The 72,089-nt window shown below is 35.0% G+C and overlaps 1 protein-coding gene across 2 annotated transcripts; it reads right to left on the bottom strand.

Annotated features, from left to right (window-relative positions):
* Positions 1–28,914: 28,914 nt before the first annotated feature.
* LOC141425453 (butyrophilin subfamily 1 member A1-like) lies at positions 28,915–69,737 on the bottom strand. 2 transcript variants are annotated; one of them, XM_074081704.1, is made up of 13 exons: positions 69,672–69,737; positions 69,448–69,566; positions 60,011–60,031; positions 57,903–58,019; positions 52,797–52,898; positions 45,033–45,062; positions 37,841–37,858; positions 37,009–37,029; positions 32,310–32,330; positions 31,295–31,321; positions 30,695–30,721; positions 30,127–30,153; positions 28,915–29,950 (listed from the first exon to the last, which is right to left on the bottom strand). In XM_074081704.1, exons 2-13 carry the CDS (start codon positions 69,497–69,499, stop codon positions 29,436–29,438), a joined length of 978 nt encoding a protein of 325 aa, XP_073937805.1. In that variant the 5' UTR covers positions 69,500–69,566; positions 69,672–69,737; the 3' UTR covers positions 28,915–29,435. The 2 variants fall into 2 exon arrangements, with proteins under 2 accessions (XP_073937805.1, XP_073937806.1); XM_074081705.1 differs by having other exon boundaries at positions 60,011–60,028.
* Between the last annotated feature and the right edge of the window lie 2,352 nt (positions 69,738–72,089).

Below are 72,089 nucleotides of genomic sequence, written 5' to 3'. Positions count from 1 at the left end.
TGTTTTTCTGGGAATTTGATATGTAGCATTAGGTTATTGATTTGAGATCTTTCTGACCTTTTAATATATGCACTCATGGCTATAAACTTTCCTCTTAGGACTGCCTTTCCTCTGTCACATAGGTTCTGGTAGGTCATGTTTTCATTTTCATTAACTTCCAGGAACCTGTTAATTTCCTCTTTTATTTCATCAATGACCCATTGATCACTGAGCAATTTGTTGTTCAGCTTCCAAGTGTTTGTATTTTTTTAATGTTGTTTTGTTGATTTCTAGTTTTAATGCATTGTTATCAGATAGAATGCATGGGATCATTTCTATTTTCTTATATTTGCTGTGGCTTGCTTTGGGCCCTAAGATATAATCAACTTTGGAGAAGGTTCCATAAGCTGCTGAGAAGAATGTATATTGTGCAGAAGTTCGATGAAATATTCTGTAGACATCAGCTAGGTCCATTTGTTCCACGGTGTGATTTACTTCTAGAATTTCTTTATGATTTTTTGTTTGGATGACCTATCTATTGGTGATAGGGAGGCATTAAATTCTCCCACTACCACTGTGTTGGAGTCTATTTATGTTTTTAGGTCCTTCAGAGTATGTTTGATGAAACTGGGTGCATTGACATTGGCTGTATTGATAATTATTATTTCCTTTTGGTGTTTTTCCCCTTTTGTTAGTATGGAATGTCCTTCTTATCTCGTTTGATCAATGTAGGTTTGAAGTCTATTTTGTCTGAGATAAATATTGCTACCTCTGACTGTTTTGGGGGAGGGCATTGACTTGGAAAATCATCTTCCAGTCTTTCACCCTCAGCCAGTGCTTGTTTCTGTCGATGAGATGGATCTCCTGTAGGTAGCAGATTGTTGGATCATCCTTTTTAATTCAGTTTGCCAAATGGTGTCTTTTGATGGGGGAATTAAGTCCATTTACACTCAGTGTTAGTACTAATAGGCATGTAGTGATTCCTGTCATTAAATTGTCTTTGTTGTTTAAGAGTTTGATTCTGTGCAGCTGAATCCATGTTACTCTCCACTTTGTTGCCTTTTCTTCTCCTGTTGTTTGGTACTGCCTGCCCTTTCATGGTTTTGTTTGCTTTCACTTTCTGTGTGCAGAATTCCTTGAAGAATCTTTTCTAGTGGTGGCTTGGTGGTCATGTATTCTTTTAGTTTCTGCTTATCATGGAAGAATCTTATTGCTCCATCTATTTTTAATGATAGTTTTGTTATGTAGAGTATCCTAGGGTTGAAGTTATTTTTGTTCAGTGCCTCGAAGACCTCACTCCATGCTCTTCTTACTTTTAAGGTTTCAGTTGAGAAATCTGCTGGAATTTGATGGGTTTTCCTTTGTATGTTATTTGTCTCTTACAGCCTTCAAAATTCTTTCTCTATTCTTTGTGCTTCTTGTTTTAATGATAATATGTCATGGGGTAGTTCTATTTTGGTCAAGTCTTTTTGGTGTCCTGGAGGCTTCCTGTACCTGAATGGGCATAGTATTCTCTAGATTTGGGAAATTTTCTGTTATTATTTTGTTGAATATATTATTAATTCCTTTTGCTTGCACCTCTTCTTCTTCCATCCGCATGATTCTTAGGCATGGTCTTTTGATGGAGTTGGTGAGTTTTTGCATATTCCTTTCACAGGTCTTGAGTTGTTTAACTAATAGCTCTTCAGTTTTTCCTTTAATTTCCATTTCATCTTCATGTTCTGAGATTCTGTTTTCTGCTTGCTCTAGTCTGCTGGAGTGGCCTTCCTTTTGTTTTGTATTTCTGTTTCATTCTTTTTCTGAGGTTTTCCATATTATGAGTCACTTTCTCTTTAATATTGTCAATTTTCATCCTTAATTCATTTATCTCTTTATTTATGGTGTTCTCAGTTTCAGTGTGGTCTTTATTTAGGGCTCCTATGAGTTTATTTATTTGTTTATGTGTTTTCTCATATTCTTTATTTTTGTTGTCTTGGAATGTCTTGAGTGCCTCCTGTACATTTTGGTTCACCATGTCTAGTAGCATCTCTATGAAATTCTCATTGATTACTTGCAGGATTCCTTCTTTCAGAGCATTCTTGTAGGCTTTGTTGGGTTATCTTTGTTTTGTTGGAGTCTGGATCTGGGTATCCATTTTCTTTATTTCCCTCTGAATCCTGTACTAATTTATTTTGGAGGGAGTATGGTTTCCATCCCTTTTTCATCTTCCCATCATTCCACTTGGTACTGTTTCTTTCCCTAGTCTATGTGTAATTTAGTATTAGCTAACTTACAGTAGTTAAACTAGAAAACTAAGAAAGAGAAAAAAGAAAAAGAAAAAGAAAAAAAATGGAGAACCAAAGAAATCAACAGGAAGAGATGGTGGACAATCAAACAGTGAACAAGACAAACAAACACTTAAAACAAAAAATTCCTTGTTCAGGAACAGTAGAATTTCAGTCTTAGATCTGGTGTTACACCTTTAGAATCCAGTCCTGTTTGTCCATGTCTTCTAGGCAGGTTTGGCGCCAGCACCTGGTGGTGGTGGGGCCCTCCTATTTTCTCTTTGTAATGTGGTGTGGAGAAACTTTTTACAGCCTGGGGGTTCAAGGTTTTGGAGTTTTGTTTCTTCTTTTTTGGTTTTATTTTTTTTAGCTAAGTGTGGCTTCAGTAGGAAAGTATTCTGTTTGGTCTACTGAAGGTCTCCCAAGCATGTTTGGAGCTGGTGGCTGGAGGCTGGCTGGCTGGCAGGTGGGGGGCAGAGGCCGGTAGGCCAGTGTGTGGGGGTGGGGGGTGGTGGAAGGGGTGATGGTGGGCTGGGGGCAAGCAGCAGCCCTGCAAGTCTGTGTGGCAGCAGCTTGGCAGGCTGGTGGGCTGCAGCCTGGGTGGATTTCATATTACACCATTTATCTTCTTTTGTTTTCCTGCTCTTCTCCTATATTGTTTCTTTATGATCCTCTCCCTCACCTCTTTTCAGTCCTTTTCATTCTTTTATTATATATTCTTAGGTTTCTTCTGCCTTGTTTGTAAGTACTAAAATATTGTAAATTTGGTGAGATGAAAAGGATTAGCAAACAGGAGTGTGGTTGCTTCCATTCAATAGAAATCTTTCTTTAACATGTTTTCTACAACATGTCCTTTGAGGTAGTGTCCCAGTGTCCCAGATGATAGTGAGAACTTCCCAGTTCTTAATGGAGAGGATCAGACTCAAAAGCAGCTGAGTGAGACAAGATCATCCTCTTATTGATGATTTAAGCACTCGTAAATACTGATGTCTAGACTTGCTGGTTCACTTCTCTTGACCACATTCTCAAGTAATCCAAGTTGTATAAATATTTTTATATGCATTTATCTCATTCTTCTTGCTCATTACTATACTTGTTACTGTCCCTTATTCTTTGTAATCCATTTGGTTAATAATGCAAAGAATCATTTTTCCTTCAAGAACTTACATTTTTTTAATACAAACTCACTGAAAATATATCTCTAAAGTCTAAGGATTTTTTCTAAGATATTCCTACAAAACTTTAGTACAACATTGAAAGAATTATCCTTACACATTAGCTGGCATTCTTCCTTCATAGTGATATTTTCAGATGAAATTTACTGTAGATTTTTTCATTGCTAATGTTAAAATTGTGACTTGCCTAATGTTTCTGATATATATTGGCAGATGTAAGGTTTTAGTTATATCTTCTTTATAATATTTAAAAAAACCTCTCTCATATATGTATGTGTGTATGTTTTCTTTCAGATTGGAGGAATGCTCAATATAAATTTGGTAAGTGATTATGATCTCTCAGAACCCTCCCTTTTTCCATCTCTCTTGGGATGGGTCTTTATTTTAGCTCTTATAGATGTGATAGGATACATGTTGTGTTTTCTCTTAGTTAGAAGGAAGGCTTAATTCAAGTTCAGTGAACAATAATTATCTCTTTTGTGGATTCAGTCCCTTTCTTAGCCTCTGTCATATTTAACTAGGATACTTAATCATAACAAAATAATGACAACAAAACAGTGAAAATTTTAGAGCATTATTTTCTTAAGTTTCAAAAAATTGTCCCTGAAATGGAGTCTGTGTTTCAGCAAGTATTCTTCTTTCTTCCTTTTTTCCATTCTTTATTTCATGCTTTCACAGTCCTAATTAAAAATAACTCCCATGTTTTGTTGCTGTTATTTTTTTCACAATTACACCACTCAATCATATTCATTACTATGTTTCAAAAATTTGGAATATGGGAATAGAGACTAGAAAAAGGAACTACAGAGGATTTATGGAAAAATGGGATAAATATAGGGAATAGTGAGAAGTACCATGAAAGAAGCACAAAAGACAATAAAACAAACGATAACCTATCCTCTTCTCTTATAGACTGGAGAAAAGCAAATCTGTATTCTGTTGAGTGACACAGACTCTGACAAAAAAAGAATCCTAATCTCAAAAATATTGTAAATGAATGCCTATACTGTGTAAGATAATGTGCTGTAAAAAGAAAAACCACAAAGCATAATGCCTTAAATACAATGTATTACTTGATATTTTGACACATTATATGGTAAAACACAAATTTTTAGAATTTAAGTTTTTTAGGTTTGCATCTCATTGTATTTTAAGGGAAGGTAGAATGTTTATGGAAGGAAGAGATGCTTATGTAAGGAAGGCAAAGTAAAAAGTAAGTTCGTTGGTCAGATCCATCACATTCCCTATTTTCTAACCAATATCTGAATATAATACAGGAATTTATTCCTGTAGGAATGCAGGATGAAGAGGACAGGGCTAGGGGTGGTCTTCAAATCACACATAATTAGCAGGCCACAGAAAAGTTGTAAATACATGCTAGAGAGTTTTTGTTAGGTATTATCACTCATAAATTAAATCTTAGAAATATATATTTGGGGTATTCTGGGTAGCCAGTCAGCTACTATGTAAAACAATATGCCAAAAATCCAAATTACACATTCTATGAACTCAACATGTTCCTCAATATTTTAATGGACAATAATGTGTTTAAAACATTCAATTTTATGCAAATTTATTAGTTTTAATTTGTTTTTCATAACATTTTTTGAGAACAGGTAGAGTAGTTATTATCTGCTTAAATCAGAGTAAACCTAAGCAAGAATTCATTTCATAAGGATGAATTAGGTCTTTACATCAGATATAATTTGGCAAATTATAAAAAGAGGTGCAAATACATGAAAGAATGTTTTTGTTGGTTGCTATCATTTATTAATTAAACCTTGGATATTTATACTGAGGGTATTCCAGGTAGCCAGTCAGCTTTATTTTTCAGATGGTGAATTCTCACATTCATATATTCCTTACAGATCAGAGAAAAGAAGAATTCCCAGGCTGGTAAGTTTTTGATAATTCTGAAGGGACCCAACTTTTTTTGTGGAGTAGTCTCAGAAAATGTTGTGCAAAGGTCAGGTGAATACTCCCATAGCCAGACAAACTCTCACACAATGGAGATGCTCTGGCCTAAGGCTCTTGAGAGTCTTCTCAGGAACATGATGACTCTTGTCTTTGCAGTAAATGTGACCCTGGATGCAGTCACAGCCCATTCTAGCCTCTTTGTTTCTGAAAATGGGAAATGAGTAACCTTGCAAGAGATTTGACTCTCTTCCTTATGTTATGATTCAGCCAGGAATCACCTCAGAGAGACATTTCTGGGAGATGGAGGTTGGGGATGCAGGCTCTTGGGACTTAGAAATTTGTAGGGATAAAGTAACAAAGAAGGAAGAATCACATGCTTCCCCTGTATGGTTTCTGGGCCATCATGGTCTATGACAGAATTTACTGGGCCATTATCCCTCCTTAGAAACTCATCTTACTCTAAGAGAGTACACCCATAGGGTAGGGATATTTTTGGATTAAGAGGTTGGAGATTTATCATTCTTTAACATGACAAATGGATCCCACATTTTCACCTTTCCCAGGACCACATTCCAAGGTGTCCTCAGACCCTTTTTTCAGTCTTTGGTGCTCTGAGTTAGGCTGCATGACCTTTTTTGAGTTGAAAGAAAACAGACTGATATTATATTTCAGAGGTGTATCCCTGTCTGTGATTAATGATAAACAAGGGTCCCACCGTGTTTACAATTCTACCCTGCCAGTCAGAAATGGAATTTTCTTCCTCCTTACTGATTTATTCTTATAAGAAAGTTCTTTGATGGACACAGATTTTCTGGTTGCTCCTAATATCTACATCCACTTTAATTCTCTAACAATAGAACTTTTCATATTATTACCTTTCCCAAAGACAGCTTAGTATAAAAATTAGATTGTACAGCCATCCTTGCTGTATGTGACATGATGCTGGCCAGTGCATTAGAAGCTGAATTCCTTAGGACTTCTGGAATTTGACTTGAAAACACATTTGTATGGCTCTCTCATTCCTTCACTTTTACTGTTGGTTAAATGTGGCATGATGGGTGAAATGTGAAGAAACTTTTTGGACATGTCATATAATGAGGATGATAACATGAGTTTGAGATTTTAATAACTGTTTGGAACTACTCTATTGACTAATACCAGACTTCTATGAGAAAGAAATCTTTGTATCTTTGTGTGTTGTATTTTTGTCTTATGTGAATCTAATCTTAACTGAGGCCTCCTTTTAGGGATGCAGCAGATGACAGCCGTAGTTGAATATTCTGGTAAACAAGAGGTTTAAAGTTTTGCACTTGTTTGCTTAACTACTCCTGCTCCTCCAGCAACTCTAGTGTCACCAGTGTCTCTCTCTTTCCTCTCATCAGTGTCTCCTGATCTCCATACCTGTGCTTTCCTAATTAGGAACCATGGCTAATAATTTCAAGTATTCAGTTGCTAATAAATGAAAATCTCCGATCTCGTTTTCCTTCTTAACATCTACTTGACAAAATCCTAAGTATAGATTATGCCATTTCTCATACTGGCAGCTTAGTATGCTGTAAAAGTCCACACATGTGAATAGCCTGGTAGATGTGTAGTGACCTCTCACAACTCAGATATTAAAACTATCTGATAATCTTCCTATACTTCTCCAGACATTTACATTTCCTTCATTCTGGCAATTTTGTAAAGATTTCACTTTGTTTTAACTTCCAAAACTATCAATTATTTTCAGTGTAGGACAGTGTTTCCAATTAGAAAATAAAAGTAATATAATAAGTAGAATCTATCACAAGGCAACTTTCCAATGTTTGTAACAAAATATATAATAAATCTATCTAAATCTGTAGTTCTCTATTGCTTCTCCTTACCTCTTATATTAAGAGAGCTATTCCTCTTCCTAAACATGGAACACCAATCCATTTAGTTTCCACATTCATCTTGTATTGCTTCTCTGGTATGGGGATGCATCAGTTATTCTTCTCAGCTTTTACACTTAACCTCTCCCATGCACTTTAAAACATTCAAAACTTTGCACATTTTAAAATTGAAAGGATACAATTGCACACATGGAGAAGACATGAGGTCTTTGTCTTTCTGAATCTGGCTTACTTCACTTAACATGATGTCCTCCAATTGCATTCATTTAACTTCAAACCACATTGTTTCATTCTTCCTTATGGTTGAATAAAACTCCATTGTGTACATATACCAAATTTTCTTGATCCATTCATCAGTTGTAGGGCATTTGAGTTTGCATAACTTAGTCATTGTGAAGAGTGGTGTGTGAACATCAGTTAAATAATTTGAAGTATTACTAGTTTTTCCTGGTTACTGCTGTAGTTAGAACCTCTCCTCACCTTCTGAATAGATGAATCTATATTTACATCCTCACTTTTTTTTTGATTTTGATATTTCTGTTCTTTTCTATCTGGATTTTCATTTAAATTTTGATACATAACTTTTTTTATTTTTTGGTGGCATTGGGGCTTTAACTCAGGGTCTCATATGTTCTAGGCTTGCTTTGTAGGCACTTTACCACTTGAGCCACTCTGCCAGCCCCTCGTTTGAATTTTGAAACTGCTCAAAATCAAGTTAGGACTCCAAGTACCAAAATTCAAGTCTTTCCTTTTCTTTGAGGCCATCATAGTCATTTGTTGAGGACAGATCAGTGTAAAAGGCACCTAGCATAAATGTCACATTGTCATATGTCACAAAATTGTTCATACTTGTTAATTGAGATGTATGTTTATTACACAGTTATACTTGTTTGTTTGTCACTATTTTTGGCATTATTTCTGTCACTATTTTAAGTTTAGTGAATTTTACAGTACCTGGTTTAATAGATACTTGAATACAGATTCTTGTTTCTCATTTAAAAAAATTTTCAATTGTACAAAGTAAGATATTTCATTATGACATTTCCATAAATGCATCTAACATTCCACCCCTGTTACCTTTGAAGAAAGAAACTAAAAACTAGAGGAGATGGAAAGATTTCCTATGCTCATGGACTGGTGGAATCAATATTGTGAAAATGGTTATATTACCTAAAGCAATGTACGTGTTCAATGCAATCCCATCACAATTCCAATGACATTCATCACAAAGCTTGAAAAATTAACCCTAAAGTTCATATGGAAGCACAAAAGATCATGAATAGCCAAGGCAATGCTAAGCAATAACAGCAGTGATGGATGTGTCTCAATACCCAACTTCAAAGTATGCTGCAGAGCCACAGCAGAGTAAACAGCATGGTACTGGCACAAAAATAGACATGAAGACGACTGGAAGAGAATAGAAGACCCAGATATGGAAAAAAAAGACCCAGATATGAATCCATACAGCTTGGCCCACCTAGTTTTTAACAAAGGTGGTCAAAATATACAATGGAGAAAACACAGCCTCATCAACAAATGTTGCTGGGAAAACTGTTTATCTTCATGCAAAAACTGAAATTAGATTCATGTCTCTCACTCTTTGCAAATATGAACTCAAAGTGGATTAAGGACCTTAATAAAAGGCCTAAAACTCTGAACTTTTTTTTAATCATTTTTACATTTACTCACATGTGTACATTGTTTGAGCCAGCCCCTCCCTTTCGTGGCAGAAACTGTTCTGCCCTCTTGTTCTCTGATTTTGTTGAAGAGAAAACATAAGAGATAATAAAAAAGACATAGTGTTTTTGCTAGTTTGAGATAAAGATAGCTATACAGAGAGATTCATAGTGTTGCTTTCATGCATATGTAGTTACAACCCACATTGGTTCATCTCTACTAGACCTCTTCACTCTCTAGTCCCCTTCCCATAGTGGCCTCTGCCATTTGAGATCATTATTTTCATTCCTCTGCAGTGAGCACATCAATCACATTAAAGTTTAAGGTTTCCTTCCCTTTCCCTATTCCTCCCATGCATGTTCTCCCCTTAGTGTGTGACCCATGTCCAATAATACTCCATTTGCTTTAGGTCTATTATCTGCATTTAAGGGAAACATGCAGCTTTTAGGCCTGAAACTTTGAAATAACACAGGAATTAGTAAGAAATACAGTGAAACATATAGGCATACATAATGACTTAATAAATATAACTCCAGTGGCTCATCAAATAAGAAAAAGGATAAACTAATTAGACTGCATCAAACTAAAGAGGTTCTGTACAGCAAAAAGTCATTAGACTTAAGAGACTGCCTACAGAATGGGAGAAAATCTTTGACAGTTATTTTCTAATAAAGGAATAATATCCAGAATTTATGGGGAACTCAAAATCTCAACTTCCAAAGAATCAACAACTTAATGAAGAAAGGGGCACATGAATTGGATAGGGAATTTTCAAAGATGTACAAATGACAAATAAATGCATGAATGAGTTTTCAACTTTCCTGGCCATAAAAGAAATGCAAATCAAAGCCATACTAAGATTTCATTTCATGCCAGTTAGAATGGCTATCATCAAGAACACAAACTACAACAAATGTTGGTGATGATGTGGGGAAACTGGAACCTTTATATACTGTTGGTGGGAATGTAAATCAGTACAACCATTATGGAAGCAGTATGGAGAGTCCTTAAAAAACTAAGAATAGAAAAGCTGTATGATTCTGTGATACCACTCCTAAGCTTATACCTGAAAGTATGTAAGTCGGGATACAGTAGACACTTGCATACAATGTCTATTATAGCACGGTTCACAATAACCAAGTGATAGAAACAATCCAGATGCCCTACAACTGATGAATGGATTAAGAAAATGTGATACACACACACACACACACACACACACACACACACACACAATGGAGTTTTATTCAGCCACAAGGAAGAATAAAACTACCTGGTTTGAAGGTAAATGGATACAATTGGAGGACATCGTGTTAAGTGACGTAAGCCAGGCTCAGAAAGACAAAGGTCACATATTTTTCCTCTCATATGTGGAAAATACTTCCAAAAGAAAAACATATACACAAACATAAAAATGATCTTATACCAATTTATAGGTAGAGCATGTTAGTAATAGTGGAACTATTCTACAAACTCCAGATAGGAAATCAATGAAAAGAGAATAAAAGAGAGTCAATAATATCAAAATACATTGTATCTGTGCAGATAGAAGATAAAATGATATATTTTGAAATCAGTTGAATAATGGGTAATGGGAAGTGAATAGGGAGAATAATTAAAGGGGTTTAACTGTCCAAATTAAAGTATACTCACAGAGGGATACTTTGAGAAATCCTTTTGAACATTTATTTGTAGGACAGAAAGATAGGTATAGGGCTGGGTGAATGGAGGAGATGAAGGTGAGGGAATATTGTTGATGTGATTCATATGCATATATGAAATAGTATGATGAAACCTCTTACAGTTGCTCTAAGTGTGGCAGAGAGGAGATTTGGGGTAGGATATGGTGGTAGAATTCTAGCCAGTGTACAATGTAAGGCTATTTGGAATTGACACAAAGATTCACCCATGTACAATGACTATATCTTAATAAAAATTTTAAAAAACTGTTATAAAATTGACTTATGAAATCTGTAATAGAGTTACTGTGCAATGTAGGGTTTATGAGGAACTCATTCACATGACAACCAGTGTACTCATAGGCTAAATTAAAAAACATTTAAGGAAACTTACTAGTATGACAGATAGTCACAACAAATGGAATACTATACATAAGAAGAGCAATTCAAAAGGAATTTCCATGACTTAGTAATGAGATGTGTATATATACAAAATTGTGTATGTGTATCACATTTTCTCTATCCATCCATTCATTGTTGGACATGTAGGTTGACTCCATATCTTGGCTATTATGAATAGGGTTGCAATAAATAGGGAAATGCAAATTAAAACCACAATGACATATCATCCCATCACAGTCCAAATGGCTATTATCACAACTATAAGAATACAGATTTTTGTTTTACACTGTTAAGCTTGTTGTAACTTGTTAGAACAGTTATAGAAAAACCAAACAACCAAGGTTCCCTTGGAGTTAAGAGTTGCCATATGACTGAATTCTAGTCCATCTAATATTAGAAGTGATATATGAGACAAGATCCAGGCATATAAAGTCTTTCACTCAACATCCAAGGTTTTAACTCTGTTAAGGCAAATAAGCATGATGGAAACTCATAAGCCATTAATTGAAGATGGTGGAGGCATTAGATAAGATGAATTTGAATGTTTAAAGTCATTGCTGAGAGAAGGGATATTCAGCAATCAGGCATTCCTGATTTGGACCTCTCATGAGTAAGAAACAAAATTCTATTATGTAAAGCTACTCAGAGTATAGGATTTATCAATTATAAGATGTAAGGTTAACTTAATGCAGATGAGGAATGCAAAAGAGAAATTAGAAGAGCTGGAAGGTGGAAGGAGAATCTTTTCATACATTCATTTACATACATAATAAATTTAGAATGAAAGACTACAGCTGTTAGATAGAGATATAGATGTAGGTATGGGCAATACTCACAGAAATTAAGATAATTTTCCATAATGAAAAAATATGAGACCACAGAATGGAAAATTAGCAGAATGGAAAATTAAATGATAAATGAATACACATAATTAATATGCAGAATACAAGGATAAAGAAAAAAATCTTAAAATATATTTACTGAGTAACAATAATCAAAGTAGTAGTATTCTAGTCAACAATAATAAACACAGCTAGACATAGTAGATCACATCTGTAATTCCAGCTACTTAAGAGGCAGAGATCTGGAGGATGGTGGTTTAAGGCCAGCTTGGATTAAAAAAAAATTAGCAAGATACCATCTCAAAAAATAAGCCTGGTGGGAATGTGGCTGTGATCCTGGCTACATGGGAGGTGTTGGTAAGTGAATCACAGTCTGAGGCCTACTTTAGGCAAAAACGGAGACCCTATCTGAAAAAAAAAATAAAAAAGGGATCTGGGTCTGGTTCAAGTGTTAGAGAGCCTGCTTAGCAAACATGAGGCCTTAGTTCAAAACCCCAATATTGCCAAAAATAAAAGCAATGATAATAAATACAAAAGAAAATGGAATAACTATTCAAAGTACTCAGGGAAAATGTTTTCAATTGTGTATTCAGTTAAGATTGAGAGTGAACTAAAGCTGTTTTCAGACATATAAAGACTTAGGAAACATTCATTCATTTACTATCATTTATATCTTAATTATTTTTTAACTCCATAATTATTTCTTTTCTATGGTTATTGATGTTTAGTAGTTGGCTTTAATTGATTTTAATCATAATACTATACCTTCTTTGTTTTGGTGTTATAGTTGTTATGGTGGTTTCTTTTTTCCTGTCTGAGTGGTACTAGGGATTGAACGTTGAAGAGAAGACCATTCACTAAGAAGAGCCCCAGTTAAACCTAAAGAAATATCCATCCCAAGAAAAGAACAGATCACAACTTAGAAGTATAAGTGGTGTAAAAAATTAAGGCAACATGTTACTTCCAAAAGTCAAGACATTTTAAATAACTGAATCCAAAAATATTGAAATGGTTGAAGTGACAAAGAACTCAAAACTCTAGCTTTAAGAATTATCAGTCATCTGAAAAAGGATTGCAATATGAATGAAGTAAAGAATTGAATTCAATACATGGAAGAGAAATTCAAAGGTGTAGATGAGAATTTCAACAGAGGTAGAAATTCTGAAAAAATAAATCAAATAGAACTCTTGGAAATGTAAAGCTTAATAATTCAAGTAAAGAACTAAATAAATGGAAATCATTACCAACAGACTAGACCAGGTAGAGGAAAAATTATCAGATTCAAGACAGGCTGAGGAATTACTTTCTTTCTGCTGAAACAAACTTCAGACACTGAAAAGAAAAAAAACCCTCTATGTACAGTCAGATATAAAGACATTTCTTTTGTTTCCTGTGCATGTATTTCCTTAAGTCAAGATTTGGGCATAAAGCTAGTGCAGTCACTCTGGAAAGTAATATGGAGTCTTCTTAAAAAAACTAAACATAGATCTGCCATATGATCCAGCAATCCCACTCCTAGGGATATACCCAAAGGAATTGGACTTATGTTACTCCAGAAGCACCTGCACACCCATGTTTATTGCAGCACTATTCACAATAGTCAAGTTATGGAAGCAGCCAAGATGCCCCATTACTGACAAATGGATTAAGAAAATGTGGTATTTATACACAATGGAGTTTTATTCAGTTATGAAGTAGAATGAAATCTTATCATTCTCAAGTAAATGGATGAAAGTGGAGAACATTATTCTGAGTGAAGTTATCCAGGCTCTGAAGACCAAAAATCTTATGTTCTCCCTCATATGTAGACTTTAGATCTAGGGCAAATGCAGTAGTGTTATTAGAGTTGGGTCACACGCTAAGGGGAGAGCACATACAGGAGGTACAGGAATAGGTAGGAAACCCAAAACTTGAAAGTGTTTGATGTCCCCACTGCAGAGGAGCTGATATGTGATTCTGCCAGTCTATAAGCATGGGATGATCTTCCATCTGATAATGTTGTCAATGATTTCTTTCTTTAGTGATTTATAATTTTTGTTGCATAGGTCTTTAACCTCCTTTGTTAGATTTATTCCTAAGTATTTTCATTTTTTTAAACTATTGTGGATGAAATTGTTTTCCTGATTTCTTTCTCAGACTGTTCATTGTGCATAGAAATGCTACTGCTTTGTGTGAACTGATATTGTATCCTGTTACTTTGCTGAATGTGTTTATGAAATCTAAGAATTTTATGGTAGTGATTTTAGGGCCTTTCAGGTATAAGCATATGTGCAAGTAAGGATTATTTGACTTTTTCCTTACCTATTTGAATCCTTTTTATTTCTGTCTCCTGTCTTATTGCTTTGGCTAGGAATTCTAATGCTATATTGAGTAAGAGTAGGAAGAGTGCACACCCTTGTCTTATTCCTGATTTTAGAGGAAAGGGTTTCAGCTTTTTCACCATTTAGTATGATTTTGACTATAGGTTGTCATATATAGCCTTCATAATGTTGAAGAATATTCCTTGTAGTCCTAGTTTCTTCAGAGCTTTTTATTATAAAAGGAAGTCGAATTTTGTCAAAGATTTTTTTCTGTTTTTATTGAGATGATGATGATGTGGCTTTTATCCTTGATTCTGTTTATGTGTTACATTTATTGATTTATATATGTTGTACCATCCTTTCATCCCTGAATGAAACCTACTTGATCATGGTGTGTGATATTTTTAATGTGTTGTTGGATTCTCTTAGCAAGTATTTTATTGAGAATTTTTGCATCTATGTTCATTAGGGATACTGGCCTATAACTTTCTTTTTTTTTTGGATGTGTTTTTACCTTGTATTGGTCCTAGGGTAATACTGGTTTCATAGAATGAGTTTGGTAGTATTCCTTACTTTTGTATTTTATGGAATAGTTTGAGGAGCATTGGTGTTAGTTGTTCTTTGAAGGTCTAGAAGAATTCAGTGGTGAATCTATCTGGACTTGCGCTTTTCTTTGATGTGAGGTTCTTCATAACTGTCTCAATCTTATTCCTTGTTATATATCGGTTCAAGTTCTTAATATCATCTTGGATTAATTTCAGTGGGTCATATGTACTAAGAAAATTTTCTACTTTTTCTTCATTTATCAATTTGCATGAGTATAGGCTTTCAAAATAGTCCCATATGATCTTCTGAATTTCACTGGTGTCTGTTATATTATCCACTTTTTCATCTCTGATTTTATTAATTCAGGTCTTCTTCTTTCCTTTTTTAGTTAATTTGGCTAACGGTGTGCCAATCGTATTTATTTTTTTCAAAGAACCAACCTTTTGTTTCATTGATTCATTGCATCATTCTTTTCATCTCCAATTCATTGATTTCAGCTCTGAGTTTTATAATTTCTTTATGTCTTTTATTTTTAGATTGGCTATTTTTTCCTAAGAATTTGAGGTACATAATTAGATTGTTTATTTGAGATCTCTCTAATTTTCCAATGTGGGTGCTCATGGTGATAAGCTTTTTGTTGTGTCATATAGCTACTGGTAAGTTGTGTTCTCATTTTCATTTGAATCTAGGAACTTCTTAATTTCTTCCCTAATTTCTTCAATGACCCATTGATCACTCAAAAGTGTGTTCAGTGTCCATGAGTGTGAATGGTTTTCATAGTTTTCCTGGCTATTTATTTCTAATTTTATCACTATGGTCTATTAGGATAAATGGTATTATTTTGATTTTTTTAAAAATTGCTGAGGTCTGCTTTATGACCTAGGATGTGGTCTATTTTGGAGAAAGTCCCATGATCTGCTCAGAAAAATGTGTAATATGTTGCTGTAGGATGGAATAGTCTGTGAAATCCATTTGTCAAGTGATGGTTAGTGTTCTAGGATATGTTTATTAATTTTTTGTCTGAATGTTTTGACTGTTGATGAGTGTGGGTGGTTGAGATCTCCCACTATTATTTTACCTGGAATTATCTGTATCTTTATGTTCAAAACTGCTTGTTTTATGAGCTTGGGGATACCAATATTCAGTGGATATATGTATATTTAGAATTGCCATACTGTCTTGCTGGATTGTTCCATTTATTATTATGTAGTGACCTTCTTTATCTCTGTCAACTGATTTTTGCATAAAATATGCTTTGTCTGATATAAGAATAGCTACTCATCCTGCTTTTGATTCCTACATGCCTGCTGTATCTTTTTCTAACCCTTTAATTTTAGCTTATGTGTTTCTTTGGGTATATGATATGTTTCTTGTAGATAAGGGAGTGCTGGATCTTGCTTTTTGATCCAATCAGATAATCTGTGTCTTTTGATTGGAGAATTAAGTCTGTTTACATTTAAAGTTATGTTTGGGGGCATTTATTGATTCCTGTGTTTCTATTGCTTTTTTTCTACAATGAGTCTCGTGTTAATTTTTCTTTACTTTTTGCATTGTTCATCTTGGGTTTTGCTGGTTTACTGAGGTGAACATGCTTGCTTCTTTCCTAGCTCTCATGGGTCCATCAATTCTCCTTTTGTTTTATTCTTTCAAACCTCTCATGTTTGTTATTGGTATTTTCAAACCTCTCATGTTTGTTATTGGTATTTGTCCTTTACGTGTGTATTATTCCCTTGAGTATCCTTTGTAATGCATGCTTGGTAGACATGAACCACTTTAGCTTATCCTTATCTTGGAAGGTTCTTATTATTCCATAAAGATTGAAGGGCAGCTTTGCTTGGTATAGTATTCTTGGTTTACATTTATTCTCTCTCAGAGCTTGAATTATATTGTTCCATGATTTCCTGGATTTTAGGATTTTTGCTGAGAGGTCTGAGGTGATTCTTATTTGTTCACCTTTTACAGAAGCTCGTGGTTTTCTTTGCATCTTTTGGTATTCTTTCTTTGTTCTTTAGCTTTGGCATTTTAACTATGATATGATGTGGGATTCTTCTTCTTTGGTCATGTCTATTTGGAGTTTGAAATGCCTTCTGTTCAAGTGCCTATATCATAACATAGATTGGAGAGATTTTCAGCTGATTTCACTGAATAGGTTGCCTATGCCCCTAGGTTGTATTTCAGCTCCTTCTTCCACCCCATGAATTCTTAGATTTGGTCTTTTGGTCATGTCCCAGAGTTATTGAATGTTGTAATCATATATGTTCATTTTCTCTTTGCGATTACACATAATACCACCTCTGTCTTGTTCCTCTTCTCTGATATTCTTTCTTTTGTTTGATCTTGTCTGCTGATAATACTGTGATTCTCACTTGATTTGTTGAGGCTTTCATTTCTAACAAAGATACAAACAAAAACTCAAAACATCAAATTCAAAGGAAGTATGTCAGAGAAGCACAGAAATCAACTGAAGGAACTCCTAATGGCCAGTGCTGAGACAATTTAAGTAGCAAAATATACAAAGTCATATTAAACTATTACTCAAAATTTAGATATTATCAATGAGCCCATATTGATAAAAATAAATGATTAAGTAAATTAATTGAAGAAGAAGTACAAATATCCTATATAGAATATTCCAATAATTTTATATAGTTAATTCTGTCTTCAAGGTGAGAGATTATACCTCCATATGCCCTTCGGGTTTGGGCTGCACATGCTGACTTCCCAAGTGCACAGTTAGGAGAGGGGAGTAAATGGGACCTTTCTATATTATCATCACAATTTTTCTCCAAATATATACTTGTTCCATAGATTTTTCTTATTAGTGAGCAGGAGACCCGATAATTACAGCCATACAAAGAAAGAGTGATGAAGAAAAGAGAGTTTTTTCTTAGATATCATAGAGAGAATCTAGAAGGGGAAGAGATTACAAGGAAAGAACATGGAGATTTAGGGATCAAATTTGTTTGCCCAGTGTTTGGGTGATGTCAGAGACCCCAGAGAGGATCCACTCTAGGGTGTGGTGATGTACAGAGTATAAGTCTAGATGTAGTTCCAAATTCCTTGTCATATTGTACACAGCTGACTATCATTTCTTTTTAGCAGTCATATAAAGCTGATTTTTTTCCTAAATATAACCATTTCTCAATGAACCAGAAAGGCTACGAGTCCAGACTGAGAGAAGATGTCAGAAGGAGACAAACAGTATATCAATAAGCTCCATAGTAGTTGGTCTTGATCTGCTTTGTTCACTGACATATCTTCATAGACCATATTTGATTTATTTTTCTTTGGTTTGAGATCACAATAGCTTTGTTTTTTTTCAAAAATCATTCTATTGAATGTATTTAAGGATTATAATATATTATAGGATGCACATAGATAGTAAAATAGTCACTATAATGTAGCAGAAGAACATATTATGTCATAGTTAACATTTTTCTGAGAATAGCTAAAATCTAAGTATTTAACAAGAAATTACTAATAAAATACAATTTTATTAATTTCAGTCCTTAGTGCATTATATATCCATACTTTTCATCAAACATCTGCTATTTTATATCTTTTGACTTATATCTCCCCATTTCTCTCTCCCTTCCATGCCCCAACAATGGTAAGCACAGTTTCATATCTCTTTGTATTATAACTCTTCTCATTGTTAAAATATATTCCACATATAAGTGATATCATGCAGTTTTTTTCTTTCTGTTTCTGCCTTATTTCACTCAACATAATGTACTCAGGGTAGTTCATGTTGGGGCAATGACAGAATCTTCTGTTTTAAAGCAAAATAACACTCGCTTGTGTGTGTGCATGTTAAAAATGTTTCACATTTTCTTTATCCATTTACCCATCAATGAACATTTAGGTTGTTTCTATATCTTGCCTACAACAATGACACTACAATGAATATGAAAGTGTAGATATCTATTACCAGGTGTTTATTTTCTCGTTTTTTTGGGATAAGCCCTGAAAAGTTATTGTGGGGTTATATGGTAGCTTTATTTTGAATTTGTTTAGGAAGCTTCATGCTGCTTTCCATAATGAATATGCCACTGTATGTTCCTACCAACAGTGTATTAGGGTTCCCTTTTTTCATACTCTTAACAGAATTTGTTATCTTTTGCCTTTTTGACAGTAGCCAGCTTTACAAATGACAGGTGATATCTCACAGTGTTTTAAATTTGCATTTCTCTAATGAACACTTTTTCATATGCCTGTTGGTCATTTTTATGTCTCTTTTGGAGAAATGTCTACTCAGGTCCTTTGCTCATTTTAAAATCAGTTTATTAGTTTTTCTGCTATTGCTAGTGAGTCTTATATTTAGGTATTTCATCCACTTTGAGTTGATTATTCTGGTAATGTAAAATATGGGTCCAATTTATTCTTTTGCATGTAGAATTACAGTTTTCCCAGTATCAATTATTGAAGATAGTATCCTTCCCACATTGTGTCTTCTTGGTAACTTTATAAAAAAGTAGTTGCCCTTACATGTTTGGGTTTATTGCTGAGCTCTTTATTCTGTTCTGTTAGTCTATTTTTCTGCTTTCATGCTTGTAGCATATGTTTTTATTATTATATCTTTGTACCACAATTTTAAATAAGAAAGTGTGATGCTTCCAACTTCATATTTTCCCCTTTTTACTGATTTGACTTTTCATGATTTTTTGTAGCCCCATCTGAATTTTAGGATTTCCCCCTATTTGTTAAGAATATCATTGGAATATTGGTAGAGATTATATTAATACTTTATATTTTTTGTAATATGGGCATTTTAACAACATTGAATCTTCCAATCCATAAGCATGAGATATCTTTTCATTTGCTTTTGCTTATTTAATCTTTATCAACATTTTTTGTAAACTTCATTTTCCTTTCACTTCCAATTTCAACTAATTTATTGTACTCTCATAGATAGATTTTTTTTTGAAAATTCATTGCTAGTGCATCTTGTAACAGTTTTTAGCTCAAAATGTATTTTTTAAATCTGATGTAAACATAATGCACCTGTTCTTTTTTGTTTACTATTTACATGAAAAAAATCTTCATCCATCCCTTTTCTTTTAGCCTAAGCGTGTTCTTTAAATTAAAATGGATTTCTTTTGGGAACATACAATTGGAATTTGTACATAATTCATTTAGCATCTCTATTTGTTTTTTTCTCTGAGAGTTTAATCTGTTTACATTCAAGATTGTTATTGATAGGTAAGGGTTTAATCATGCCATTGGTTAGGTGTTCTCTGATACTTTGTAGAGGCTTTGGTCTTTTATTTTCATTTATCTTGGTGGTTTGGTGATGTTCTGTAGTGCCAAGCTATGATTTTTTCTTTCATGTTTGTGCACTTCTACAATTTTTGTGTTGTGTGATCATGGGGCTTACATAAAACAATTTGTAGTTATGATAGAACATTTTAAACTGATAATGACTTAACTTTTGTTTCATACCAATGTTCTGCATTTTACCCTCCCTTCCACTCTTATATTTTTGTTGCTACATGTTACATCTTTTTTGCATCGTATATTCCTTAACAGTTTCTTGTGGTTACAGTTATTTTTGGCCACTTAAAAAATTAACTTTTATAGTATATTTTGGAAGATAAACAAATCACCATTATACTAATGGTGTGTTCTTAGTTTGATTATAAATTTACCTCTTTCAGTGAGCTTTATACTTTCATATGTTTTCATGATAATAATTAGCTTTCTTTTGTTTCCAGTTGAAGCACTGCCTTGTGCATTTCTTATAAGTCACCTTTAGTAGGGATGAATTCTCTGTTTTGCTTATATTGGACTTTATTTTTCCTTTATGTTTAAATGATATCTTCCCTGGGAATGGTATTATTCAATGCTAATTTTGTTCTTTCAACATCTTGAATATATACTCCAATTCTCCCCTTGCTTGCAAGATTTCTGCTGAGAAATTGGCTAATAATATAATGAAAAGTGACATTCTTCTCTTGTTGCTTTTTCTTTTACTGGGACTAGGATTTGAACTCAGGGATACTTGTTTTTTTATTGTTGTGCCAGGTGGGTGTATTTTGTGGCATTCACAAAAGTTTTTACAATGTATATCAAATATACCATACTTGCATCCCCCACACTGTTCTCCTTTATCCCTGACCCCCATTCCTGGAATAGTTTCAACAGGTATAATTTTTGCATTTACATACATGTGTACACAGTATTTGCACTGTATTTACTCTCCTACTCCCTTTACCTACAACCTGCCTCCTCCCACTGGTACTCCCCTTGCAGGACCTGTTCTGCCCTCCTGTTCTCTGATTTTGTAGAAGAAAAAAGGAAAAAATGACATTTTTGCTTGCTTGAAACGTGGTTGCACATCAGGTGTCTACCACTTGAGCCACACTTCTAGTCCATTTTGCTCTTGTTATTTTGGACATGGAATCTCATGAATTATTTGTCAGAGCTGACTTTGAACCTCAGTCGTCTCAATCTCAGCCTCCTAAGTATCTAGGATTACAGGCATGAGACACTGTTGCCTGGCTCTTGCTGCTTTTAACATTATGTTTATCTGTCAGCTTTTCACATTTTGATTATAATGTGCCTCAGTGAGGACCTCCATATGTTGAATCTATTTAGAGACTGTTGAGCTCCGTGGATATTTTCTTTTCTTTTTTTTTTATTGTTGTGCTGGGTGGAGGTACACTGTAGTATTCACAAAGGTTCTTACAATGTATTAAGTATATCATACTTGAATTCACCCCTTCCACCACTCTCCTTCAACCCCCACCCCCGATTCCTGAAACAGTTTCAATAGGTATCAATTTTTCTCTTACATACATGTGTACACATTATTTGCATTCTATCCATCCTCCTAACCCTTTGCCTGCCTCCACAGGTGCCAACACCCCTCTCCCCTGAAGAACCTGTCCAACCCCCTGTTCTCTGGTTTTGTAGAAGAAAAAACATAAAAGATAAAAAGAGAAACATGGCATTTTTGCTAGTTTGAGATAAAGATAGGTACACAAGGAGTTTCCTTGTGTTGGCTCCATGCATATATGTATTACAATCCCAACTGATTCATCTCTTCTAGTCCTTGTCCCTCCTCCTTAGTCCCCTTCCCATGGTAGGCTCAGCCTGTTTAATATTTTTACATTCATTCCTGTACTGTGAGCACATCAACCACATTCAAGTTTTTAGCCTCCTTCCTTTGCACTATCTTTCCTGTGCATGGCCTTCCCTTAGTGTAACTCAGTCCTGTTATACTGCTACATTTGTTTTAGGTCTATAATCTGCATATGAGGGAGAACATGTGGCTTTTGGCCTTCTGAGCCTGAATAATTTCACTTAAGATGATGTTCTCCAGTTCCATCCATTTACCTGTGAATGAAAAAATTTCATTCTTCTTCGTGGCTGAATAAAATTCCTTTATGGATAAATACTACATTTTCTTAATCCATTTGTTAGTAGTAGACCATCTTGACTGTTTCCATAGGTTAGCTAATGTGAATAGTGCTGCCATAAACATGGCTGTGCAGGTGCCGTTGTAACCTGACTCACATTTCTTCAGGTATGTCCCTAGGAGTGGTATTGTTGGATCATATAGCAGATCTATTTTTAGTTTTTTTAAGAAGCCTTGATATTGTTTTCCATAGTGTTTATTCTTGCTTACATTCCCACCAGCAGTGTATGAGGGTTACTTTCTCCCCACCTTCTCACCAACATTTGTTGTTGTTGGTGTTCTTGATGGTAGCTATTCTAATGGGATTGGTGGAATATTAGTAAGGTTTTGATTTGCATTTCCTTTATGGCCAGGGATAGTGAGCATTTTGTCATGTGTTTTTTAGCCATTTTCCTTATTCCTTTGAAAAACTTCTGTTCACTTCATTTGCCCATTTCTTTATTGGGTCACTTTTTGCTAATTTAGCTTTTTGACCTCCCTGTATATTCAAGTTATGAGTCCTTTGTCTCATGTATAGCACCTCATTCTGTGGGGAGCTTTTTCAATTTAGAGACCATTTGTTTGTTGTGCTTTTTAATTTCATGTTGTCCCATTTGTCAATCCTTTTTCCTTTTTCTTCTACAAAATCGGAGAACAGGAGGGCAGAACAGATCCTGCAGAGGGAGTACCAGTGGGAAATCTTTCCATCTTCTCTAAACTTCTTTGATTTCTGTTTTCAATGGTTTGCAGTTTTCCTTGTAGAGGTCATTCACATCCTTTGTTTATTCTTAGGTATTTGATTTTTTTGAAGCTATTGTAAATGGTATTGTTTCCTATATTCTTTCTCAATATGTTCCTTTTTGTTGTATAGAAAGAATATTAATTTTTGTAAGTTATTTTGGGTTGTACTACTTTGCTGAAGCTGTTTATGGTGTCTAGGAGTTTTTTGTGGAGTTTTTCAATTCAAAGCTACTCTGAGCACATGTGTGTTCTCTCTGTTCTCATGAGGCTTAATACTTCCTGTCCTTTTGTACTTTTATTTGTTTTTATCTTCTATGTGTATGATTTCTTTCAGAATCTTCTGTAGTGATGGCTTGGTGTTCACATATGTTTTTAATTTCTGTTTATCATGGAAGACTTTTATTCTTACATCAATTTTGAATGATAGTTTTTCTGGATAGTAGAGGACCCTAGGACTGAAATTGTTTCCTTTCAGTGCTCAAAATTCCTCAGTCCATATCCTTTTTGCTTTTAGGGTTTCTGTTGAGAAGTCTGGTGTTATTTTGATGGGTTTACCTTGATATGTGCTTTTTTCTCTCTTAGAGCCTTCAATATTCTTTCTCTGTTCTCTGTACTAGTTCCTTTTATGATAATATGCTATGGATGGGTTCTATTTTGGGCAAGTCTGTTTGGTGTCCTGGAGGCTTCCTATGCCTGAATGGACAACTATTTCTTGAGATTTGGTAATTATCTGGTAACATTTGTTGAATATATTTTGAATCCTTTTAGCTTGCATCTCTTCTCCTTCTTTGATGCCCATGATTCTCAGGTTTGGTCTCTTGATGGAGTCATTGAGCTCTTATCTGTTCCTTATGCAGCTCTTGATTATTTTGTGTAAGAGTTCTCCTGTTTTTTTTTCTTTAATATCTATTTTGTCTTTAAGCCCTGATATTCTCTCTTCCACTTGTTCTAGTCTGCAGAAGTGGCTTTCCCCTGTATTTCTTATTTGATTTAAGGAAATTTTTATTTCCAGGATTTGCTTGATTCCTTTTTCTGAGGTTTTCCTTATCTTTGTTAAACTCCTCTTTCATATCTTATGCTGTCTTTTTTATTTCATATATCTCTTTTTTATAGTCTCCATTGTTTCACTTTGGAGATTCTTGAAGTCCCCTCTCAGTTCATTTAGTTGCTTCCATGTTTTCTAAAGGTTTTATTTATGATGACATGACATTGTTTGTGTTTATCCTGTATCTACTGTTTAGCCATCTCTTGAAGGTTCTCCATGAGTATCTCAATGATCTCATTCATGCTTTCTTCTTTGAGAGATTTTTTTATGGATGTCATTGAGCTCATTGGTCATATTTATTTTCATTTTTAGGGGTCAGGAACTGTGTATATATTTTCCGTATTTCCCACTAAATCCTCTATTGAACTGTTGGCCTTTTGAGGGGTGAAATTTCCTTTTCTTCTTCTTCCCCCATGCTTCTATGATGTGCTGTGTTCCTATGTTATTGAGTGGCTATTTGGAGATTTAATTCACTTGTTATCTTCCTCTGGACTCAATTATTGGACTTTGACTGGCTTAGTATAAATTAGCAATAACAAATTCACTGATTCAATGCTTGAACAATTTTTTAAAAAAAATATAGGGAGCCCCTTTGTGATTTTATCTATAAGCCATGGAGATTGGGGAATATTGGCTGTTTGGATAGAGGTAGATACTTAGGTATTTAAAGAGCTGGACCTGGAGGAAGTGTCAGAAGAGGGGGAGATGTAATGAGGAGGAAAGGGTGTGAGTGGTTCTAGGGTACTAATTTCCTAGTGTGTATTGAGATGTAGTTCAGCTGTAGAAGAGGGTGTTATTGTCAAGGATTGCTGAGGGATAGGAAGGATGGGGTAACATGTAAAGTTGGTATGATAGACTATTCAGTGAGTGATGCATATTGAGCAGGTTGAGGTAGTGGGGGGAGGGGAGGGAGAGGAGAAGAAGGTGAAGAGAAAGGAAAGGAGAGAAGATGGAAAGAGAAGAGAAAGAAAAAATTGGGGGAGAGAAAGGAAAGTGGGGCATTAGAGGGCTGAGTCAGTTAGTGTTAGGACAGAATGGAGTAGGGACAAAAATAAAAATGAGTTCAGGTCATGATGTTTTTTTGTAGGGGCTTTGACCAAGACATTGTTCCTTCTTGAGGTTGGTATGTTGTACAATGGGTGTTGCTCTTCCTTATTGGACAGCTTTGGAGGGGCTTGGATCTGGGTGTTTGAGCCCGGGCTTCCTTAGTGAAGTGGACTTTCTGGAGCAGGTGGGTTCTCAGAAGTAGTCCCATGAGGGATTGGTGAATGAGCGGTCACCAGCTCCTTCCACTCATAGGGCAAACCTGTGAGTTAGAGGTGATATTTTTGCTTAGTGAGGCTGTCAGTTTCAACTTGCTCCTGGTTTCTCCAAGGCAGTGCAATGCCTTGCTTTCCCCACAGTACTGCTGAGTCACCCCACTCCCACACAGGCTTTTTCAGCTCTACATTCTCTCCCTCTCCTCTTCCAGGCAGAGGAAAATGTTCCCTCCGTGCATTTGGCCATCAGTTTTATCCAGAGGGGGTGCAATTGTCTTTACAGCTGTGCTAGAATATGTGGTTCTTTCTAAAATCCAGAGTGTGTTTTGTTCACCTGGTGGGTTTGGAGATTCACTCAGTTGAAAAAGGGTCAGCTACAGGGCAGTGCAGGCAGGTCCCGGTCTTCCCAGATGGTTGCAGCTCTTTGTGTGGTTCTCTGTGCTGCACTAGTGTTGGTGAGGGAGCAAACACACTAAGGTGGAGACAGATCTATTTATTATGGCAGGTCCAGGTATTCCCAGATGCTTTCAGGTCTCTTTCTGCAGTTCTCTTCATTGTGTTTTAGCTTTACTGACCCAGGTGGGAGGGAATGAAGAGAGAGAAATAACAAACAGACAAAAAAGGGGGCAGATTGGCTGGGGTTGCCTGACCCTGCACCTGGCTTTATACACTATAAAAAGTTAGTTTAAAGATTGGGCAATGAATATTATGTGCCCCCTTATGTGTTGGCAGTATCTTGGTTGGCAGAAAAAGCAAGGTCACTCGATACTTGCTGCCATGAAAATCTGAAGTATTTGTTTAAAATCAGGCAGATCAAGGTCACAGGTTCTGTCAGCTATCTGCCATCTTGGTCCTCTCCTGCTTGGATCTTGATGTCCATATCCCTCTCAGGACACTGGACATTTTTCACAAATATTTCATTAAGGTTTCTGTGCTGTTTTCCATCTGTTCTCCCTACGAAACTTCTACAATGGGAGAATTCTTTGTTTTCTGCTGTAACATAAGTCCTGTATTCTTTCTTCACTCTTTTCCTTTTATTTTCTCTATCTCTCCCTGGGTTATTTAGAAAGAATTAATTTAAGTTCAGAGATTCTTTTGCTTGAAGTGGTGATATCTTTAAACTCTGTTGTTCTATTTAATTCATTGAATTCTTCAGCTTCAAAACTTTTGTCCTTCTCTGATCTGTTTTTGAATTCTCCTTCAGATCATATTTTAGCCTGACTTTATAGACAAACTATTTTCATTCTCTCCTATTTACTAATCTTCCTTAACATATGTATTTTGAATTGTTTTCTAAGAAAGTAATAATTTTTAAACATTTCTTTGGTGCTAGTTAACTATAGAATTACTTTCTTCTTTGACAGTGTCATGTTTATTTACTTTTTCATGTTTCCTCTTTCACTGAGGTGATGCCTGTGTTTTTTGTGGAATAGTCACCTATCCAATTTTGCAAAACAGCTTTTGTAAGGAAAGAGATTCACTTGAGGATGGGGCTTCTGTGGTCTTTTGGGCAGGACATATTGGTTCTACTTCCAAATGGGCATAGTAGTCTAGTCTCTATGCGGTTTCTTTAGCTATGATCAATTTTATTGATGCCTGCATGGGGTACATCTAACTGATGTACCTCAGTGGTCTAGCTTGCAAGAAGTTGAGGCAGCAGTCATGGCTAAGTAGGTTGTTAAAGTTTCAAAAGGGAAAATATTTAGGAGACCTCATGTTCTCATTTTCCCCACAGTGATGAGACACAGCTAAAGGCTCTGGTGTCCAGTTTGACACTTACCATATGCAGCTATAATGTTACTGTGTCCCATGATTATATGCTATGGCTGAGGAGCTAGGATCATGGACTTTATATCATGTCTAACTATAATGACACCTGTGACATGGGTGCAGGTACACTCTCTAACTCATAGATGGATGCAGTTCTTCTATCTAGGGGAGGACTGACTGTGAGTCTGAGGAATTCCTCAGGTAGCTTAGTCTCTCATTGGGCAGGAATGTAGCTGTGACTCTGACCTAGGATTCAGGGTGTATAACTGACAAAACTCACAGGAAGAAAAAGTATTCCAGGAGTTAAGGCTGTGGAGAAGATGGCATTACTTCAATTTATGTAACAGAACTAATAGGGTACAGTTGAATCTTGGGAACCAGGAGAAAAGGTACCATATCTTGTGACTCTGAACCCTGGCACAATGGGCCACAGCAGTGGCCTAGGTTTTTATGATCCCAGGTTTGGAAGCAAGAAAGTGGGACACAGTTTTGGTCTGTGGTCTGGGGGTTGGGGAACAGTGCAAATATGGTGCTCCTATTTAGAAATTGGGGCACCTTAGTTGCTCAGATTGCTGAGAATGCATACCTCACACACCATAAAATCAACTAACTAATGGATTAAGGACTCAAATGTACTATGTAAAACTATAGATTTACTGGAAGAAAAACAGGGGGAAGCAGCCATGCTATTAATTTGCAAAATAAGTTTTTGTATTTTCTCATTGTACATGATTGCATCCTAAATCCTCTTTTTAGTATTTGGTAATGTTGGATCAGGGACTTATCTTTCTGCATGATCTAACTTAACAAACTAGATCTCCAATAAGCCAATATTCAAATAAGGTCACATTCTTAGGTACTAGATGTCAGAACTAACATATGAATTTGGGGGATTGTATGTGTAAACTTTTAACAGTGAATACTGTGAGAAGGTAATGTGCTGAAGGATGAAGATATGAATGACTTTAGTATTTTAAGAGGAAGAAGAGAAGGATATATAGGAGATTGTGATGGATTATTGTATCCTTTTGATTTTAAGATGGCATGGTTTGGAATTTTTTGAGGTTCATGGGAAAGAGTAAGGGTAAAGGCTAAGAGGAATAACTGACTAATCCTCAAACCAGAGAGGCCAGTACAGGATGAATGGATTGGTGTTTCCTGTGTAGGAAAAGGGATACTTCTCTTAATATAAGAGATAGGGAGGAGCAATGGGGAATTACAAATTTAGATAATTTTGTTATATATCTTTTTACAAAGATGAGGCAGTTCCCTTCAGATAGCTTCTACTCATTATATTACTTTTGTTTTCTAATTAGGAACATGGTCGTATATTGAGAATTTGGAAGAATAGTGTTGGAAGTTAAAACAAAGTGTAATCTTCATAAAATTGGCAGCACAGAGTTAAGGAAATGTAAATGTTTTGGAGAAGTATGGGATGACTGGCAGAACGTTTTGACATCTGAGTTGTGAGAGGTGACTATGCACATAATGAGATACAATCTACTCACACATGTGGAACTTTACAGCATTTTAAGCTGCCAGTATGAGGAATGGCTAATAATTCATACTTAAGATTTTGCAGAGCAGATGTTACAAGAGGAAAATGAGGTGAGGGATTTTCATTTATTACTAAGCACATACTTAAAATTATTACTCCTGGAAACTAATTAGGAAAGGACATGAACTGAGGTCAGCAGACACTGAAGAATCAGAAGAAAATGAGAGACCCTGATGAGATTGCAGCACTGGCGAGCAGGAGTAGCTAAGCAAGCAAATGCAGGACACTAAACATCTTGTTTACCTGAATTTTCAACTCTGGATGTCATTTGCTCTCAATTTTTTTTTTTTTGCAGTACTGGGGTTTGAACTCAGGGTCTCACACTTGCTAGGCAAGGTGCTCTACCACTTGAGCCACTCCACTAGCTGCTACTGTTCTTAAATGGAGGTGTCAGTTAAGATTAGATCCAATCACAAGAAGCAAAAATACAGCATACAAATGGAAAAAAAAATACAAAATTTATTTCTCATAGAAATCTGGTACTGTGTAATAGAGTAGTTGCAATAAATTGTCAAAATCTCAGACTCATTTTATCATTTTTGGCATCCATGTCATAAGACATATCCAAATATTGTCTTCAAGTTTCATCCATCATGTCACATCTAGCCAGCAGAAAAAGTGAAGAAGAAGAAAGCCATAGAAATTTCCTTTCAAGTCACATTACAGAGGTCTTAAGGAACAATTCAGCTTCTAATGTGCTGGCCAGCATCATGTCACATACAGCAAGGATGGCTGTGCAATCTAATCTCTATATCAAGATGTCTTTGAGCAAGGTATTAATATGAAGTCCATTATTAAAGAATAAAAATGGATATGAGTATAAGGGGCAACAAGAAATCTGTATGCCATCCCAGAGCTTTATCATGAGCATAAGTCAGTAAGGGGAAAGAAAACTCAATTTCTGGCTTGCTGCATAGAATTGTAACCATAATGGGCCCCAAATCCACCACTGATCACAGAGAGGAGTACACTTCTGAAATCTAACATCATTCTCTTCTCTTTTACCTAGACAATGGTCAAGGGGCCTGAGTCAGAGGACCAAAGCCTAAAAAGAGGTCTTAGAACACCTTGGAATGTGGTCTGGGGAAAGGTGAAAATGTGGGATCCATCTATCATGTTATAGAATGACACATCTCCAGCCTCATAATCCAAGAATATCCCTACCCTATGGGGGTACTCTCTTAGAATAAGTTGAGTTTCTGGGGAAGTAATGGCCCAGAATTCTTCCCCATAGCACCGGATAGTCCAGAAACCATACTGTGGTGACATTGTAACCCTTCCCTTCCTTGTCACATTATCCCTGCAAATTCCTACATCCCAAGAACCTTTGTCCCCAACCTCCACCTCCCAGAAGCATCTCCCTGAGCTGATGTGTGGCTGACCCAGCACACAAGGAAAGGAGTCAAATCTCTGTGTGGAGCTGGGTAAAGCTTGACAGCTTTCTTGCCAGGTTACTTGTCTCCCCTTTTCACAAAGAAGTAGGACAGGATGGGCGGTGTCTGCATCCAATGTCACATTCACTGCAAAGAAAAAGGACAATCATGACCCTGGGAAGTCTCAAAACCCCTAGGTTGGAGCATCTCCATTGTGTGAGAGCTTTTCTGGTCCTGGATGGATTTATATCACCTTTGCCTGTATTTTTTTCAGAGATCACTCCACAAAGAGCAGGGTCCTTTCAAGAGTTTCATAGACTCACCAGTTTGGAATTCTTCTTTTCTCCAGTCTACAAAGAACATAGCAACATTAGAATCCAAAGTCTCAAAAATATAGCTGACTATCCAGAATACACCATTTCTAAGGTTTAATTAATGAACGGTATCAACTAACAAAAATACTCTTTCATATATATGAACCTTTTTTTATGGCCTCTTAATTAAGTCTGCTTAAAGCCTGCACCCATCCATATAGTCTCCTCACCCTCCATTCCTACAGGAATAAATTACTATATTATATTCACATATTGGTGAGAAAATATGGCATATGGTGAATCTGACCAAGGAACTTCTTTTCCACATAGTTTTCCTCAGATTTTAGCACATAAACATTCTCTCAAAATACAATGTGAGAGGCAAACTTGGAAAATTAAAATTCTAACATTTTATGTTTTACCATAGTACCTATTAAAAATCAAGTAGTATATTGTGTTTAAGGAAAGTGTACTTCAGTTTTATTTGATTTTTCAGCACATAATTTTTTTACATTGTACATATTCTTTTATACTGTTTTTCAGAACAGGAATTTTTTGTTCATTCTTTGTCACTCACCAGCATAGATTTTTGCTTTCTTCCAGTCTGCAAGAAAAGAGAACAAGAAACCTTTTTTTCTTCTCATCTCTCCCTAACTTTTTCCCATTTCTTCTTCCAAAACCTTTGTAGTTTCTTTTTCAAGTCTATATTTTCATTTCAAATTTTAGAACATAGTAATTAAAATGGTCAGGCAACATAAATGTAGAACAAAATTTGAGTGGGATGTGTAAGTGGAAATGTGAAAGCATGACATAAAGAATGGAATGAAGACAGAAAGGAGGGAAAAATTGTTGAAACATGTGGATTGCATTTCAGGAACAATTTGCTGAAATTGTTGAAATTTAGAAAAATAATGGCCCAAATTATTCTTTGTTAAATAGCTATTTTTGCTGTGATTATGCATCATAGCAAAATACAGTAAAGTCTAAGATAGCAGCTGAATCCACAAAAGACAAAATAGGGATATCTGAGAGATCATCAATATTTATTGAACTTGAGTTAAACTTTCTAACTGAGGAAAAATGCACATTCATCCTACCATTGCTACAGGAGCCAAGATAAGGACTGATTCCAAGACAGATGTAAGAAGGAGGATTCTGAGAGATTATAATTACTTACCTAACTTGTATTGAGTCTTTCTCCTATCTGAGAGGAAAAATACAAGCATGAATATATGAGACAGGTTTTCTTAATATTATGAAGATATGTAATTAAAAGCATACATCTGTCAATGTGGGTTTCTGCAACATTGGCCAAGTCATATATTTTCCATTGGCTATGAAAAAAATCTGAAGTAAATCCCATCTGGAAATATCACTATTATGAAAGAATGTAATCTGATATTTAGGAATATGAGGTTAAATAATTCTTATAATGTGTCCTAATAATTTTAGAACTATCTTAGCACAAAGACTTGGACATTAGAGATATATTTTCAATGGAGTTTACACACTTGAAGAAATGTGTAGAAATATCATGGAGAGAAATTAATTGAATCAATAATGAAATGGAGTAAAATGAAAAGAGAGCAGTAATAATTATAGTTAAAGAGAGAAAAGAGTGAGACAAATGCATGCAAGAATATTTAGAAACCTTGGATCACTTGAGAATCTGGTCAAGAGAAGTGAGCGAGCAGGTCCCAGGTTTACCTGAAATTGCTATATGCATATGTTTATAAGGCTAATAAAAATAAGACCTATCTCACTTAGCAGCTTGGAATCTGATGCCCTCATGAAAGAACTGGGACACTATTATGGGCAAAACAGTGAATATTCCCTCAGAGGACAGACAGAGGAATGTTAAAGGATGTTTTCTATTTAATAGAAACAACCACATTCCTCTTAGATAATCTTTGTTACTTCAGCAACCTTATAAAATTGTGGAAATTATCTTCAAGATAGAAGAAGCCTAACAATATATAGTAAAAGAAGGAAAGGAAATGAAGAGGAAGGGAGGAAGAGGATGGCAGTGGAATTTAGTGTAGGAAAAGTGCAGAAGTCAAAGAGAAGAAAAATGGTGCAATCTGAAATCCACAAGAAGGAAGAGCAAAGAAAAGAGTGTGAATGATATGAAGAGTAAGAAGATGGAAAAATATTCTATGAAAAACTTTAGTAAAAAACATTAGAAAAATTACCAATTTCTTCCTGAAGTTTCTCTGCAAAAGAAAATAGAGTTATTAAATGGGTGGAACTAGAGAACTTTACACTAAATGAAATAAAGCAGGCTGAGAAATAAAGATACTGTACAATGACACTTACAGGAAGAATCTAAATGACAAGATATCTTAGAAACAGAGGAGAGAGGTGATTATGAGAAGATGAGGTGGAGTGGGTTTTGAGAGAGAGAAGTCTGAGGAAAGGGAGAGATAATCAAAGGCTACAGTGTTTTATTTAGACAGAAAGAACAAAAATTAGCCATTTATTACAATGCTTGGTGGCCATAGCAAATAAAAGTGTATTGTAAAATTTAAACTACTTAATGAATTGATTTTTAACATTCTTGGTTCAAAAAAATAAGTTCATGTGATGGATGCATTTGTTAACCTGATTGATTCATTTCATGAATTGTATGTGGACCCCAAATCACATTATACTGCATATATATATCAAAATTATTTTTATAAATCAGAAATAAAATTACAGAAAATTGTTAAGAGGATATATATTCCAAAAATAATTTTAAAATGTCTAGGAAAATCAACACAAAATAAAAAATTGTGAAAAAATCCTAGTGTGAAATGAATTTGTAGTATAACTGTAATTAGAAAAAGTGACTAAAAGCAAAAATGGCAATGTTTGAGAGTGGGACAGAAAGACTAATTTTATATCATGCATATTTCTTTTTTCATAGCTTTATAAGTAATTCTATTTTATACTTACAACTGTTTATTTCTATATAGATGCACAAATTTTATAACACATACTATTTTAGCAGCATGTGCAGAGGATGATTTTTTAACTTTGTCAAATCTGTTTGTCACATTAAGCAAGGTGTCTTTCAATAAAACAAACTTACACAATCTGTGGTTAACACTTTGGTGTGATCTCGACATTTTAGAAGAGAACACAAATATTAATATAGAAAATGAATATTACATTTGGGTATAACCATTTTGCAAGTTTGATTGCTTCTAATTCTTTGTATTTAAAGAAATTGCATGAGGATTTGAGTTGTCAATTGACAGAATTTTTTTGGTGGTACTGGAATTTCAAACTCAGGAGCTTGTGCTCACTAAGCAATTGCTCTAGAACTACACAATTAACCCTGTTTCTTATTAAAGTTATTTTTTGGGTAGGATGTCATACTTTACCTGGGACTGACCTCAGATTGACATACACCTGCCTCCTCCTCCAGCATGTACCACCTCTCTTGGCTTGCTGTTTTGAGACAGGGTCTCACTAACTATTTCCTTGGAATAGGCTAGAAACATTGTCTTCCTATTTCCAACTATGAAGTTGCTAGAATTGCAGGCATAAGCCAGCTCACCTGGCCAGACAGAACTTTTAAAATTAACTTTTAAACGGTTATTCTGTGATTTTATCATTTACTTCAAAAAAGTTCCTACAATTGAATGATATCACTCTATGAAAATTCCTTCTATTCCTGTTATCTGCCAAGTAGGGGCACAATTTCTCAGCTTATACATCTTTGATAATCAATAAAATAAATGGAATAAAATTGATGTTATTCACTGTCTCAGGTGTTTGTGAGAAACAAAATATGACATAGCAGTGGTAAAGAAATGCTACAAAATTTCTGAGTGCAATAGAAGTGTATGTTCATAAACTTTCAAATTGATCATGATGTATATAAAATAAAAAGCGATCATTCTATTTCAAGGGATAAATTTGAATATTTCTTAAGGACAAATTTGAATAATCCATCCAGTTTTATTATGAAAAAAATTGAATTCATTCTTAAATTGTATGAGGTACACCTAGTTTTTCAAAATTATTTGAAACATTTCATTTTTATTCTATTCTTTTCCTGAAGTGCCACTTGAATTTCAGTGATATCCCTCAAAAACCTTATATATAATTTTCAAGAGATGAGCTTATCCCACTCATACTAGATGAGCTCACACTAGAAGCATAATTTTTTTTACAGGCACTATCTTGAGAGTTTTCGTATTTTATTGGTTTCAAAACTTTTATCTCATAGGTGCACCTTTATTTCTCTCACATTTTTTAAAGCAATCTCTTTCGTTGTGTTAATCTCTCCTCTCCCTTTTATAACACATACTACTATTTGGCAGCAGTGTGTTAAGAATGTTATTTTATTTTGATAAATCTATGAGTTTATCACATTAATCTCTTTTCCTCCTTCTTTTTCCATTTCTCTTGAATTATTTAGAGCCTTTGTCCATCTGTGAATACTAATGCGATTCCCAAGTACAACCTTCCAGAGATAAGATGTTTCTTGATTTTACTTTTTCATGGAATATAAGGGTATTGTTACCTCATATCTTTTTTAGGAAGGAAAAATCTCATATTTTTAAACTAAATCACATAAAATGAAATATAGATGAAATAAAAAGGCACTGCAAACATGGTATTAGAGAATACTGAAGTACCATTTCTACAGGAAGTATTGGTTTAGGTTCTTGTTGCTAATGGTCACAACCTTGTCATTTATACATACAGAGAAAAGTAGATATAATTGTAGAATTATATACAAAAGAAATATGTATGCATAAGAGCCTAGTTAGCCTTTGTGTTCACGTGCTCAATATTCCTCTTTTACCCAGACCATTACCCAACCTTGTTTTTTTTTTGTGTGTGTGTGTGTTTGTTTCTATTTAATTCCTACCTAAGTGAAGGTTATCCAACCTAAATAATGGGAAAGGACTGGGTTGAAGTATCAAATGCCAGTAAAGTATATTTTAAATCTTGTGACCTGTTCATATCTTGTGCAAAACTTACACATTAGCCACCTCAAATGTACTTTAAATTCAGAGGATTATTACTAATAAAATTTACTTGACTACATAGATTTAAATGACAAGGGCAATATCAGAAAGTTTTCAACTAAAGTGGAGATTGTACCTAGTTGGAGAGTTTGAAAAAAATGTATGTAATTTGGAGTTGATGAATGTATTCATTTTGAGATGAAGGCATAGGTTCAGGAAACATAGGACACAATGACTGTAGATCTTGAAATACGTGCTTGCTTTTATCTTAGTCACAGTACTTTTAAATAATATTAAATCTTCCAAAAATAGAAAGAAAAATTACCAGTTTATTCAAGATGAGGGACAAATATGAAAGAGGGGAAAAACATTAGAAACAGTTCCATAGTTTTCTCTGTAGTTCAAACAGATCCACATTCTAAGAACTGGAAGAAAATGTTCTTAAAGCCCTCTCACCAACCATAGACAATGTTCTTTTACACACCTCTATTTCTTTTCTGAAAAAAAAAAAAAGCACTAACATAGGAAATAAATCCATCAGGAGTTGAGAATAGAGCTTCCGAGGAATTAACAGTGTCAACAAATTGTCTTTCATTTGGCCTGCCTTTCTCAAAATTAAATGTTAGGAATACAATAAGAATGGTAGTGTAAAAGTGATGAGGAAGTGAACAGTAAAGGAACCAATCTGTCAACAACTATGTGTACAGGAGAGAGACAGGTTTCTAAATTACATTAGGTCTGAATAATTTTAAAATGTTATTAGATCAGGAAAGATATGAAAAAGTTATGGATTGCTTCAATGTTTTATGAAAACAATATTTTGGGCATTTCCTAGAGCAATACCTTCTTATGTCATTCACACAAAAATTCAGATGCTAGAGATACATTATAAGTGAAATTTATTGCTTTTTTAAAGAAACTTGTTTTTATTTTCTGTCAACCTTTTTTTTTTCCATTTTGCAGATGTGTGGGCAGATACAACTTACGATCACTCAGTGGATATTCCTACCCACTCAATGACCTGAGCAGTGGAGCTGCAGACAAATTATCAGTGATGGGTTGGGAGCTCCAGTTCTTCTATAGGACATGGAATCTCTCCAGAAAGAAATAAAAGGAAGAACAGTAGAAAAAGAAATAATTGTGTCAATTAAATTGAAAAGAATAGAGAGTAATTACTATGGATGAAAGTTTAAACAAAACAGAAAACAACCATAATATTTACATACCTGGAAACACTTGAGTAATATGTTAAGGGCAGAGTAAATGTAAATCTTAAGCTCACACCTGACCAATGAATAGCATAATTGATGTCCTTGAAAAGACAATGGATGGATGCACTTAACACAGCAAGAATGGAGTCTTCTCTATTTTCTTAAGTATTGAAAAGCATCATGGAGTAATAATGGGCATAAAAGTTGAAGTATATGACAGAAAGCCCTACTCTACCACTCTTATGGGTTTATTTCCTGTTAGTGCATTTTTCATAAGATGAATAGAAGGATATAACATTAAAATGAAAGATATAATGTTACGGAAATAACATTAAATGAAGTTTTCTGGAAAACACATATTCAATGGAAACTGTGCACCTACTTGCTGAATCTATTTCCTGGCATCAACTTCATAATGAATGAAAGCAAGTAATTGGAACACACACAAAAAAAGGATTTGAAATACAGTAAAAGTAATGACATTATATGAAAATAGAATAAAAAAGGACTGGAGAATTGGGGAAACAGAGATGGAAAGAACTTAATGTGAGTGATTTCTATAACAAGAAGTAAAGAGTCACAAAGTAGACCTCAGGAGAATGCATGGCCAAGCGATGATGGCAGGCATGTGAAGAGGGAAGGAATGCTAAATACATCAAGAAAGCACTCATTTAAAGTGGTACTCGAGTGAAGTATTCTCAAGGTAACTTTACCATTTGTTTCCTGAAGTTCTTCTGAAAAATAAAGTGGAATTATCAAAATTAATATCATGGAAAAGAAGCTTAAGAATTCAAACTTAGTGAAAACCACAAATGGTAAATGGAAACTCTAGGGCACACATGCACACACATTCACAAATACACAAAGTGGCTGAAATTTGCTTTTGGTATAAATAAGAGTGTCAGAAAATGAAAGAAGAAGAAAAAGAAGAGAATTACTTAATTGATAAAAACATTTAGGAATATTAGCTCTGGTGACTACCTTATTAATATCTTCCAGTATTTTTAAATATTATTTTGGCTTTTATTATTTGGTTTGTTATCTTTAATGTGTTTTTGACACTCACTTAATTTTTAATGCCAATCCTCACTGTGACAGCAAGATTGAATTAAGTCAACTAAATTAAAGAAAATGAACCATTGCTTCTGATGGAAATACAGTTAGGTGATTCAAAGTCTGTGGTGATATTTATGTTAACAGATCAATATATAACTTTGATTTGTTTTTATTTCTATGGCAAGCATCTGGAAGACTGAAGAAGCCAATTTTTAAAATTTTCTTTTATTTTTTGGTGAAATGGGGTTTAATCTCAGGGTTTCACTTTTGCCAAGCAGGCCCTCTACTGCTTGTCTCTTCATCAGTACTTTTTGTTCTGGTTATTTGGGGGCTTTTGCTTTTTACCCAGACCAAAGTTCATTATATAAAATCTGGAGAGAGATAGTGGACTTACAGAAGGAGGACCAAATGGCATGCAACGGAAGAGGGAGGGGATGTCAGAAGGAAAAAGGCTCAATGGTACAGTAGGGTTTGTCAGAGAATATTTACCAATTCTTCTCTGAAGTTCTGAAAAATAAAATAGAAATATCAACTTAAGTATCAAGGAAAACACGCATCTACAAAATTCAAATTTGTTGAAAAACAGGAATGCAAAGTTTAAACTAATAGGATGATGACAAAGACATGCACAGATACACACAACACACACACATACATAAACACCATTAGCTGGAGTGCTCAGCTTTGTCTTAAATAATGATCTCTGGAAATAAAAGTGTGAATGGGTGCTTGGGGAGAGCCCTCTCACTGAAAATAGATAACATTCTTTTATATTCCTCTGTTTCTTTTCTGAAGAAAGTACTAACATAGGAAATAAATCCATGAGAGGGCATAGAATAGGGCTTCCTGTGGAATAAATAGTGTCAACAAATTGTCTTTCACTTAGCCTGTCTTCCTCAAATAATATCTTAAAAACACAGACAAAACAGGTACTCTAAAAGTGATGATAAAGTATACAGTGAAGGAACTAATCTGTTAACAACTGTGTGTACAGAATAGTCATAAGATGCTTGCTACTTGCATTAGAGAGATAGGTTTCTAAATTGCATTATGTTTGAATAATTTTTAAAGGCATTAGATCAGGAAGGATATTAAAATGTTATTGACTGCTTCTATGTTTTATGAAAGCAATCTTTTGGGAACATCCTAGAGTAATAGCTTCTTGTGTTGTTCACACAAAAATTCAGATGTCAAAAATGTATTATCAGTGAAGTTTCTTTCTTTTTTCTTCTTTCCTTCCTTCTTTCCTTCTTTCCTCTCTTTGTCTCTCTCTCCCTTTCTCCCTCCCTACCTTGCTTTTTTTCTTTCTTCATTTCCTCCTTCTATCTAGCTCTTCTTTTCTTCCTTCCAATCTGGTTTTTATTTTCTGCTAACCTGTTTTTCTGTTTTGCTTAAGTGTTAAGGGCTTAAGCATATATAGCTTAAGATCACTCCTTGGATGTTCCCACCCATTCAGTGGCCTAAGCAGTGGGAGTTGTAAACCAGTTTTCAGTGGTGGATTGGTAGCTTCAGTTCTTCTTTAGGACATAAAATCCCTCCAGAAATACATAAAAGGAAGAGTAGTAGGAAAAGAAATAATTGTGTCTATTAAATTCAAAAGAATAAAGAGTAAGTATTATGGATGAAAAGTTTTTAAAAAACCATAATATTTACGTACCTGAGGAATTCAATAAATAAATAATATTGACATGCCTGATGAATTAATATTGAGGAATTAAATAAAGTGTAGAAATTCTGAAGAAAGTCAAATTGAAATCTTGGGAATGAAAATTTCAACAACCAAAATAAAAAGCTCAATTGGAAGTCTGCCTAACAAAATGGATCAAGTTGAAAATAGAGTATCATGGACTGAAGATAAACTAGAGGAATTAGAATCAATCAGATAAAGACAAAGGAAATATTAAGGCAACATGTGGAACATACAAGACCTCTGGGACACCATCAAAACACCAAACCTAAGCTGGGCACTAGTGGCCCAAGCCTATAATCCTTGTTACTCGGGAGGCAGATATCAGGAGGATCACAGTTCAAAGCCAACCCCGGGCAAATGATTTGTGATATCCTATCCCAAAAAAACCCTTCACAAAAAAGGGCTGGTGAGTGGCTCAAAGAATAGGCCTTGAGTTCAAGCCCCAGTATTGCAAAAACAAAAAACAACAACAACAAAAACCTACCAAAGCTAAGAATCATGAGTATGGACAAGGAGAAGAGGTATAATCTAAGGTCATAAATACCATATTTAACAAAATAATAGCAGAAAACTCTCTCAATCTTGAGAAATAGAGGAACATTCACATAGCAGAGGCTTTCAGTACAACAGACAAGACCAGAAAAGAAACACAATCTGATGTATTGTAGTTTAAGCACTAAATATACAAAACAAAGAATGAATATGGAAGGTAGAAAGGGAGACACTACAAGTCACATATCAAGGCAAAGCAGTTAGAATAACAGCTTATTTCTCAAAATAAACTTTAAATTCAAGAAGGGAATGGAATGATACAATCCAATTCTTTAAAGAAAATAATTATCAACCTAGGTTAGTGTATCCAGTAAAGCTATTCCTTCATAATTGAAGGATAAATGAAAACCTCCCACAATAAACAAAAAAACTAAAGTTATTCATGAACACTAAACTGTACTGCAAAAGATACTTAAAGTAATTCTATGCACAGAAGAGTAAGACAAATGCAAGAAGGAAAATATAGAAAAGATTAAAGTCCAGAATATGAATAGATTAGCAAAGGAGGCATAGGAAATGAGTAAACCTTACAAAAAACAAAACTACAGGGAATACTATATACCTTTCAGTATTAACAATGAGTGTTAGTGGTCTTAACTCTCCAGTGAAAAGATATACCATGGTAAACTGGATTAAAGAGCAAGACCCAATGATTTTTTGCCTATGAGAAAAGCATCTCACTGACAAAGACAAATATAGGTTTAGGGTAAAAGAAAGGAAAAAGATTTTTCAAGAAAATGGACCTCAAAAGTAGGCATTATTAACTATACTTATATCTGAAAAAAATGCATGTTAAAAAACAGAAGATACAAAGAAAATCACTTCATATTAATAAAAGGAACAATCCATCAAGAGGAGATAACAGTTGTTAACAGGTTGACACCAAATGTTGGTACACACAATTTCATTAAACAAATACTTCTGGACTTAGAAGCACTGATAAGCCTGATACAATAACCCACTTTCAGTCATAGGACAGTCAAGCAGACCAAAAAAATATATCAAAGAAACCTGAGAATTAATGGATACTAAGGATAAAATGAAATTAATAGCCTTCTACAGAATAGTTCACACAGTACACATTATTCCAAAAAAATCCATGGAACTTTCTCCAAAATAGATATTTTAGGACATAAAGCAAGTCTTAACAAATTTAAGAAAATTGAAATGACCTTTACAATTCAATCAGACAATAATGGGAAAAAAAACCCCTAGAAATCAACAGTAAAAGAAACTATAGAAAAATGTCAAACACATGAAGATTGAACAATACATTGGTGAATGACTAGTGGATCACAAAAAAAAAATAAGGAGGGAAATTTTAAAAAATTCCTTGAATCTAATGAAAACAAGAACACAACTTACCATAAGTTTTGTGATATAGAAAGGCAGTGCTAAGAGGAAAGTTTATGGCTATAAGCACCAATGTAAAAAAAAAAGGTCTCAAATAATACCATAATGAGGCATCTCAAGCTCTTAGGAAAACAAGAAAAAGCGAATCCCGAATCAGTAGATGGAAAGAAATAGTAAAGATTAGGGCAAAATTAATGAAATGGAGACTAGAAATACAACACAAAGAATCAGTGAACTGGAAAGTTTGTTCTTTGTAAAGATAAATATGATTGATAAATACTTTATCACACTAACCAAAAGAAGGTAGAACAAGACCCAAATCAATAAAATTAGAGGTAAAAAAGGGGATATTACAACTAATACTAACAAAATCTAAAGAATTATTAGAAAATATTTGAAAACATACATTCCAATAAGCAAGAATATGTAGAAGAAATGAATACATTTCTAAATGCATTTGACCTACAAAAACTGAATCAAGAGTATATGAAACACTTAAGCAGATCTATAATAAGGAATGAGACTGAAATAGTAATAAAGAGTCTGTCAACAAAGAACAGGTCAGGACTGGATGGATTCATTGCTAAATCCTACCAGGCCTTTAAAGAAGAGCAAAATTCTCCTCAGACTATTTCATTCTATGAAGCCAATATTACCATGATACCTTAACAAGATGAGGACACAACAAAATTATGGAGCAGTTTGTTTGATGAACATAGACACAGAAATTCTCAATAAAATACTTGCAAGTCAAATTCAACAGCACATTAAAAAGATCATACAACATGATTGAGTTGATGAATCAGTAGATGTAACACAGCATATAAGTAGAATCAATGAGAAACATGACTTGATCATCTCCATTGGTGCAGAAAAAGCTTTTGACAAAATTCACTATCCTTGCATGATAAAAGCTCTGAAGAAGCTAGAAACAGAAGGTACATGCCTCAACATGATAAAGGCAATATTGGACAAACCTATAGCCAACATCATCCTACATGGAGAAAAGCTGAAACCATTTTCTCTAAAATCAGGAATGGTGTCTACTCCATTCTTAGTCAATATAGTACTAGAATTCCTAGCCAGAGCAATAAGATAAGAAAAGAAATAAAAGGTTTTTAAATAGGGAAGGAAGATGTCAAATTGTCCCTACTTATAGATGATACGATCCTACAATTTAAAAATCCTAAAGACTACACCAAAAAACCTAGATATGATGCACACCTTAGCAAAGTAGCAGGATATAAAATTAGCATACAAAATTAGTAATTTTTCTATATAGCAACAATGAATAGCTAAGAAAGAAATTAGGAAAACAATTCCATTCACAATCGCCTCAAAAACTACAAGGAATAAACCAAACTACAGATACATAAGACTTCTACAGGGAAAACGATAGAACCTTGATGAAAGAAATTGAAGAAGACACCAGAAGATGGAAAGACTTCTCATGCTTATGGGTTGGAAAAATTAATATTTTGAAAATAGCTATACTACTGAAAGCAAGATACAGATTCAGCACAGTTTCCATCAAAATCCAAATGTCATTCTTCATAGACGTAGAAAAAATTAATCCTAAAATTCTTATGGAAACATAAAAGACCATCAATTGCAAAAGCAATCCTGAGGAAAAATGGACAATGCTGGTGCTATCTCAATATTGGACTTCAAATCATACTACAGAGCCATAGTAACATAAACAGCTTGGTACTGACACAAAAAACAGACATGAGCACCAAAGAAAAAGAACAGAAAACTCATGAATAAATTTATAGAGCTACAGCCATTTGATTTTTGGCAAAAGAGTCCAAAACATACATTGGATAAAAGACAACCCCTTCAACAAATGGTACTGAGAATACTGGTTGTCTACATGCAAAAGACTGAAATTAGATTCCTATCTCTCACAAAAATCAATTAGAAATGGATCAAAGATCTTAATGTAAAACCTGAAACTTTGAAACTACTATGAGAAAACAGAGGGAAAACTCTTAAATTTATAGGCAGAGGTAATCATTTTCTAACAGAACTCCATTTCCCCAAGGAATAAGAACAAGAATTGACAAATGGGACTACATCATATTAAAAAGCTTCTGCACATCAAAGGAAACAATTACCAGAATGAAGAGAACCCACAGAATGGCAGAGAATCTTTGCCAGCAATTCATCAGCTAAATAATTAATATTCACAATATATGAAGAAGTCAAAAAATTAAACATGAAATGAATGAATAATTAGACAAATGGGCAAATGAATTAAGTAGAGAGTTCTCAAAGTACAAATAAATAAACATATGAAGAAATGTTCAATATCCTTAGCTATAAAGGAAATGCAAATCAAAACTACACTGTGATTCCTTCCATCTCACCCCAGTGAGAATGGCTATCATCAGGAAAATAAACAACAGCAAATGCTGGTGGGGACATGGGGGTGCTATAAACTAGTTCAGCCACTTTGGAAATCTGCCTGGAGGTTCCTCAAATAGTTAAAAATAGACCTACCTCATGACCCTGCTATACCAATCTTGGACATATATCTAATGGAATATAAATTAACATAAACTGCACACCCATGTTTATCAAAGCATTATTCATAATAGCCATCCATTGCAGCAGCCTATGTACCCAACAACTGATGAATACATAAAGAAAATGTGGTATGTTCACAAGTGAGTATTACTTAGGCCTAAAGAAGAATGAAATTATGCTATTTGAAGAAGTGAGTGGAACTGCAGATCATACTGCAGTATGAGTGAAATAAGCCAAATTTGAAAAGTCAAATACTGCATGATTTTTGTTCATATGCAGAATGTAGGTCTAAAATGATACAAAATAGCCATAATAATTGAACTTGAGTGTTCAAGGGACACTGTCAGGCATGGAAGTTAATAGGAGAGGAAGGGGACAAAGAAAAGGTATTGGTGGTGAAGAGGATTCAAGTGTATTACAATATAGGCATATAGACAGGATAAAGACATTGAACAAATATTGTTTTTAAAAGGGAGGGAGTTGGGGTTGAAGGAATATAATAGAGAGGATGAAATTGCTCTTAATATATTGTATTAAAAATATGGAATATATGGAATTTTTCACAAACCCCCATTTACTATTAATGAATTCTAATAAAAAAGAAAAACCACATATTTGAAAAATATAAAGAACTTCTATAGACTTTTTCATCAAAGAAGATACACATAAAGCAAACAAACACATGAAATGTGGTCTACTTTTTAGTCATTAAGGAGATGCAAATCAAAACCTAAATGATATATCTCTTTACAAGCAGTAGTATGGGTATAATAAAGAAAATGAGTGAAAAGAAAGAGCTTGTGGAGAAATTGAAACGCTGGTATATTGCTGGCAGGAAACAAATTGGTGACTGTGAAAAAATAAACCCAGTATACCAAATGACCCAAAATTTCCATCCCTAGGTACACAGGTCCCCAAGTATGAAAGCACATTCTTGTACAGGAATATCCATATCAGGACTATTCATTATAGCTAAAAGGTGGAAAACCCTTAAATTTCCATTAAAAGATCAATGGTTTAACAAAAATATGGTACCCTCATCCTATGGCATATTACTCAACCATAAAAGGAATGGAGTACTGATACATGCTACACCATAATGAATGTCAAAACTTCATGCACACACAAAAGGTCACATATGGTATGAATTCATGGATGTGGACAACCAGGACAGGCAAATTCACAGACAGAAAGCAGAGTAGTAGAGGCTGATGGTGAGGGGAGTGGGAAGTGACTTCTCAGCGGGCACTGAGTTTACCTTTGGAGAGATGACATTCTTTGGGAAGTAGATGAGGTGGTGGTCACACAATGATGTGAATTGCTAAATGCCAATGAACTGTAGTGCACTTCAAAGTGGTTAAATTAATTTTGCCTCAATGTAAATAAAAGCTCAATAGAGGCAAACTACAAGTGAAATAACAGTCAAATCAATTAGATTACTCATGACAAAAACTCTGGTTCAACATAATGCCAGGATACACATAGTTTCTAACAGAGTCAAGGGCTGACATTGCTTTAGTTACATAATTTGTATATATATGAATTTAAAACACCTACCTACTTCTGTCTCATAAACCTTCCATTTTTCTGAAAAAAGAAATTAGACAAAAACTTGGTCAGTTTGGAAAAACAAACAGGAAAATCTTTATTATAGATTAAATTGAAACAAACTGAAAGTGGGATAATAGAATTCAAATGGATTTGTATATTAAGGTGAAAGTTGTATTTATTCTACATAACGTGAAGATAAGGATGCCCTTCGCTTCCTTGTTATTGTCTAAAACTGAGTGTGCTGCAGTGATATCCTTTATGTAAGAGCATCAAGATTTGAAACTCACCATCTTCTTATTTGTTTATTTGTTCTGAAGAACAAATAAGAGATATTTACTAAATGAAGTTATTGAAGTGATTTTCAAATAAAATTGCAGATGATTATGTAATAGTTCCCTTAAAGACACAGCTCTATTTCTACATATTGCCAAGGCACCAAGAGCACTACTTTTATATAATCATTGACTGGTTTTACTTCAATTATAATATAATTCTTTTAAAAAGAAAAATGCCAAATTATTCAGAAGAGTGGTTGTAGCAGATTACATTCCCACCAGCAATGTTAGAAATCTGGTTTCTTCACATTCTCACTAACATTGGATGTTTTTCTATTGTCTATTAAAGTTAATTACTCCAAAATGTGTTCAAAAGGATAGCTCATCTTTAGTTTATTTAGCTTGATTCCATTTGGGGATATTTCAGCATCTTCAATCTATAGGTTTCTATATTGCATTAATTTCTAATTTTTTCACCTCCAAATTGTTGCTAATGTCCCTTAGGATTCTGATAACACAATTGATAGGTTTTTTTTGCTTTGTTTTGTTTTGTTTTGTTTTTCTTTTATTATTCATATGTGCATACAAGGCTTGGTTCATTTCTCCCCCCTGCCCCCACCCCCTCCCTTACCACCCACTCCTCCCTCTCCCACCTCAATATCCAGCAGAAACTATTTTGCCCTTATTTCTAATTTTGTTGTAGACAGAGTATAAGCAATAATAGGAAGGAACAAGGGTTTTTGCTGGTTGAGATAAGGATAGCTATACAGGGCATTGACTCACATTGATTTCCTGTGCGTGGGTGTTACCTTCTAGGTTAATTCTTTTTGATCTAACCTTTTCTCTAGTACCTGTTCTCCTTTTCCTATTGGCCTCAGTTAATTTTAAGGTATCTGCTTTCGTTTCTCTGCATTAAGGGCAACAAATGCTAGCTAGTTTTTTAGGTGTCTTACCTATCCTCACCCCTTCCTTGTGTGCTCTCGCTTTTATCATGTGCTCATAGTCCAATCCCCTTGTTGTGTTTGCCCTTGATCTAATGTCCACATATAAGGGAGAACATACGATTTTTGGTCTTTTGGGCCAGGCTAACCTCACTCAGAATGATGTTCTCCAATTCCATCCATTTACCAGCGAATGATAACATTTCGTTCTTCTTCATGGCTGCATAAAATTCCATTGTGTATAGATACCACATTTTCTTAATCCATTTGTCAGTGCTGGGGCATCTTGGCTGTTTCCATAACTTGGCTATTGTGAATAGTGCCGCAATAAACATGGATGTGCAGGTGCCTCTGGAGTAACAGTCTTTTGGGTATATCCCCAAGAGTGGTATTACTGGATCAAATGGTAGATCGATGTCCAGCTTTTTAAGTAGCCTCTAAATTTTTTTCCAGAGTGGTTGTACTAGTCTACATTCCCACCAACAGTGTAAGAGGGTTCCTTTTTCCCCGCATCCTCGCCAACACCTGTTGTTGGTGGTGTTGCTGATGATGGCTATTCTAACAGGGGTGAGGTGGAATCTTAGTTTGGTTTTAATTTGCATTTCCTTTATTGCTAGAGATGGTGAGCATTTTTTCATGTGTTTTCTGGCCATTTGAATTTCTTCTTTTGAGAAAGTTCTGTTTAGTTCACTTGCCCATTTCTTTATTGGTTCATTAGTTTTGTGAGAATTTAGTTTTTTAAGTTCCCTGTATATTCTGGTTATCAGTCCTTTGTCTGATGTATAGTTGGCAAATATTTTCTCCCACTCTGTGGGTGTTCTCTTCAGGTTAGAGACCATTTCTTTTGATGAACAGAAGCTTTTTAGTTTTATGAGGTCCCATTTATCTATGCTATCTCTTAGTTGCTGTGCTGCTGGGGTTTCATTGAGAAAGTTCTTACCTATACCTACTAACTCCAGAGTATTTCCTACTCTTTCTTGTATCAACTTAAGAGTTTGTGGTCTGATATTAAGATCCTTGATCCATTTTGAGTTAATCTTGGTATAGGGTGATATACATGGATCTAGTTTCAGTTTTTTGCAGACTGCTAACCAGTTTTCCCAGCAGTTTTTGTTGAAGAGGCTGCTATTTCTCCATCGTATATTTTTAGCTCCTTTGTCAAAGATAAGTTGCTTATAGTTGTGTGGCTTCATATCTGGGTCCTCTATTCTGTTCCACTGGTCTTCATGTCTGTTTTTGTGCCAGTACCATGCTGATTTTATTGTTATTGCTTTATAACATAGTTTGAAGTCAGGTATTGTGATACCTCCTGCATTGTTCTTTTGACTGAGTATTGCCTTGGCTATTCGTGGCCTCTTGTGTTTCCATATAAATTTAACAGTAGATTTTTCAATCTCTTTAATGAATGTCATTGGAATTTTGATGGGAATTGCATTAAACATGTAGATTACTTTTGGGAGTATCGACATTTTTACTATGTTGATTCTACCAATCCATGAGCATGGGAAATCTCTCCACTTTCTATAGTTTTCCTCAATATCTTTCTTCAGAAGTGTATAGTTTTCTTTGTAGAGGTCTTTCACATCTTTTGTTAGGTTTACACCTAGGTATTTGGTTTTGTTTGAGGCTATTGTAAATGGAATTGTTTGCTCATTGTTAGTGTATAGAAATGCTAATGATTTTTCTATGTTTGCTCATTGTTTGCTCATTGTTAGTGTATAGAAATGCTAATGATTTTTCTATGTTGCTCATTGTTAGTGTATAGAAATGCTAATGATTTTTCTATGTTGATTTTATATCCTGCTACCTTGCTATAGCTATTGATGATGTCTAGAAGCTCATTGTTTGCTCATTGTTAGTGTATAGAAATGCTAATGATTTTTCTATGTTGATTTTATATCCTGCTACCTTGCTATAGCTATTGATGATGTCTAGAAGCTTCTGAGTAGAGTTTTTTGGGTCTTTAAGGTATAGGATCATGTCGTCTGCAAATAGGGATATTTTGACAGTTTCTTTACCTATTTGTATTCCTTTTATTTCTTCTTCTTGCCTAATTGCTCTGCCTAGGAATTCCAGTACTATGTTGAATAGCAGTGGAGATAGTGGGCATTCTTGTTTGGTTCGTGATTTTAGAGGGAATGGTTTCAGTTTTTCTCCATTAAGTATAATGCTGGCTGTAGGTTTGTCATATATAGCTTTTATAATGTTGAGGAACTTTCCTTCTATCCCTAGTTTTCTTAGAGCTTTTATCATGAAATGATGTTGGATCTCATCAAAGGCTTTTTCTGCATGTATTGAGATGATCAAGTGGTTTTTGTCTTTGCTTCTGTTAATGTGGTTTATTACGTTTATTGATTTTCGTATGTTGAACCACCCCTGCATCCCTGGGATGAAGCCTACTTGGTCATAGTGAATAATCTTTTTGATGTGTTGCTGAATTCGGTTTGCCATTATTTTGTTGAGGATTTTTGTATCAATGTTCATTAAGGAGATTGGCCTATAGTTCTCCTTTTTGGAGCTGTCTTTGCCTGGTTTTGGGATAAGTGTAATAGTGGCTTCATAAAATGTGTTTGGCAGTTTTTCTTCCCTTTCTATTTCATGGAACAGTTTAAGGAGGGTTGGTATCAGTTCTTCTTTAAAGGTCTGATAGAATTCAGCAGAGAATCCATCAGGTCCTGGACTTTTCTTTTTGGGGAGACTCTTGATTGCTGCTTCAATTTCATTTTGTGTTATAGGTCTATTCAGGTGATTAATTTCCTCTTGGTTCAGTTTTGGATGATCATATATATCTAGAAATCTGTCCATTTCTTTTAGATTTTCAAATTTATTTTAATATAGGTTCTCAAAGTAGTCTCTGATGATTTCCTGGACTTCCATGGTGTTTGTTGTTATCTCCCCTTTTGCATTCCTAATTCTACTAATTTGGGTTTTTTTCTCTCCTCATTTTAGTCAGGTTTGCCAGGGGTCTATCGATCTTGTTTATTTTTTCAAAGAACCAACTTTTTGTTTCATTAATTCTTTGTATGGTTTTTTTGGTTTCTATTTCATTGATTTCAGCTCTTATTTTTATTATTTCTCTCCTTCTATTTGTTTTGGGATTTGCTTGTTCTTGTTTTTCTAGGAGTTTGAGATGTATCATTAGGTCATTGATTTGGGATCTTTCAATCTTTTTAATATATGCACTCATGGCTATAAACTTTCCTCTCAAGACTGCTTTAGCTGTGTCCCATAGGTTCTGGTAGGTTGTGTCTTCATTTTCATTGACTTCCAGGAACTTTTTAATTTCCTCTTTTATTTCATCAATGATCCATTCTTCATTAAGTAATGAGTTATTTAGTTTCCAGCTGTTTGCATGTTTTTTGTCTTTATTTTTGTTGTTGAGTTCTACTTTTACTGCATTGTGGTCAGATAGTATGCATGGTATTATTTCTATTTTCTTATATTTGCTGAGGCTTGCTTTGTGCCCTAGGATATGATCTATTTTGGAGAAGTTTCCATGGGCTGCTGAGAAGAATGTATATTGTGTAGAGGTTGGATGAAATGTTCTGTAGACATCTACTAGGTCCATTTGATCTATTGCATCTTTTAGATCTTGGATTTCTTTATTGAGTTTTTGTTTGGATGACCTATCTATTGATGATAATGGGGTGTTAAAGTCTCCCACAACCACTGTGTTGGAGTTTATATATGCTTTTAGGTCTTTCAGGGTATGTTTGATGAAATTGGGTGCGTTGCCATTGGGTGCATACAGATTGATGATTATTATTTCCTTTTGGTCTATTTCCCCTTTTATTAGTATGGAATGTCCTTCTTTATCTCGTTTGATCAATGTAGGTTTGAAGTCTACTTTGTCAGAGATAAGTATTGCTACTCCTGCCTGTTTTTGGGGGCCATTGGCTTGGTAAATCTTCTTCCAGCCTTTCATCCTAAGCATATGCTTATTTCTGTCAGTGAGATGAGTCTCCTATAAGCAACAAATTGTTGGATCTTCTTTTTTAATCCATTTTGTCAAACGGTGTCTTTTGATGGGTGAATTAAGTGCATTAACATTAAGCGTTAGTACTGATAGGTATGTGGTGATTCCTGCCATTTAGTTGTCTTAATTGTTTGAATGTTTGATTGTGTGTACCTAACTTGATGTTACTCTCTACTGTCTTGCTTTTTCTTATCCTGTGGTTTGGTGCTGCTTGCCTTTTCATGGTTAAGTTGGGTGTCACTTTCTGAGTGCAGGATCCCTTGTAGAATCTTTTGTAATGGTGGCTTTGTGGTCACATATTGTTTTAGTTTCTGCTTATCATGGAAGACTTTTATTGCTCCATCTATTTTGAATGATAGCTTTGCTGGGTAGAGTATCCTGGGGTTGAAGTTATTTTCATTCAGTGCCCGGAAGATCTCACCCCACGCTCTTCTTGCTTTTAATGTTTCTGTTGAGAAGTCTGCTGTGATTTTGATGGGTTTACCTTTGTATGTTACTTGTTTTTTCTCTCTTACAGCCTTCAATATTCTTTCCTTAGTTTCTGAACTTGTTGTTTTAATGATGATATGTCGTGGAGTAGTTCTATTTTGATCTGGTCTGTTTGGTGTCCTGGAGGCCTCTTGCATTTGTATGGGAATATCTTTCTCTAGATTTGGGAAATTTTCCGTTATTATTTTGTTGAATATATTATGCATTCCCTTCGCTTGCACCTCTTCTCCTTCTTCGATGCCCATGATTCTCAAGTTTGGTCTTTTGATGGAGTCAATGAGTTCTTGCATTTTCTTTTCACAGGTCTTGAGTTGTTTAATTAATAGTTCTTTGGTTTTTCCTTTAATTACCATTTCATCTTCAAGTTCTGAGATTCTTTCTTCTGTTTGTTCTATTCTGCTGGATTGGCCTTCCGTTTTGTTTTGCAGTTCTGTTTTGTTCTTTTTTCTGAGGTTTTCCTTATCCTGGCAGTTTTCCTCTTTAATGTTGTCTATTTTTGTCCTGAGTTCATTTATCTGTTTATTCATTGTGTTCTCTCTTTCACTTTGGTGTTTATACAGTGCTTCTATGGTTTCCTTTATTTCTTCTTTTGCTTTTTCAAATTCTCTATTTTTGTTGTCTTGGAATTTCTTGAGTGTCTTCTGTACATTTTAGTTGACCCTATCCAGTATCATCTCCATAAAATTCTCATTGAGTACTTGTAGTATGTCTTCTTCTAAATTATTCTTGTGGGCTTCACTGGATCCTTTGGCATAGTTTATCTTCATTTTGTTGGAGTCTGTATTTGAGTTTCTGTTCTCTTCATTCCCCTCTGGTTCCTGTGGGGAAACTGGTTTCCCTGTTTTTTCTGTCTTCCCGTCATTGTCCTTGGTGTTGTTACTGTCCCTGTACTGTGTGCAATTAAGTATTTTCTAGCTTGTAATAATAACAGTGGTAATATTTAGAATGGAAGGGTGAGCTGAGATGGAAAGCAAGAAGTTAAAGAAAAGGGGAAAACAAATATACAGACAAGAGGGAGAAAGCAGAACAAGATATCAGACAAGAGAGTTTCAAAGGTATAAACAGGGAGTGTTAGTGTACTAATTGACAGTAAGCTGAACAGACATTAGAGAGACAGAAAGAGGATTGAAAATCAAAGATAAAAAAATAAAAAATAAGTAAATGAAAGAAATATCTATATATAAAATTGAATTAAAATAAAATGGAAAATAGAAAATTAAAAAAAAAAACCAAAAAACTTTCAAGTTTACATGCAATGCAGTTTCAGTCTTAATAATTTGGGTGTCCATCTCAATCTCCAGTCCTGGAGTTGGTGCCTTAGATGTTGTTCTGTAGTTGTCTCATCAAAGGGGATGCATAAAGTAGAACAAAACTACACACTCACACACACACACAAAAAAAAGCCCCACCAAGTGTCCTAAGTTCAAATGCAATACAGTTTCAGTAAGTTTTTCAGCTTGCAGGTGTAATTCGGTTGTTCTCTCATCAAAGGTAGGGAGAAAAAGAAAAAAAAGCGTCTGGAGGCAGTTCTGAGAGTGGTATCTGCAACTGTGGCTTGCCTGCCTGCTGCTCTCAGTCTGTAGCTGGCGGCATTATTTATGCAGATCTCTGGGGTGAGCTAGCACTCACCTGGTCCCACAGCTTTGTTTGCTCAGAGTTCTCCTGTGCAGGAGCCTCTGCTACAGGCTTTCCACTTTCCAAGCACTGGGAAAGGCGACACTGCTGCCGCATTGTCAGGCCTGCGTGTTTTATTTACAGTTTTTGTGGGAGGTGGGTCTTCCCCCCTGTCCTCTGAAGTTTTCCTCCCACTGCCACTTTCAGAAGCTTTCCTGCTCCTGCTTACTGGGCGGTGCTGCTGCTCCTGCTGGCCGCCATGTTTGTTTACAGTTCACGTGGGAAGTGGGTCTTTCCTCCTCTCCTGTGGAGTTTTCCTCCCTCCTCTACTCTCACAAGCTTCCTGTCTTAACTGTTCTTACTGCTTATTACTCAGTTTCTCTTTTTTTCCCGGGTGGAGGTCAGTCTGTCCAGGGGGCTATGCTGCTCTGGCCTAGGCTTGTCTGTGGGAGTACCGCGGTACCGCAAAGCTCACCTGGTCTGCGTCTTCCCAAGCTGTATGGGCGCCGGCCACTGGCAGCCCCGGGGGCCCTCCTCGTTTCTCCGTTTAACGTGAAGTGGAGATTCTCTGCACCGGCTGGAGATGTGGAGGGGTCAAAGTTATGCCTTTTTTTTTTCATTTTTCTTTTATTATTCATACGTGCATACAAGGCTTGGTTCATTTCTCCCCCCTGCCCCCACCCCCTCCCTTACTACCCACTCCGCCCCCTCAAAGTTATGCCTTTTCTCAGTGATTATGCCTGCAAAGTGTGTCTCCAGCGTCTCTCCAAGATTTCACTATAGGAGGGTCGCTTTCTGCTTCTTACCTCTAGCCGCCATCTTGGAAATCCCCCCCCAATTGATAGGTTTTTAAACTGTGATCCACAGGTTCCTAGTCTCTATTTCTTCTTTTCTTGTCTATTTCCTCTCCTTTCCCCAGAATGAGTGATTTCTGTTGTTTTATCTCTAAGCTTACTTTCTTTCCTCTGTCATCTACAATTTTGAACTGAGCCCAAGTGATTTTTCTATTTTAATTATTACATTTTATCTATAAAGATTTCCTTTGATTTATAAAATCTATTTCTTTTCTGAAGTTTTCTATTCTTAGTTCACTTCAACAGCATCTGTCATTGCTCATTGAATCACTTTTATAGCTGCAGCTTTTCCACCCAGGTCAGGTAATTCCAACATCTGTGTCATCCCAGTTCCCTTTTGTTGATTCTTCTGTCACTCAGGTAATGACTTTATCTTTGATCTTGGTATGAGAGATGATTTTTAAAAATTTTATTCTGGAAATTTTGGGTATTATGTTGTAAGACCTGGGCTCCTATTCATTCTTTCCTATTAGTAGATAGTCATTTATACATAGCATATGCTGCTAGAGTGGGAGTGGATATTAAGCTAACAGCATTCTGGTGGAAGCAGAAGGCTTACTCACAGTGCCACCTGGCTGTTAGTGGAAATATAATTTAGCTTGCCCCTTTGCCTCATTGACTCTTTCTTGGAGAAAAACACATTACTTCTCACTTCTGTACAAGAATAAAAGTTTAACCAGATTCCCCTGACACCATTGTGGAAGGGAAGGAATGCAAATGTCACATAATGGCCTTGCCCTGCCTCCTACTTCCTCATGCTACCAACTAGGAGTAGATGTCTAGCTCCTTTCTGAGTATGGCTGACAAGATAGGGTGGGGGACTGTTATTATTTGACTAGGGTAAGGTAGATGTTGTCAAAAAGCTCTTCTGCTCTGATCATCCTTTTAAATGTTACACATTTTAAAATGTGTAAAATATGAGATAAACACAAATATCAGTTTTATTTCTATGCATCAGCAAAGAACTACCAAAAACTGAAATTAAAAAAAAGTTCCATTAACAATAGAACTTAAAAGGAAAAAAAATTATGAATAAATTTAATCAAGAAGGCAAAAGTCTTGTACATTGAAAAGTAGAAATCATTGCTGAAACAAATTAAAATAAACACAAATAAATGGAAAGGCTTCCCATTTTTCATTGCTTTGAAGACTTCATATTGCTAAGATAACAATACTCCTGAAAATGTTGTGAAGATTCAATGCAATTATTGTCAAAATCCCAATAATATTTTTTTCAGAAATGGAAAAGTTGATCCTGAAATTCGAAGGGAACTGTGAAGGACTATAAATAGACAAAACAATCTTGAAAAAGGAAAACAAATTTCAAAGAATAAATTTTTAAGAACTACAAGGTTACAGTAATCAAAACAGTCTGGCATTTGGAATAAGAATAGGCATAGACACTAATGGAACATAATTGAGAATCCAGAAACAAACTCAGACATCTATTGTCAATTGAGTTTAGACAAAAATGTTTGGACAAGACAATGGGGAGAAAAAATTCTCTTCAAGAACTGGTGTTGATCCAGGTGCTACAGCCAATGCCTATAATCCTAGCTATACAGGAGTCAGATTAGGAGGATGACGGTTCTAGGTCACCCCAGGCAAAAAGTTTCAGAAACCTCATCTCAACCAGTAAAATGCTGGGCACAGTGGCACATGTCTGCAATTGCAGCAAAGGCAGGAAGGGTAAAGAGGATCAAACTGTAGATCAACCCAGGAAAAATAGTGAGACCCTATTTGAAAAATAACTAAAAGTGAAAAGGGTTGGGGATGTGACTCAAGTGGTACAGTGTGGGCTGGTGGAGTGACTCAAGCCTAGCAAGCATGAGGTCCTGAGTTCAAACTCCAGTGCTACCAAAAAAATATTGGTAGAGTGTCTAAGTTCAAACACCAGTACCATAAAAAATGGTATTGAGATAACCAGATATCTATATGAAAATAAAGTTGGCTTCTGAATTCATATTGAGCCAATGAATAAATACAGACAAGAAGCCAACAAGCACATGAAAAGATGCTTAATATCATCAGTTACTGGGGAGATATAAATAAAAAATATAATGAGAAGACACTCCATTTGTAACTTAGAGGTTATTATTTTTTGAATGGAAAACAACTAGAGTTGGTGAGGATATGGGGAAAAGTGAACTCTAGTACATTGCTGATGGAAAAGTGAAATGTTCCTGCTTCTTTGGGAAACACTGGGTCATTTCTCCAAATGTTAGGCATAGTGCATTATATGAGTCATCAGTATATTCCTCACAATAATACCAAAAGAACTAAAAAGGGGCATTCATTGTCCTTCTTGCTGTAGCTGGGATGATAAGCTTATTCTGTTGAGATGGAGTATGGAGAACTTTTTTGCCTGGGTTGGCCTGGAACTGTGATCATCCAGATCTCAGTCTGTCAAGTAGCTAGGATTACAGACTTGAGACATTGTGCCTGCTAAAAATATTTCTTATTTACTTGTAGTTTGTTTTTTCACCCATTGGCTATTTAGAAACATGTTATTTAATTTCCTGACAAATATGCATAGATCTCCTAAATTTTCTTCTGTTGATGTATAAAATTACTCCATTGTGTTTAGAGACCATACTTTATTTCAATCTGTTTAAATGAATTAATACTTGCTTTGTGGACTATCATATGGCCTAGTCTGCAGAATGTCCATGTGTGTTTGAAAATATGAACATTCTTTTTATTTGTTTGCTTGTTTTTATGTTTTTAAAAAATTTATTCATTTGTGCATACACTGTTTGGGCCATTTCTCCCCTCTGCTCCCTGCCTCCTCCCTCTCTTCCCCCTTGCTTCCAGGCAGAACCTGTTCTACCCTTTTCTCCAGTTTTGATGAAGAGAAGACATAAGCAATAATAAGAAAGACAAAGTGTTTTTGCTAGTTGAGATAAGGATAGCTATACAGAGAGATTCCTAGCATTGCTTCCATGCACAAGTGTATTACAACCTGAGTTGATTCATCTCTACCTGAGCTCTTCACTACTTCCCAGACACCTTCCCATATTGACCTCTGTTGCTTCAAGGTTACTGTATTAGCTCCTCTGCAGAGGGCATCAAACACTTTTAAGTTTTGGATTTCCTACCTATCCCCATTCCTCCCATATGTGCTCTCCCCTTAGTGTGTGAGCCAAGTCCAACATCATTGCTATATTTACCCTAGATCTAAAGTCCGCATATGAGGGAGAACATATGATTTTTGGTCTTCTGAGCCTGGCTAAACTCGTGCAGGATGATGTTCTCCAGTTCCATCCCTTTACTTGAGAATGATAAGATTTCATTCTTCTTCATGGCTGAGTAAAACTCCATTGTGTAAATACCACATTTTCTTAATCCATTCGTCAGTTTTGGGGCATCTTGGCTGTTTCCGTAATTTGGCTATTGTGAATAGCGCTGCAATAAACATGGGTGTGCAAGTGCCTCTGGAGTAAACTGTGTCGCATTTCTTTGGGTATATCCCTAGGAGTGGGATTGCTGGATCATATGGCAGATCTATGTTTAGATTTTTAAGAAGCCTCCATATTGTTTTCCAGAGTGGTTACACTAGCTTGCATTCCCACCAGCAGTGTATGAGGGTTCTTTATGAACATTCTTAATTGTATTTTTAACAAAATGTTTTTATTTGATTAACTTCATTAATTTCTATTTATTCTCTATTCTCTAGTTGAAGGATGTCATTGTCATACTTGGCTTCAGTTCTTTTTTTGGTGGCAGTTATTGGTGTTTGAACTCACGCTTGCTAGGCAGGTGCTCTACCACTTGAGTCACTCCACCAGCCCCTTGGCTTTAGTTGTTTAGATATGGTTGACTTTCATGCTTTAATATTTTATAGTAACTTATTTAAAATTTTGTCTATTCAGTCCAGGTGAGAGCCTGATGCCTGGTAGGTTCTCCTGGATATGCTTATATAAACAGCTTCTAAATTCCATGAACATGTTGGAGATTTTCCACATCTCCTTTGTACATCTTGCTCCCCAGCTCTTCTCTATAGTAACCATCTTACTATCTGTATGTAATCCATGATAATGTTGTAAAATTTAAATATGGACAATAATTTCTTTAAAAAATAATAATTTATGAGTCTATTTTCTAATACAAGAAAAATAATTTCTCTATACAGCCATTAAATTTTTTGTTTAACGTTTCTGTGGTAGTGAACTCAATACTTTCTTTGCAGGTATATTCCATACTGTAACAGATCTTCTCACTGAAATACTTGCTTATTACCTACAACTCAAATATGACTACATACCTAATCCTAACAGCTGAAATAACTGAAGATAAATGCTAGATGGATGAATGACAGAATCTTCCTTCAATAGAGAGTTACTTAAATAGTTGGGAAGTTTCACAAGTACCTCAAATTTTGTGCTTTTAATTTTAAACATATTATTTATTTACACTATGAATTGCAAAGAAGTGTATTTAGAACCTTCACAATTTTGGCAGTTGTTTAACTGATGGATTGCAGTTTGCTAACATCTCTAAGCAGTGTTGCCCAGAACTAAGTGAATGCAGTTCCACCAAAAATAAAGAATGGTGTGAGACTGTTGTCTTTGTCTTTAATTCTGCTTCTGTAATGGGAAGGGCATATCCTGCTCATCTCTGTTTTCATTGTTTTTCAGGAGCCATGTCAAAATCTGTCAGAATACTAGACAGTTCGCTAGAGATATCATAACTTACTTACCTATAACACTATATCATAACTTACTTACCTATAGTACTTTGGTAACATTCCTTTTTGAACAAGTAAATAATAAAGGATATCACTAAGCACCAGAGGCAGATATTTCCATCAGCAGTGTCTCTGTTGTTTATTTTGACAAGGGATTCTGAAAAATTAATGGCAGAGAATTTCCTTATTAACATACAGATCAACTGTACTGTGATTTCAAAACATGAGCTTAGTTAAATATACCAAGTAAACTTTATGGATATCACTAAACTCCAGTCTGTATAAACAGAGTTGAGGAATCCCATTACTCTGTGACTTTGATTTCTGAGTGGATTTTATATTTTTAAATCATTGAGAAAAATGAGAACAGGAATGCTATTCCATAGTATAAAAATTACATGAAATTCAAATGTCAGTGTCCACAGAACTCAGGCATGCTCATTCATATATGCATGGCTTTTGACTGCATTTGTGCTACAACAGCAGAACAGTGCTGCTGCAGTCAAGACTTACACAGTGCACTGATGCATTTGTAACTTAATAACATTTAGAGTGACTCAACTGTAGTGAAATGCAACACTCTATTTTATGTCTTTGTTTTATTCCTAAAGAATCACAATCATGTCAAAACAATAAAATAACATTGGACTTTGAATAAAACATTTAAAGTTATATTGGATTGAGGATTAATTTGTTGGTAAATTGTTTTTATTATGCAATGACAATGTAACTGAAAGAATATAATATACAATGACTTTACCAGTTAGCACTCACAACAATATTCTGATATTGTAAAACAACAATAAGAAAAATTGTAAAACCTGAAGTTAAATACCATTACATTACAGCAGAATTTTTTCATAAAAAATATGAAAGTGAGGCTATAATCAAGTAGGTTTCAAGGAGCTCACTTTTTAATCAAGCAAAAGAAACAACCAGTTTTCAGTTAAATTTTATTTGATTAAAACAGCCAAAGAATTATCTAATGAGGAAATAAACTTTATTCTTTTTGTGAGAATATTTTTTCCACTAAAGATATTGGGAGAAATGTCATTAATCAATTCAGAAAACAAGGCATTCTCGTTTGTCCTGAGTCTGATCTTTCCTTTGGAAAGATACATAAAAAAATCACATGTCTTTAATGCAAATGCTCTATATTTAAAAGAATAGATTTATATCTGAAGGCAATAATGTGATTTCATATGATATTCAAGTTATTAAGTTGAAGAAACTGATTTAAATAAACTAAATACTGAAAAGTAAAGTAACTGAGACATAAGTTTCTCACTTTGTCTGATATATTTCAAGTCTCTACTTTTTTAACCTAATTTTAAAATTTAATTAATTTTTATTAGCATGTGTTTAAGTATACAAAGTAAGAGGTCTCATTGTGACATTTCCACACATGCATATATATAATGTACTTTGATCATATTCACACCCTCCATTACACTTCTTATCTTTCACCCTTCTCACTACAGAATGACAATTCTCTATTTCTTAGCCAAATTTCTGAAGGGACAATGGGATTTACTTATGTCATCATCATTGGTGCCATCTGAGAGGGTGTCCGCTAGGCCTCTAGCTGTCCTCCTAGATAATAGTCGTCTATGGATTGGTGCCTTTGGTCTCACATTCCTCCAAAAGTAACCAGGTCACTTGCCTTGGTATTATCTACCAAGTACAATAACATTTTTTCAGCCAATATCATCCTGTAAATCATCTGGTAAAGTTCAGCAATGTCCTATTGCTAAATCAGAAGCTCATTCATCAATCAACTTTCCAAAATCTTCTAAAGCATGTGAACATTACTCTTCCATTCTTCTTTGAGCATAGCCTGATTTTGTCTTTCTATCATAGCATTGATTCCTACATTCTTTCCTATGAGTCTGATTCTCATTTTCTCCCAATTATTTTGTTCTCACAGCTTTGCACTATTTAACATAACCATGACTTTAAACAAAATGAGAACATTTTATTAAATTCAAAAGCAATCTATAATCATCATTGAGGACAATAACATGGCAAATTATATTTCCTTTTCTATTGTATTTGCATAATTTTAGGTTCTAAGCAGCTTCACTAAAACTACAAAAAATGCTTTGGTAAGACACCTCTTTTGTGAAAGAAAATACAAAAGAAACTTACCTCTACCTTCTGAGTGTGCTGCTGAAACAAACAAAAAACAAATTTAAGAAGGTTCTGTAAATATTAAAAAGAGAAATAAATTGGAAAATAAGATCAAAGTAATCCAATGTCATATTACTCCATGAAAAACTGTGTAAACACAATTCATTGATAAAATACAAAGAGACTACTAAAGGTATTTCAAAATCCCAACAATCTAATTTAATTTGTAAAATAATGAAAATAAAGTGTTATCCTTTTTCATTACAAATGTATGTTCTCGAATGCAAGGGCGGGGAACCTGGCTTCTCCATCAAGTAAGATACTGCCATCACATAGGCGAATTAATGTATAATGACTAACCTTTAAATTAGCATTTTATAGTATAAAATAGCCCCAGAAGTTCAGGTGCTGTTGCTGCAAGCTGCAGCGCTGATCTGATGGAGAGTAGTTTATCCCTTTTTTTCTTTATTTTTCTTTTTTCCTATCTCCTAAGAGCAAAAACCCAATGCACAAGTTCTGAAAGTGTCTGGGCTGTCCTGGACCTACCAAAACTCATGGTGTGGAACCTCTGACTGCTGCCTCCCTGAAAACAGGGTTGCTTACCCCAATACCTCTGAGAGAAACTGCCACCCTTTCAGGTGAGCATGTTGCACCATCTGCTCTGGAGAAAATTACATAGTCCAGTGCAGCTTATAGGCAGATTGCACACCTCATGGACAAAGTTGTTGGCCTAATAAATGAAGAGAAAATTCCAGCCCTGACTCTCTTTATTAAGTGCTGAACTGATTGAGTCTGTGTGCTTGGCTTACGCAGTCTGGGGAAAACAACAATACATTATACTACCTTGGATAAACTGGTAAGGAGCTGAAACAAATTGTCTTCCCAGAGAAGAGTGTGAACAAATAGCTAAACTCCAGTTCCCAGACTTGTCCATTGGACAGGAGGGGCTGGTCACTGCTCACAAATCAGCTCCTCATGGTACCATTTTGGAGAACACAATGACCCAAACAAGCCAATTGTGACTTCCCCCCTCCCAACAGCCTGGGTTTAAATATATTAAGGACAACCTCCCAAAACTGTCCAGTAGAGAGGGGCACCATTGATTGCCATAAAGCCCAGCATATCAATCCTAACAAGAGGCAGGCACTCAGAGAAAGCCCTTGTCAGAAGGGATAACATCTAGATTAGAAATCAGAGGGAAATGCCCAGTGCACTCGTTGAACTCAAGGAAACCCTCTCCTTTCCATAACAAGGAAGAAATTCAATATATATACTTTTAAATTTCTTTCTTTTTCCTTTTGCCATTCTGTTGAAATTTTAATTTGCTTCTTCCTTTCTTGTTCCATTTTCTTTTCTCCCCTCTATTTTTCTTTCTTCCATCTCCTTATCTTCCTTTTCTCCTTTTCCCACCACTGTCCCTATTATACCAACTTTATATATTACTCCCATCCTTCTTACCCTTCTGCAATCCCTGACAATAGCACCCTCACCCACAAGGACTAAACCACACCTTTACACACATTAGGGTCTTAGTACCCTGTAGCCTCCACACCTCATGTCTCTTATTCCTCACCCCATCATCCCCCAGTCTCCTCTTCTATCTCCATCATTTTAATTACTTAAGTATCAATCTCTATGCAAACAACTGTTATTTTCACACTACTTTCTCTGTGTAGATAATACCGACAAGGGTTTTTATATATTTTGTAAATAAGTGATGCAGCATTGAATCCATGAATTTGTTATTGCTAAGTTGTACTTCCAGGTTAGTGAACAGAAACATTGCAGTAACCTAACTAACAACTAAGCTAGCTAATGAATAAGAATGAAGTCAAGGGAAAGATAACAGATGATTAAAAACCCAAACAACTAATCAACAGCACATGAGAAAATCTCAAAATAGAAACATGTGGTAAAAAAGAAGGCAGGGAAATATGTCTCCTCAAAAGGTTAATGATCACACAATAGAGGATTTGGCAGACAGTGAATGGGATGAGTCCTCAGTTGCTGAGGTCAGAAAAATCATGATAAGAATGTTTAACAAGCTTATAGGAATTTAAAGAGGACATACAAAAACAAGTCAATGAATCCCAGGAAAATACAGATTGAAAAAAATAACTCTGGGGGACACAGAAACAACTAAATGAACTCAAAGAGAATTTCAACAAACACTGGAATGAAACTAAGGAAATTATTTAAAAAGTGATAAATGAAATAAAGAAGGCAGTATAAGATGTGAAAGAGGAGCTTCAGAAAGATATAAAACATCTCACAAAAATCAAACAGAAACTCTGGAAAAAAAAGTTTCTTAAATAAAAAGTACAGTTGAAAGCCACTTCAGCAGACCAGAACAAGTGGTAGATGGAATTTTAGGGCTTGAATACAAAATAGATATTAAAGAAGAAAACAGGAATACTTAGAGAAAAGTCTGAAGAGTGAAAGGAATATGCAGAACTCTGTGACTCCATCAAAAGACAAAACCTGTAAATGATGGGCACTGAAGAGGGAGAAGAGGTACAAGTCAAAGGCATAAGAAATATATTCAACAAAATGATAGCAGAAAACTTTCCAAATCTTGAGAGATTCCCATCCAGGTACAGGAAGTCTCTAGGACACCAAACAGCCATGACTGAAATAGAATCTCTTCATGGGATATTATAGTTAAGATAATTAGCACAGAGAATAAGGAAAGAATATTGAAAGCTATAAGAGATAAAAATCAAATAACATATAAAGATAAGCCCATCAAAATACAGCACATTTTTTCAACAGAAACCTTAAAAGCAAGAAATGCATGAAGTGAGGTTTTTGAGCACTGAAAGAAAACAATTAAATCCTAGGATACTCTACTCAGCAAAAGCTATCATTCAAAATTAAAGGAGGAATAAAAAACCTCCATGATAAACAAAAACTAAAATAATATATGACCACTAAACCAGTGCTCCAGAAGATCCTCAAAGGAAGTCTACATACAGAAGATGAAAATAAACACAGCCATGAAAGGATGGGAGTTGTTAAATCTCAAGAAAAGAGCAGACAAGTAATTGGAGCATAGACTAGAATTAGAATTAATTATGCACACAAAAATCCTTGCAACTCTAAATGGCAGGAATCACCACATACTTCTCAACATTAACCCTGAACGTTAATGGCCTCAACTCTCCCATCAAAGACATTGATTGGCAAATAGGATTAAAAAGGAAGTCTTGATGGTTTGTTGTTTATAAGAAACCATCCTTACAGCCAGAAAGAAGCATTGGCTTAGTTTAAAGGTTGGAAAAAGATTTACCAATAGATATGTCATGCAAACAACAAAAAAATCAACAAAGATTCTTTAGAATTGAATGACACCATAGATCAAATGGACCGGACAGATGTCTACCAAGTATTCCATCCTGTAACAGCACAATGTACATTCTTCTCAGCAGCCCATGCAACTTTCTCCAATATAGATCACATTTTAGCTCACAAAGGAAGTGTTAAGAAAAAGAAAATTAGATACTGTCTGATGAAAATGAAATAAAAGTAGACCTCAACAAAAAAAGAAACAGCAGAGGATCCAACACCTGGAGACTGAATAACACATTGCTCTATGATAAATGGGTTATTGGAGAAAAAGGGAAGAAATAAAAAAGTTACTGGAATTTAATGAAAATTAAAGTACAAGCTACTAGAACCTATGAGACACAACAACAGCAGTGCTAAGGGGAAAGTTTATACCCATGAAAGTATATATTAAAAGCACAGAAAACTCTCAAATAAATGACCTAATTCTGTCTGCATCTAAACCTCTCAGAAAACAAGAACAAGCTAAACCCAAAAGTAGCAGAAGGAAAAAATAAAAATATGAGTCAAAATCAATGTAATAGAGATTGAAATAACCACAAAAAGAGTCAACAAAACAAAAAACTGGTTCTTTGAAAAGATGAATAAGATTGACAAACCCCTAGCAAATCTGACTAAAATGAGGAGGGGAAAGACCCAAACGAATAAAATTAAAAACAAATATGGGGAGATCACAACAAAAACCAATCAAAATTCAGGGGATTATTAAGGATTACATTGAAAACCTTATATTCAAATTAATTGGAAAATCTAGAAGAAATGAACAAATTTCTAGACACATTTGACCAACCAAAATTCAACCAAGAGTATATATGTCACCTAAATAGATCTATACCAAGCAATGAAATTAAAGCAGCAATAAAGAGTCTTCCAAAAAAGAAAAATCCAGGATGTGAGGATTCACTATTGAATTCTATCATACCTTTAAAGAACTAATATAAAATTCCTCAGTCTTTTCCATGAAATAGAAAGGGAAAGAACAGTGCCAAAATCATTCTGTGAAGCCAGTATTACACTCATTCCAAAACTGGAAAAGGACAAACAAAAATAGAGAATTATAGGCCAGTTTCTTTAAGAGTTTAGATAAAAAAATTCCCAATGAAATACTGCAAAACTGAATTCAACAACATATCAAAAAGTTCATACAACATAATCAAGTCAGTTTTATCCCAGGGATTCAAGGATGGTTCAAGACATGCAAATCATTAAATGTAATACAACATATAATCAGAAGCAAACACAAAAACCATATGATCATTTCAATAGATGCATAAAATACCTTCAACAACATTCAACATCCTTTCACAATAAAAGCTCTGATGAATATAGGAGTAGAAAGAATGTACCTCAGCATAATAAAGGTTATATACAATATGCCTGTAACCAACATCAGACTAAATGGGGAAAAAATGAAATCATTCCTCTAAAGTCAGGAACTAGACAAAGGTGCCCACTGACTCCACTCTTGTTGAACATAGTCCTGGAATTCCTATTCAGAGCAATAAGACAGGAAGAAGAAATAAAAGGAATTCAAATAGGAAAGGAAGAACTCAAACTATCCTTATTTGTAGATGATGTGAATTTATATGTAAAAGACCTTGAAGACATCATCAAAACCTTTCTAGACATCATAAATACCTTCAGCAAACTAGCAGGATACCAAATCAATTTACAAAAAATTAATATACCAACAACAAACAGACTGAGAAAGAATATAGGAAAACAATTCCATTTATAATAGCTCAAAAAATGCCTAGGAATAAACTTAACAAAGGAAGCGAAAGACCTTTATAATGAAAACTATAAACCATGGAAGAAAGAAATTGAAGAAGACTATAGGAGATAGAAATATCTCCCATGTGCATGGATTGGCAGAATAATATTATGAAAATGGTTATATTATCAAAAGCAATATACATGTTCCATTCAGTGCAAAATTCCAGTGAAATTTGTTGCAGATTGAAAAATCAATCCTATGGAAGGGATGAATTCAAGTAAAATATATTTGATACATTGTAAGAACCTTTGTAAATACTCCCAAGTACTCTCACCCAGCACAACAATAATTAAAAACAAACAAAGAAAAATCAATCCTAAAGTTCATATGGAAGAACAAAAGTCCTCGAATAGCTAAGGCAATACACAGCAAAAAGAGCAATGCCTTAGATATCACAATTCATGGCTTCAAACTATGCTACAGAACCATAGCAAAAAAACCCGCATGGTATTGGCACAAAAACAGACATGAAGACCAATGGAATAGAATAGAGGACCTGGATATGAATTCACACAGTTCTGCCCACCTTATTTTTGACAAAGGTGATGAAAACATACAATGGAGAAAAGACAGCCTCTTCAACTGTTGCTGGGAAAAGTGGATATCTGCATGCTGAAAACTGTCTCTTGCCCTGTACAAGTATCAACACAAAGTGGATGAAAGACCTTTCTATAAGGTCTGAATTTTTGAAACAACAGTGGGAAGTAGTAGAAAATATACTGGAAACTATAGGCATAGGCAAAAACTTCTTAAGTAGAATTCCAATGGCTCAGTAAATAAGAGAAAAGATGAACAAATGGAACTGCATCAAACTAAATAATTTCTGGATAGCAAAAGAAACAATCACTCGATTTAAGAGACTGCCCACAGATTGGGAGAAAATCTTTGCCAACTATTCATTTGATAAGGGACTAATGTCCAGAATCCACAGGGAACTCAAAAAACTCAACCTGCCAAGAATCCACAACCCAATGAAGAAATGGCATATGAATTAAGCAGGAAATTTTCAAAGGAAGAGGTACAAATGGCTAATAAATACACGAAGAAGAACCTCCCTGGCCAGAAAAGAAATGCAAATCAAAACTACACTAAGATTTCATTTCACCCCAGTTAGAATGGCTATCATCAAGAACACAAGCAACAACAAAAGTTGGTGAGGATCTAGGGAAACAGGAACCCTTATACACTGTTGGTGAGAATGTAAATTAGTACAACCATTATGGAAAGCAGTATGGACAGTACTTAAAAAACTAAAAATAGAACTGCCAATGATACCATTCCTGGGTATATCCCAAAGGAATGTAAGTCATGATACAATAGAGAAATGTACACATTAATGTCTATTGGAGCACTATTCACAATAGCCAACCTATGGAAACAATTCAAAGGCCCTACAACTGATGAATGGATTAAGAAAATGTGGTATACATATACAATGGAGTTTTATTCAGCCATAAGGAAGAATGAAACCATGTGGTTTAAAGGTAAATGGATGCAATTGGAGGATATCATGTTAAGTGAAGCAAGCCAGGTTCAGAAAGACAAAAGTTGCATGTTTTCTTATACATGAATGATAAATCCAAGAGATAAATATATACACAAAAACAAATGTGATCATATACAAACTTATAGGTAGACCATGTTTGTTAATAGAACTACTTTATGGAACTCTGGGGAGTACGAAAAGAAAAAGAATTTTAGAGAATCAACAATATAAAAATATGTTACATCTGTGCAGGTAGAGGATATAATGATACATTGAAAGCTGTTGAATAGTGGGGTGTGGGAGGGAAGAGGTAAAGGAGAATAATGGAAGGGGTTGAACAGACCAAAGTAAAATATTCTCACAGTGGGAGATACATAGAGAAAGTCCTTTGAAAATTGACTTTGGAATTAATAATGAAAGAGGACTGCAAAATAGGTAGTGTGAGGGGTACCTGTGGGAGGTGGGAGAGTGAATGGAGGACATGAAGGTGAGGTAATATGGTTGATGGCATTCATGTACATATACAAAATAGAAAGACAAAACCAAAAAAGATAGAGTTGTTCTAAAAAATGTCTTTACACAGAGGAAAAAAATGACAAAATACTTATGAAATCTCACTTATTTTGTAACTTGATAAGAAACAGTCTTGTATTTGTTATTTCTTTCTCATAAGTTTAGCTTGAAAAAAATAGTTCTGCAGATTCATCTGAAGTCATATTAGAGCACAGTACTGCACCAGGCCAGAACTGAGGGGCAAAAGGAAAACATGCTTCACATCTTCAGGTGTCAGTCTATTGCTGTGTGTCTGTTCCTACATGTGACATCATCAGTTGTCATCCAAAAACTTACTAAACCCTGCAGAGTGGGGAAATTTTCACACTAGCATTAACTCTTCTTGATCTGAATTGAAAATCATTCATATCTATCAATTATTTCAAACTAGCAAGAGACATTTATACTATTTAATTTAAAAACTTCTATCAATACCTAATCAGTAGCTACATGGTTTCCCACTTGAGTGCCCCAGATAAAGCAACTTATGCTGCATTTTAGATGTATATAACTCTAATTTCATATAGTTACATTAATGGAAATGTTTGTCATTATCTGTTTTAAACCTGCCATTTTAATATTTTCAGTATATATTCTGTTTGCTCAATAGGAAGACTTCCAGTATTTTAAAATAGTTATTTCTTCCTCTAAAGTATTCTTTCAAAGTTACAAAAAAATTAGTATATTTAAATTTCTATCTGATTCTCAGTTTTCAGACCCTTCATAATTCTGTATCTATATTCTATTTTTAAAAATCTAAGTTTCCTTTAAGCTGAGTTTCCCAGTATTAAGCACCAAAGTCTAAATCCAATGTGATCAAAGGAAAGTGTCATGCCAACTGTGCTTGGAAACTATTGCTGTATTGAGAAGTTCAGAATATGCTCATTATTACTCTCAACACAATGACGAAATGTTTTAAGGAAGGGGAAAGGTCTCTTCAGATCTTATAGGAACATGTCATTTTCATTAGAGATGAAATAATAACAAATGATAACTATTAGAGCTGCAATACATGTGGTTAGACTGATCTTGTGTTATTTCTTTATTCCAAGGTTTCTATTCCAAGCCTAGAAACTCTTATGGTTGACTCAAAGATCAAACACTGGTGCTATTTTTGTTTGTTCCCTTTCAAGAAGATTCTACACACACAGCCAAGCAAACGTTTCCACCGGAGACCTAAACTATACCATCTCTTTTCAGGGAGGGGACACTAAGGTGACTCTGAGAGCTGCTCAAGTTAATTGTCTTATGACTTGGTGAAGCTGTGAGGAAGCTCTTGTCCTGGAAGATGATGACCACTTAGTGTGTCAGCTCGTTTGGACCAGAGTGAGGAGAGTCCACTTGTCTAACCTCAGTTGAAGCTGCAGTCAAGCATTGGAATTTCTACCTAGGGGGAAAGTATATGAATTTTATGGGAGGGTAGCTTTAACCTATTCTGCTGATGTCTAGAATTAAATTTCCCTGTTTCTTTAACTGTCATGGGTAGAACTCAGTGACGTATATAATGGGTCAAGTTGATTATTAATTTTTCCAAACATCAGAAGTTAACAAGTTGCTCACAGTTTCACACATAAACTTTTTCAGTGCTTTTCAGAAATTTAGATACTCTAGGCTGGGGCTCTACTACATTCTTAACACCTCCACTTAGTACACATTGAAATATTTTCACCATGAAATTAATAGCCTTTTAGAATTCCAAAGCTGTATGTTGTTTAAAAGAAGCTCTTGTTTCATTATTATGCAGACAGAAAACTGAGAGAGTTAGTTTTCAATCCTGCAAGGTTGTTTTTTTAGTAACCCTATCAACATCACATTTCTCCAGTGCCAGCTTCTGGTTATGTTTTTTAATAATAAATTACTTTCTAATGACATGTTGAAAAAGAAGTAAGATCATTCGAGGAATCAGAATTGTGAAGTTGGAGTAGAGAAATTAACAAAATTTGTAATATTCAGGAAACATGTTACCCAGGAGTATCAAAGATAGGATGATGAGAAATGTAGGGAGGGAGACACAATCCAAAAGTTAGGGTGCCCTGGTGGAAGGGAAAAGAGATGGAAAAGAAAGCAATGCCCAGTTTACCAGTAGGATGGTAAATGTGAATCCCTTTGAGGCAAATAAGTAGGGAATGAAAAGAAATAAGGTGTCACATTGACCAAGCCTGAAAGAAACAGATTTAGATCTTATGCCTCCTCTGGGGTCTGACTTAAATACATTTGGTAGAAGGGCTAGACATATAGGTTCATACACACATCTATACATGCACAAATAACAGCAGTAACTAAAATAAAACTCACCTTCATGTCCCCCATACTTTGCAGGTAATTGATCTTTCGACTGAGTCACCATCTCAGGAAGGATTTGGTTTTAGTTCTGTCACTCTTGGCCTGCAGGAAACTCCCAGCTATGTTCTGATCTGGGTAGGCAGGAGATGGAATGTCTTTTTAAAACCAGCGGGAGGACACTACTCCACCCCTACCCCCAACAGTATCCCTGGGCTAGAAAGAAGATTCAGTCTCACAAATTAAAATTTTGTCCCGGAGTTCTGCAGCCAAATGGAGTATGGAGTTAACTTAAAGAAGAGCAGTTGCTAGACTCTGGACCTCATAGGATCATAAAACAATATTTCAGTTGCAAGTGTTCATTTGCTCCTTTGAATACAGGTGCAACTCACAAATGTCAGACCAGATTTCCATGCTGGACTTTTCTCTCCATAAAAATCAACCTTAGTGAGAGTGCATAATGCTGAAAGAGGGAGAAATTTTATGTTCACGTGAAAATTTATAGACAAATCAAACTAATCTAGGGTTATTACATAGTATATAATTAATTCTGAGTTTCTTTTTTTTTCACAAAACTTTGTCCACTGATTGAAGGCTTCCTGCTCTAAGACTACTCTTCTACAGATTCCTTTTTAGCAGTACTAGTGTATCTCACATTGCCTAGGTGGAAGCTCTACCACTTGTGCCATACACCAGTCCTCTTTTTTTTTTTTTGAGTTTTTAGTTTCTTTTTCAATAAGGTATCACATTAGCTTTTCTTGAGCCAGCCTCAAACTGCCATATTCCTACCTCTGCTTCTTGAGCATCTGGGACCATACATTGCAAACCTCGAATCTCTTGTTGAAACCTCCATAGTAGCTGAGATTAAAGGTGTGTACCACCACACCTGACCTCAACTTGATTTTCAGTTATCCTTTTATCTGTTGATCCTCTTTATCTGTTTGCCATGTTGGGCCTAATTTCTACCAGGAAAGTCTTCTCTGTATCTTTCTAATCCTGATAGAAGCCTGTAAGGATTGCCAGTGGGGCCTCCAGTACTCTTTCTCTGACCTAATACTCTGTCACCATTTGATCATCTATTCTTACTACAATGGCCTCCTTGCTGTTCCATGAATGTGCTTTGTTCTTACTCTTTCCTGTTCTTTGAAGAATCTTCCTCCAGATTTCACACAACTGTCTCCTTTTTTATTTATTTTCCAACTGACATTTTTCCAAGATAAGCTGTTAGAAGTTGTCACTCTCCTCTAATTCTTATACCAATCTAATTTCTTCTTAGTACTTACCATTTAATATATTCCATAATTAATTTAATGAAATAAGTTTTGTCTTCCCTCAATGAGAATGTAAACTCCTTAAATGTGGGAATTTGGGGCTGCTTTCTTCGCTGCTCTATATGTACAATGTCTTCATAGAGCACAACTGTACAAATTTTTTCTTACTAGTTATATAATTTAAAGTATTACTATGTTTTCCTGGTTACTGCTGAGGTTAGAACCTCCCTTCAGCTCTTGAATAGATGAGTCAATATTTACGTCTTTTTTTTTTATGTTTTTGTTGTTTATATCTGGATTTCGTTTGAATTTTGAGAGTTCTACGAAATCGTGTAAGGACTCCAAGCAACAGAATTCAAGTCTTTCCTTTCCTTTGAGACCAATCATAGTTGTGTGTGGGGGAGATCAGTATATAGGGCATCTAACATAAATGTTACATTGTCATATGTCACAAAAGTGTTTGCATTTGTTAATAGAATTGTATGTTTATCACACTGGGTATATTTGTTTGTTTATCAGTATTTTCTGTAGTATCTTTGGCACTATTTTAAGTTCAGTGAATTTTATAGTGCCTGATCTAATACTCAACTTAAAAATAGTCTCTTGTCTCATTTAAAAATTTTTTTAATTGTACAAAGTAAGGGATTTCATTATGACATTTCCATAAATGCATATAAAGTAACTTTGTCTACTCCCCCTTACCTTTCCTCCCTCTTCCTTCATCTACATCTCCAACAGTACTGCTTTACTTTAATGTTATTTTTATTCCCCTTAAATTCCACACATGAAAGAATACATGTTATACCTGTTTTGTGAGACTAGCTTATTTTATTCAACATTATGATCTCCAATTCCTTCCATTTTGTGGTAAATGGCCTAATTTTGTTTTCCTTATGGCTGAAACATGCTCCATTATATATATATATGTATATCACATATCGTTTTTTCTTTTTTTTCATTCAGAAATTTATTTATTTATTGTTTTTTTAAATGTGTGCAAAATGTATTTATTTATTTAATTTTTTGGTTTATTTATTCACATGTGCATACATTGTTTGGGTCATTTCTCCAGCCTGCCCCCCTCCCTCACCCTTGCCCCCTCTCCTCCTCAGTTTCAGGTAGGTCCCATTCTGCCCTTATCACTGATTTTGTTGAATAAAGGGCATATGCATAATAAGAAAGACAAAGTGTTTTTGCTAGTTGAGTTAAGGATAGCTATACAGAATGATTCCTACTATTGCTTTCAGGTACCCATGTGTTACAACCTATGTTGATTCAACTCTAACTGATCTTTACATTGGTTCCTGATCCCCTGATCATGATAACCTGTCATTTTAAGGTTTCTGTATTAGTTCCTCTGGAGTGGGGACATCAAACACTTTCATG

Source organism: Castor canadensis, chromosome 8 (assembly GCF_047511655.1).
Source record: "Castor canadensis chromosome 8, mCasCan1.hap1v2, whole genome shotgun sequence".
Classification (NCBI taxonomy): Eukaryota; Metazoa; Chordata; class Mammalia; order Rodentia; family Castoridae; genus Castor; species Castor canadensis.
Note: the sequence above shows the minus strand (reverse complement) of the source record. Positions and strands in the feature narration are given on the sequence as shown.

Bases quoted from the DNA above. Each gene is read 5' to 3' on its own strand.
- LOC141425453 (XM_074081704.1), bottom strand. From the start codon at position 69,499: ATGGTGACTCAGTCGAAAGATCAATTACCTGCAAAGTATGGGGGACAT. The intron at 52,899-57,902 runs GTAAGTAAGTTA...CCACATCTCCAG, and splicing joins ATGTTACCAAAGTACTATAG to CCGGTGCAGAGAATCTCCAC. The intron at 30,154-30,694 runs GTGAGTGACAAA...TGTTCTTTGTAG, and splicing joins GAAAGCAAAAATCTATGCTG to ACTGGAGAAAAGAAGAATTC.